Below are 63,700 nucleotides of genomic sequence, written 5' to 3' on the forward strand. Positions count from 1 at the left end.
AAGACAGAACTGAACTAAACTTATTTTGGCTGAACTGAACCGAACTGAGCTGAACTTATTTTGGCTGAACTAGACTGAACTAAAATTATTTTGGATGAATTGATTTATGCTGAACTGAATTGAAAATAAGTCCAAAAGAATAGGGCCTAAGTCTTTATATAGTAATCAAACATAACTAATTCCAACAATGAGCAATCATATCCACAGTTAATGCCACTAACATCTATACTACTAATACATTAAAGGGCATGTCATACAACGTATAGACTCCGCATGACATCTCTCTAGCTTTATATAATTGTCCAAGGTGTACATATGACATGTCAACTAACAAAAATAAATTGACTTACAACAAGATTTGAACCCATGACATCTTGCTATTAGATTTGAACCCGTGACATCTTGCTATTATACATAGCACAATTACCATACATCTTAACGAACTTTTAATCATATTTTAAATGTCCACATTATTATATGTGTACCTTTTAAATGTTGAGTATTTTTATTATATTTTAATACGAATACATAAAATACATATAAAGTTTGGTAAATAATACCACCTGGGATCATGCCCAAACCCAAAAATTAATATATTATCTAATATATGGATATCCCATTATTGCATTAAGTTTATTTCAAACTATTTTCTTACCGCCATTCTTATTGACACTAGAAATTGGGAACAAAATAATTAACTAATTGATTCCGAAGCATATTCCAACATAAATATATTAATGTTGAAAGTTGTCCACCACCAAACATGTCAATTCCTTAGAATAAAACTACTCAAACTTAAAAGCAAGAAAGTGTTCCTTTCGTCCCAAAATACTTTTTACACTTTTTTTTATTTGTTTTAGAATATTCTTTACACTTCTATTTTAGAGCATGATCTATTATTATTTTAATCATTATACCTTTTAACTATTGACTCACACTATCTCTCCTCCAAATAAAATAATACCACTCTTATTACCTATCAATTCTAACTTGACCCACATTCTCTCTCCTTAAAACAAAATAAGAGCAACTACAATGACAAGCTACAACCACTTGTAGCTTTGTGTGTCACATCATATTTTCAAATTACAATATTTCTAAGCTACACCCTCTCCCAATGGAAAGCTACAACACCTTGTAGTTTTTGTAGGTCCTACAATTGCATTTACTAAATGGAAATTGAAGAGTAAGATGGAAAGGTACAAGTAGGGCCTACGAAAAGTTAAACAAAACTACTTGCTTTGTGGAGCTACTTGGTTTTGCCAAGCTACAACATCTTTTTCACTCCAATAAGAAAGCAAGTAGCTCCGACTTTAGTTGAATTGCAAGCTGGGACCTCTCTCCATCCGCTGGAGTTGCTCTAATACTAATTTTACTAACTACTAACTCCTATCACATCTACTTTTCAATAAAATAAAAATTGATAACAAAACAACAACTTATCATTTAAAACTACGTGGATTGATAAGTGTGAAGAGTATTTTGGACGGAGAGAGTAGATCAATAATGAATCAACACTCTCACAAGATATAATTTGTCTTATTCATACAAACATATAGCAATTGCACAAACCACACTGTCGCTAGTACTCGATGGAGCAATAAGTTCTGAAATTATTCATAGAGTGATGACAAGAAATAGAAAGCAGAATCCAGACCTTAAAGCGACACTTCAAATTTCAAATTAGGAAAACGATAAACAACCACCTCACAGTTTCATACTATGAGGACTGACATAGTACGCACTCATGCAGTGCGCGATTACTTGCAAGGAGGCAAGGGAGAGTCACATAAACACTTATTATGAGCATAATCGTACTTATTATAACGATTCAATTCCCCTCCTCTAGGAATCCTGCCACACAATCGATTATAACTCACATTGAACTGCTGTAGATTTGGCAACTTCGCCAACACCGGAGGCAGACTCCCATAAATCATATTATGGCTCAACTCAAGATGAAACAAGCTCCTCGTAAACACGACTTTCGAAAGGTCAAATGAAAACTTATTCCTCGAAAGGTTGATAGTTTGCAAGTGATCATTGTTTTCCCCAAACAACATTGAAGCATCACCAGTAAACGAATTCCTCGAAAGGTCTAAAGACGCGAAGTTAGGAGCTCCGAAAGATTTCGGAAGGGGTCCCGAAAGTTTGTTCTTAGCTAGGTGAAGGTAGAAATCATCTTGCTTAAACTTTCCAAAGCTCTCAGGGATGTGTCCAGTGAGTTGGTTACGCTCCAAGAAGATCCCACCGAGTTCTTTAAGTGAGGATAATGAGGGTGGGATTGGACCCGTGAGTTTGTTAACAGCAAAGTTTATGTAGGTTAATTTAGTAAGCTGGCTAAGAAAGTCTGGGACACTACCCGTGAGGTTGTTGTGGCTAAGTGTAAGAGATTTAAGGTTTTTAAGTTTGGAAATGGCTTGAGGGATATGACCGGTTAGCTTAGGGAGCTTATGGAAAGTGAGTGATTCAAGGTAAGGGAGGTCACCCACAGCGTCTGGGATAGATCCCGCAACCTTATCGTCTTTCGAGACGATAAGGGAGGTGATGCGGTGGGTGGTTTCGTCGCATTCGACTAAGTACCATTCGCAACAGTCGGTGTTATGAGTCCATGAGGCGAAAATGTAGGCGTTGTTGAAGGCTTTCTTGATATTGAAGAGGGTTTTTTTGTCTTGTGGGTGGCATAGCTCGGCAGAAAGCGTGGAGGAAAGGAGTAGGAGGAAAAGAGATATAGAGATGAGTGAGGCTTGGTGGTGGTGGTGGCTATACATTGTGTATCTTTAGTTTTTGTTTAAGAGAAGTAGAGAGAATGTTTGGAACATGAAGTAACACTTATTGTGGGGGGTTTAATAGGAGTGTTCTTACAAGAATATTGCTCCTCGGTTACTCGGAAAGAAGAATACTATTTCAAAAACATGTGGTTATTTTAGGAAAGAAATAATGCAGCGTGGTTTTTATGTGGGGTTGATGAGGGTTATGGCCCCGTGAGTATGAGTGGTGAAGACTGTAGACTGTAGAGGGGTGGCTATGTCACCCTTTAACAAAAGATCATAATCTTTTATGTCTGTTTTGGTGTATGTCATTTGAATATTGTTTTAATTATTTCAGAAGATCTTTATGAATGTAGTACATGGCTCTCCAACTAGCTCTCCACTCTCTTTCATCTATTCTCTCTCTTCAAGCTACTCTTAAGACTATGTCTAAAAACACCCAACAACAATAAAATTATTTAAAGAGCTCTCCATTCAACTCTTCATTGTTTTGTGGTCCCCATATCAATAAATGAACTTCATTTTATATTATGATTAAAGTTATATAAATAAGTTATTCATGTAAATTAAATATAATTACAAAAAAAATTATCTTTTTCATAATTTATGTAATGTGGAATTTTTTTTTAAATATTAATTTTGATTGCTAATATTTAATTTCATAAATTAAATAAAATAGTAGATGTGTATGAAATATATCCAATATTAGGCTCATTTTATAAATAAAGAAAAATTATAGTTGTTGGGATAGTAATTATTACAATTTTTTTTAATAAAAAAAATCATTAAATGGTGGTAAGAAGAAAAGAAAATTTAAGTAATTGTAATAGCATGTGGACCCCAAATATTGGAGAGCTATCTTTCCTTCAACCTCAAAGGTATCTCCCCCAAGAGCCACTTTACAAAGTGTCTCCATGGAGAGACACCCAAGACATACCAAGAGCCCCATTGTTGGGTAAGAGGTGGCTCTCCATTTTCTCTCTCCTTGGAGAACTACTTGGAGAACTATTTGGAGGGTCCAATTGTACATACTCTTACAGCCTTACAGGTCAAATAATTTTTTAAAGAATTAGAAAAAGCCAATAGTTGAAGAGTCAAACTTTTTTTAAAAAGTAGTAATTACAAGCATGATATAAACTAAAGTTAAGAAAGATAAGATTAAAAGTTAAAGTGGTATGATTAAAAAAGTTTGGTAACACCGTTTGATACAAATATATTATAAGACGGCGTTCCTATGAAAGAAATTGTGCCCACATGACACTATTCAATGTATGTGCACGTGACATGCACTCTTTTCAACCTTCTATTATACATGATATTATTTAAAAATATTAAACAATGTGTATCTACTAGAAGTCGGATACATGACATTTGGAATGAAATGTGAGAGTTTAACCACCAATCTACGATAAATTCAATGTTTAATATTTCAAAGTAAAACCTAATAAAGTCTTATAATCAGATGTAACTATAAAGACATAGACAAACTTCTTTTATTAAAGTAACAACATTCTCTTACTCCTATTTCATTATAATTGTTAATTTTATCTTCAATTCCTTATCAGTTTTTTTAAATAACTTATGATGCCACACCATCTATTTTTCAATTCTGCATTCGACAGGTGAAATTTATAAATAATAATATATTTGATAATTGTACAGACCCGGAAAATCTCCCATGCCAAAATAGTAGTTTTAAAATGTATGACAAATAGTTGAGTTCATAGCTACTTAACAATGAATTAAGAGTTATGAATTCTCACTAATAAGCTAATTCAAACGAGATAAAAACACTTTACACAAACTAGCCTCTAAATGAGAGACTTAAGTACTTAACAGTAAAATCACATGGAAGAGAAAAGCAATCAAACCGCCTATAACGCATAATCAAAACAACTGTAATCTCTTTTTTTGCACGCTAGTTTAACTCTGTTTGACAATACTGGATGAACATAAACTCAGGCCCGACCCTGGCCTGCGCAGGCGGGGTGCCCGCCCAGGGTCCCTAAATCAAGTTTAGTAGATCTTTATTATATTCATCCTGTTACCAGCAAAGGTTAGTAGTGGAGTTCCTAGTTTTGTTAGTGGGAACGCGAGATTCACGTTCAAATCGCGTGGTTATATTTTTTCTTTGTCTTAAATGTTGTTCTCCATATTACTTCCTTTTTTTAGATTTTCTTTTTTCTATGGGCTTTTAGATTTTCTTTTTACAATGACTTGGACTTGCTTGTTTATTATTTATTTTTAACCCATACTTTTTCTTGCCATCTTCTATTGATTACCAAATCCATGAATCTCAATCTTTAACTTTCTATCTACCACCTATTAAAAAGTTTTGTACATAATATTTCAATTTTTTTTAGTAAAAAGGAGTATGATTTTTATTTCTTATAGACCTTCATATTTGTTAATAGTGCTTATATGAAAATATAGTGTACACAACCCAAAGTCAAATATTAGGAATTTTATGTTATCAATTTTCTAGTGTTTACCAACTTAAATCTATATGATTGCATTATGATATTACATGTACTACTTTTATATCATAAAAATAAAATAAAAAAATTTAGCCTCTAAAGTTATAATAATGGATATATATACTTCTATATATTATGCTTCTACCCTAAATGTACGTAAACTATCTTATAGTAACATAATGTTATATGTGATAAAAGTTCTTGCATTGTGAGAGACAAAATAATACTTATATCTTTGTTTTACACTAATGAATAACTAAGATATCAATGATCAAAGTAGATTGCTAGAAGATACAAAAGTCAAAGTGTAACAAAAATTTTCAGTTTCAGTTTAAATTGTTGATTGTTATTTGTAAGTATATTTGATTTCTAATAATTATTTTAAGGCATCCAATAATAAAGTGCATTAAGCTTTAAATTTAATTTTCTACTCCATCCGTTTCCTAAAGATCTTCCCGCTTTCCGTTTAAGGGTGTTTCCAAAAGATATTCCCTGTTTTGCTTTATTCCTTATTTGGCAAAATAAATTTCCCTATTTACCCTCTCATGTCACTATCATATGGTCCACCATTACATTATTAATTCAATTTTACTCCCTTTCTCTCTCCTACTTTAACCCCTTTTTATTTGTTTATTTATCTTAACCCTTTTCTCTCTCCTACTTTACTCACACCATGCACCACACAACTTGATTTTCCTTGGTATCTGTAGGAACAGTAAGTGGAAAGATCTTTAGGAAACGGAGGGAGTATTTCGAAATTATGATTTTATTTGTCAATATACTGGTTGATCTAGTTTTTATAGATTTATAGATATTAACCATGTGAGATGAAATTTTTTTGGCTGAAGAAATAACTGATGACACATGTTAATGAGTCAATATTCAATTATTTGTTATCCTATAAACTATCATATTTTGCTTCAATTTCGTGTATTAGGAGGTCCTATTTTTTTCCCCTTGGTCCAATTATATTCATGAATGGCCCTGCATAAACTGAACTGATATGATAAAACCAAATCGATAATGTGTTATAACTGATAAGGTAGCTGATTAGCTAAACTGTTTGACAAAATTTTAATTGTTTAAGTTCATAAACTATTTTGGCAAAATTAATTGTTATCAAAAATCAAAGAAGATTTTCCAAAATTTCAGTTAAATTGATGAGGTTTTATTTTGTCCTTTAGGTGGCATAGCTCGGCCAAAAGCGTACAGGAAAGGAGTAGGAGGAAATGAGAGATACATATGAGTGAGGCTTGGTGGTGGTGGCTTTACATTGTGTATCTTTCGTTTTTGTTCGTCTTCAAGAGAAGAACTCGAGATAATGTTTTGGACATGAAGTAGTACTTAACTTGGGGGATTTTGTATCGGTTGCTCCGAAAGAAGAATATTTATATAAATATATTAAAAAGCGGTTTCTAAACAAGGAATGGTGTCACATGGCATTCTCTCTAGGGGTGTTTTACTTTATGTAATCCATGTATAATAAAAAATTAGAAATTACATAGTAAAAGATTTGATCCCATGACTTCAAGTTTATATACTAAAGTTTTAACCACTAGTCAAATTGTATTTAATGTTAACAATCAATAATTTAAAGTACAATATTAATAAGATAATTTTTTCCATACTCGATACCTAATCTGAACCTAGAAGTAGTTATTTAAAAAAACATGTGCTTATTTAGGAAAGCAGAAGCAATCATGCATGGACCATGGTACTTCATATGTGGGGTTGATAAGGGTTGCGGCCTCGTGATTCCGTGAGTATGAGTGGATAAGAGGGGGCTATGCCACCCTTTAACAACAAATCATAATCTTCTCTGTCTGATTTTGTGTATGTCAATTGTTTGAATTTCAGAAGATCTTTATGAAGATTTGGCGGTCTTACAAGTAGCGATGGCCACTGGTGCGTGCTGGGCGGACCGGATCGTAGGTCGTAGTGGGCTGGAATGAGATTTCACGGTCCAGGACCGGACCGTGAAATTCATGGACTGGGCGGACTAGTCCGCGGGCTGAAAAATCTTTGCCCACACCGGTCTGTTACCGGTTTTCACGGTTCGTGGGTCTGGTGGGCTGGACCGGGCTGACGGGCCGGCATGAAATTTTTTTTTTCAAAATTTTTTAATCATTGAAATTATTCATTATTGTTACATAAAATATTTTAAATAAATTAAAAATATATACAAATATTAATATTAATGAATAATTTTATTATTTTCAAATTTGATTGAATTATAATATATGCAATTTGATTAAAATATATACAATTTAATTAAAATATACACAATTTTGTTCAATATTTACTTGGATTGGGCTGGTCTGGTTCATGGGTCGGGTTGGACCGATTTCATGGTCCGGGCTGGGCGGTTTTAGTAGTGGGCTGGGCTCAAGAAATCTGGCCCACGACCCACCTACCAATTTCACGGTTCGAGCTGGGCTGGACCAGGTTTTTTGCTGGCCCGACCCACACGGCCCACGAGGTGGGCTGGGCTGGATGGGCTGGATTGACCCACACTGTTGGCCATCTCTACTTACAAGACAAATAGTTTTTTTTAAGAATTAGAAAAAGCCAATAGTTGAAGAGTAAAATATCTATACAAATTAGAAGTTAGTAAAAAAATGTAGTATAAATTAAAGTTAAGAAAAAAGTTTAGAAGTTGGTATGACTAAAAAAGTTTGGTAAGATGGTTTAATACTCCCTCTGGTCGTTATTAGTTTATCTCTTTCTTTTGCACATATTTTTAGGAGAAATAATGTTGTGGGTCATAAAAAAGAAAGATAAACTATATTTTATATTAAAGTTGAATGTATGTGTGACGAAAAGTTAGTGGTCCCATTCCAAAAATAGAAAAAAAAAGAGATAAACTAATAAGAGACATCACAAAAAAGAATATGGGTAAACTAATAAAGACCGAAGGGAGTACACAACTAGTAGTTTATTTTAGAACAATTAATTAGCCTCTAAATAATAATATATCTTTTTTTATTATACATGAAGTACTTATAAATTCAAAAGACAAACATACATATTCAATTGAAAATATGCATATTAAAAGATTAATGAGTTTAGAACCTCTATTTGCCTGACCCAAAAGGAGATACTTATTTTTCAATTGGAATATGTGTTAAGGTCCTAAGTTATTTGGATAAAATTTTAAGTTTAAATGAGTCTGATAGTCATCATGGTTTTAGGTCCATGATATAATGTTGCTTTAATAATATTATCATTTACTCCCTCCGTTTCTTAAAGATCTTCCTTGTTACTGTTTCTTAAGGCATTTGATTCAGATCAGGTTGATTGTAGCAACAATCATGACCAAAGTGGCCTTGAACACCGCACACTTCACAAAAGGAAGAAGTAATAGGAGCCACGGATGACATCGCATTAATACTCATATGAGGAGTACTAGATTGCAAAGATTTTAGTGAGTCCATCTTCATGCTCAACTGGGCTACTTGTGAAGACAACAAGGCATATGCATCATCATCCAACTTTTTCTTTGTAATAGTCCTGGAAGAACTATGATCATTCGCTGCTAAGTTGGCCAGAAAATTATACCCTTCATCCACCTCCTTATCTAAGAAGACACCCCTGCAGATGAATCAATCGTCTTGTAAGGTTGTAGACCATTGTAGAATGCTTGGGTGATGAACCACTTTCCAGATTGTGGTGTGGCATTCTCTCTGCAGATCCTTAAACCTATTCCATGCTTCCTTCAGTGTTTCATCGGGTTCTTGTTGGAAGGTGGCAAGCTTGTGTCTTATTTCTGCAGTCTTGGTGGGAGGGTAGTACTCTTTCAGGAATGCTTCAGATATAGCACTCCACTCAGTTTCATTAACATCGTTCAGCCACTTCTGTGCCTTGTCCTTTAATGAAAATTCAAAGACCATGACCTTCAACTGATCAGGAGTGACCCCTTGGTGCTTAAGGTACGACAGTTGTTGAAACCGTTGTAAATGATTTGAGGGTCTTCAGATGGATGCCACCAAACTGATTCTGCTGGATCATATTGATGAGGCAGGCTTGATTTCGAAGTTGCTGCTTGTATATCAGGCATAGTAGGGCCTGTGGGAACATTGCCAGGAGAAGGTACCCCATAAGATTCATGACTTAGGAGGCATGATTGGTTCTGTTGGCTCTTCCGTGGTTTTTCCCTGATTAGCAGACTGCCTTTTCTTCTTTTGTGTCTTCTTGAGCTGCCGGATGGTTTTCTCAAGATCAGGATCAGTTGGAACTGGAATACCTGTTCTTTTAGACCTGGGCATAAAAGAAACAAAAAAAATGTGCAGTGAGATGGCCTCAATTGGAACTTGAAGTTCCAATGAGACAGCAAATAGTCAAATAATTAATCAAAAGCTATAGAAACTAGCCGTCTCCCCGGCAACGGCGCCAAAAACTTGATGGTTTTAAAATATACCGCAAGTGCACGGTGTCTGTTTGCAGAAACTGGCAAATACGGGTCGATCCACAGGGAGAGGAGTTCTACAGATTTATGTTCAATTATCTAACTAATTCCAGAGAGGAAAATAATTGAGAATTAATAACTAACTAGATAAACTAGAACGCAGAAAATGGAATTTATCAAATAATTAAAACCTAGGGCAATCGATCGGTCCACCATGCTTATACCAGTTTAATCAATATAATATAGTTACAACAACACTTGGATTGAGGTTCGAATAAATGAAGTATTTCGTTAATCCTTGGTCAGGCATTAACAACTCCTAGATTAACATATGCCAGTACGGTCGCTCAACATAATCAAATCTACCTATTGTAATAAGCCTCTAATGAATATGATCTTTCGATTCTAATTCTTATTAGCTAAACATAACTCATGATATTGCGCAATTACATGAATTAAACAAGTATAACAAATCAAAGGAATTATTCTAATTCAATCCAATTATTGAAGAACATAAACCACAATAAAAAAGGTATAAACATGGCTTCCCTCTCTAAACCCTAGAAATAGACTACTCACTCATTATAATAAAACCAATAAACATAATCAAAGTAAAAAATTCATAAATTAAATAAGTAAGAAGAATACCAATGATTGAAGAACATGAAAAAGGAAATCGACGATCTATATAATCTTCCAATGAAAAGTTCAACAAAACTAGAGAGAATAAACTAAGTGTTTGGCCCTAAAAACGTAGAAAATAGAGATGTCTCTCGAAAATATCAAAAACCTATTTATACTTCTTACAAAAACCGGCTAAAAAACCCGAAAAAACGCGCCTCGAGAAACCTCCCGGTCGACCGGGCGAAATCCGCCCGGTCGGGCGACGGTGATCAGCATATTACGACAAAGGACCAAATCCGCCCAGTCGACGGGGCGAACCCGCCCGGTCGGGCGCGTAAGCAAATTTTCCCATTTGGTCGCCCGGTTGACCGGGCTAACATTCCTTGAATTTTGGTGAAAAAATAATTTCGCCCGGTCGGGCAAAACCGCCCGGTCGACCGGGCGGAGAAACATTTTTGCGTCAACTTGTGAAGGCTGTATCTCTCAAACCAGATGTCGGATTGGGCGTGTGACCTATCATTGGAAAGCCCTTGAAGTCTTGTTCCAACCCAATTGGAATTTCGTGATTATAATTGTATATCAAAAGTTATGGTCAAAATAGTGAACAGGTGTCAGTTTTGACACTTCTTTCACCAACTCTTTGCTTCATTCTAACTCGAAATTGTCCCGAATGGATGCATTGTGATCCTTGAGCAATATATCTTCATCTTCAATGATTAATAGGCTTGATCTTAGGTAATCATAATCAATTTGCATCAAAGTAACCTGAAAATGATCAAAACACGCAAACGGGGAGTAGTAGAGCACAACTTACGTAATTCATTCCATTATGCACCTAAATGCTCTAAAAGGAGTTCTAAATGCAATCAAAATGCATCTAAAAACTATATATAAATGTGACATATCAGTAGGAGAGAGAAAGGGAGTAAAATGGATTTAATAATATAATGGTGGACCATATGATAGGGACATGAGAGGGTAGAAAGGGAAAAAAAATTCCAAATAAGGAATAAAGTAAAAGAGGGAAGATCTTTTGGAAACGCACTTAAACGGAAAGAGGGAAGATCTTTAGGAAACGGAGGGAGTACTCGCTTTTGGTGGCGTGACAAAAATGATGTTTATTTACTCTATTTGTTCTTTTTTTTACTTGTTACATTTTTTAAAAATAGTTAAATTTTTATTATTTGCTATATTATTTTAACTTTTCTTATTTATAAACTTGGCCTACAAAACAAAATAATTATATATTTTGTTTTGTACTTTTCCTAGCAATTAAAGATTTTTTTACAACTTTTTCTTTCAAAAATTAAGACTCATCCACCTCATTTAATATTAAGAAGGTAAAAAAGTATACAAAAAAGATTGAATGGGACATTTCCTAAAAACTAGTGAAAACAACAATGTAAGTATGTAACAAGTAAAAAAAAACGAAAGGAGTATTATTTTTCTATTTTTAATCTTCTATGATTTTAAAAATAAGGATTCTAGTAACTTATTAAGGTATGTATTGAAGTTTTCTCATATTTCTAAATCGAAGAACATAAAAAATAGGAGTAGCTCAATCAACTAAACTCAAATAATGAAAAACGTCATTAGATACTCAAATTCAGAAATTAAAAAAGTATTACCACCGTTTCCTAAAGATATTCTTTGTTACTGTTCCTACATATACCAAGAAGATCTATTTGTGTGAGCCGGGGTATAGGGTGGGTGAAGTAGGAGAGAGAAAGGGGTTAAGATAAATAAATAAATAAAAGGGGTTAAAGTAGGAGAGAGAAATGGAGTAAAATTGAATTAATAATGTAATGTGAACCATATGATAGAGACATGAGAGGGTAAAAAGGGAAAAAAATTCCAAATAAGGAATAAAGTAAAAGAAGGAAGATTTTTTGGAAACGCACTTAAACGGAAAGAGGGAAGATCTTCAGGACACGAAGGGAGTAAAGAATAATTGATATCAATAAATATTGAGCGGCGCAAATAAACAAGTGAGACCTAGGATCTTTTCAAATAAAATCCATAAATAAATCATGTCGGAAAAGATAGTTAATTTTATTAATACAAGATACCATAGAAGTGCACAATAAACACATGACACTAGATAAAAACGGGTGATGAGTTCTGAAACGCCAACGAATTGACAAGAAATGAATAACAAAATCCACACCGACACTTCAAATTCCAATTTGGAAAACAATAAACAACAACTTCATGGTTTCATACTACTACTAGTCTACTATGTGGTATATAGTGGACTAGTGGTACTGAATACTGTCAATAGTTCGACATGATTCACTTGCAACGAGGCAAGGGAGAGCCACACAAACACTTGTTATGAGCATAATCATACTTATCAAACTGTTTCATTATCCCTCCTGTAGGAATCCGACCGCACAACCGATTATAACTCACGTTAAAGTTATACAGATTCGGCAACGTCGGCAACATAGATGGTATTCCCCCGTAAATCATATTATGGCTCAAATCAAGCTGAAACAAACTCCTTGGCAACACAACTTTAGACAAGTCGAATGAAAATTTGTTCCTAGAAAGGTCCACTGTTTGCAAATCCTTGTTTTTCCCAAACAACATTGAAGCATCACCTGTAAACGAATTCCTAGAAAGGTCTAAAAGCGCGAAATTGGGATCTCCTAAAGATTTCGGAAGAGGTCCTGAAAGTTTGTTCTTAGCTAACTTTACGTAGAAATCGGTGTGATGCTTAAATTTTCCGAAACTCTCAGGGATGTGTCCAGTGAGTTGGTTGCGCTCCAAAAAGAGCGCACCGAGTTCTTTAAGTGAGGATAGCGAGGCAGGGATAGGACCAGTGAGTTTGTTAACGGAGAGGTTAATGTAGGTTAATTTACTAAGGTGGCCAACAAAGTCGGGGATTGGACCCGTGAGATTATTATGGCTAAGCCACAAGTACTTAAGGTTTTTAAGCTTGGATATAGCGTGCGGGATTGGGCCGGTGAGCTTAGGGAGGTTGGTTAAGATGAGCTGCTCTAGGTAAGGGAGATCACCGACGGTGTCGGGAATGTGGCCCGCAACCTCGTCGTCTTTGCTGACGGAGAGGGTGATGACGCGGTGTGTGGTTTCGTCGCATGTGACTAAGTACCATCCGCAGCAGTCTGTGTTGTGTGTCCAAGAAGCGAACATGTAGGCATTGTTAAAGGCTTTTTTGATCTTGAAGAGGGTTCGTTTGTCGTCCGGGTGGCATAACTCCGCGGAGAGGGTGGAGGAGAGGAGGAGGAGGAGCACAATGGAGAAGAGGGAGAGTTGGTTGTGATGAGTACTACTACTCATTATGTTTTAGTTTTTGTTTTAAGAGGGAAATGTTTGTTGGTTGGTGCAATGAAGCAACAATTTTGGGGGGTTTTTATAGGCGGGAGTGTTAGTATGAGAATTGCTCTACTGTTGTATGAAAAGACAAATTAATCATTGGACTATTTGTGGTGTTGCTAGAGGTGGTGGATGAGAGGTTGAGAGTGGTGAGAAAGGGCCCAAAGCACCACTTAGTAGTGAGCTTGAGAGCACTCCAATTTCCGGTAAATTCAAATTTCAAGGGCAAATTTCCGCATATGCTGCAAATGCGAAAGATATGATTTACGATAGGCCATAATGAGTCATCTGTAAACTTTACAAAAAGAGTATCAAAAGCAAAACCATATCCATAACTCTTAATCAAAACCACCCATATTTCTTTATGTACTATTCGATGCACGAGCCTTCAATATCTACCAAAAAAACCCCATAACCGTCCAATAATGCACCTAGCCTTAATGCAATATGGATTTTATTTTCACCGGTAGGTGGTAATCCTATGGTTTTACGAAATTCTTGATGTATCCATGCACTTTCAAAAATTAATCATTGGACTATTTGTGATGTTGATAGAGGTGGTGGATGGAAGGCTGAGAGTCGTGAGAAAGGGCCCAAAGCACCAGTTAGTAGTGAGCACACCCATTTAACTAAATTCAAATTTCAATGGCAGATTTACGCATATGCTGCAAATGCGAAAGAGATCAAGCAGGGTGCATATGCTTTAATTTGCAAATAGGAAGATGCACTTTTGGATTATAGTACTAGTACATAAAAAAAAATTAGTGTCGGAACATAATTTGTTTTGAGGGAAAAGTGTTGAAATATATAAGTTAACCTTTACAATGGGAAAAATATTTAACCAACTGCAACAATTAGTGCTACCAAACCGTTAATGCAATCAACTATCTTATTAGTTTCAGCACCTTATCAGTTTCAACTATAATATTTTCAATTTCAGGTTTTTAGCTAGTTTACCGGTCATTTTTATCTAGTGTTGTCAAATGTTGAATCTCATTAGGGTGCGTTCTATTCAACTTATTGGACCTGAACTTATTGGAACTTATCTAAACTGAACTTATTGAACCTGAACTGAACTTATTGAAACTTATTAAACCTGATTGGACCTGATTGGACCTGATTCAACTTATTGGACCTAATTGAACCTGATTGGAACTTATTGGACCTAATTGAACCTGATTGACCTTATTGGACCTTATTGGAACTTATTGACCTTGATTGAAACTTATTAGACCTTATTGGACCTGATTGAAACTTATTAGACCTTATTGAACCTGATTGAAATTTATTTGACCTTATTAGACAAAAACATTGACCATGAATAACATAAATATTACCACTAACGTAAATACTACCCTCAAAATTTTTTATGGAATAATAATTATTATAATTCGTCCTTTAAAAATAATGATTATTAATTATCTCTTATGATAATTAATTTAACAAAAAAATTACTATTTATATATTTGCCTATACATATCTTTCATCACTAATATATCTAATAGTGTTGTATGTTTTAATTTTATAAAACACTAGTAGAACATCAAAAAATTAATTTTATAAAATACTAGTAATTACTAATCTAAGATGAGCAAAAGAAAGATACTCCAGTGATGATAATGAAGCAATCAATTGATAACATTTATATCTTTCATAGTTATTAGTAACGAAAATATGTTATCTCTAGTTATTTAAAGACGAATTGCAAAATATTGTAATTATAATAATTATTATTATTATTATTATTGTTAACCTTAATTATTTGACCATGATTATAATATTATTCAATAGCAATATGAATAATCAAATAATAGACAATAATACAAGTATAATACTATACATTGTGGTACTTTAATAAAAAAATTCTAATAATGACATAATCCGCTAATAGTAATATGAATAATAAAATAATAGACATAATACAAATAAATAATAAAATAATAGACACTAATACAAGTATAATACTATATAATCATTGTGGTACTTTAATCAAAATTCTAATAATAACATAATCCGCTAATAGTGATATGAAATTATGAATAACAAAATAGTGGACAATAATACAAATGTTTATTAAACATTGACTATTTGGACTTTATTGGACCTTATTAGACCTGATTGGAACTTATTGGACCTTATTAGACCTGATTGGAACTTATTGGACCTTATTAGACCTGATTGGAACTTATTGCACCTGATTGGAACTTATTGCACCTGATTGGAACTTATTGGACCTTATTGGAACTTATTGAACTTATTAGACCTTATTGCAACTTATCTGAACTTATCTGAACGTATTGGACCTGAAACTTAATTTTTTAAGTTGAACAGAACGCACCCTTAATCACATGTGAGTGTCCACATTGGAGAAAGAGGAAAGACTAAACCACTTTATAAGTTTAGGAGCTACTCCTCCTATCACCAATTGATTTTAGTACCTCCTTGAGCTTATAGGTGGGCTAAACTCTCATCCTTCTTATTGGGTTACTCAGACCAAGCTCATTTCATGTAATCTGAAATTTAACACCAAATATGGCCAAAATGAAAGAAATGTTTGTTGGTTGGTACAATGATGTTTAATTTTTTAATTCTATTGCTAATAGTTATCCCACGTTTATACATGCTAGATTTCTCATCAACAATGCAAGCAGGGTGCTTATACTATTTTTTTCTTTATAATTTTTGGTTTCATTACTTATACCAAAGAGTTAAAAAAACGTTTATAGTAAGATCGAGACTGAGAGCAGGACCCATGACGGCAGGTTGCAGATACTTTCAGATAAAGTCAAGGATGACTGGATACGGAGTAGGGTGCATATGCATCATGTAGATTTTTTGGAAGACAGCAAAATTGACTTCACGTACGGAAATGGCTGGTTGATTCTTGCGCACATGGGGAGCAATGATTCGAACAAATAAAAGCAATGCATGCATCATTTCGCCAACAAGCTCAAGTGCTCAATTATCCCGGTTTACTTCGCCTTATTTTTCTTACACTGAAATTATTATTGCTCAACTAAATTTCAATTTAAAAATTCATCAAATTGTTGATTTTGATTTATAACCGTTTAGAACTACATTTTGCTAATCTTGAGTGTATCTTTCTGTTTGGGCCCATAGCCTGGCCCAATTAACATCAGAAGACACTTTTTTGAGGCATCAGATCCCCTAGGTCAAAAGAGATTCATCAGCTTTTAGGGATCAAGACAGCTTTACCTTAAAAAGGGGGAGGCTTCCCTAGGTCTGGGGATGCTTCCCAAAAGGATTTTCTGTCTGGGAAATCCCCAGCATTATAAATACCGACCATCTCATCAATGATTAGGTATTTAATTCTCAGTTTCTCACATAACAAAACCAGAGTATCTCTCTCTAGACTGGATTACTTTTTCTTTCTACCACAATCTCAACTGACTAGAGCGTCGGAGAGGCTTTCCCAGGAACACCCCCGAGCCAGTTTTTCCTTGTTTTGCAGGATTGGCAGCTACGAGACTCGGGATTCTAACCTCACTCGGGATTTGACTCTCACCCTAAACACATTATTCTTTTGACTAGTTTCGAGGCCGAAACACTTTCTTAAGATTAGTTTTCATCATTTAAATTGAGTTACGTTGATTAAGTTTTAAAAATAATTTTATTGATCAAAATTTTATGTGGCCAATAAAAAAATGAGAACTTTTTGAGTTTATTGTAGCCACTACTTTTAGTTAATCTCACTATATTTTTAGTGATTCATCTTGTTTATTGATTTCGTGACCTTTAAAACATTCAGAAAAACATTGACGAAAATCAGGTGAATTGTTAATTGTCAATTTGTTAATGTATAACTATTAGTCATAGTTTTAGCTTATTTATTAAAATTAAATAAATAAATGATGTAGAGGATTTTAAATTTAAAATGAGCGATCTTGATTAGACAAATTATCATGTGTAGAATTTTATTATTACCATTATAAACTTATTTAAGAAAAATATACTAATTCAATTATAAAGGAATCCAATGAAAGTTTTAGAGGGGAGTACTTCTCATGCTTGAATGCCTGAAACATCATACTAAACATTTAAGTTTTTCATGGCCTCTACCTACAGGTCCACAAAAGCAGGAAATGTTTGTTCATGTGGGCCATATTTTAGTCCAATGACATTTCATCCCCTAGAGAATTCATTATCCTCTCTTTTGTTCAATATGCCATTATATTCTTAGTAGATTATTTATTTATTTCAAATGCTCTAAAAGTACCCCTCCTTATTTTTAAACTATCTATTCACTTTATTTTTCAATCTGTCTTTTAAGATCTATTCACAACGCTTATTTTTTTTTAAAAATATACCATATTTTACCATATTTTAATCATGTGTAGTACACATTTTTATTATCTTCCTTAAAATAAAGTAATAAATTCTCTATCTCTCAAACTCTCCTATTCTCCCCTTCCCTTCCTTTTTTTCTCCTCTTTTTTCTAGTGATGGGCTGTCATGGATATTCTCCTCTATGGTAAGTCCCTTTTTCTTTATTGTTATCAGTTTTTTTAGTTTATATTCTTTTTTTTTGTTGAATAAATTAGTCTTTCTTTATCAGAGTTTCTTGAGCCCTGTTGTGAGACCTTTTGTCTTCTCTGGGTGTCTCATCGTCTCCTATAAGAGTTGTAAATTTTTTTTGTGTGTTTGTAGGCCATGTATGTGAAATTATTCTCATTGGTTAAATTTCAAGATTATCAACATGGAGGGACTGAAAGCTCGGATTTGGTCAACATTCTTTGATCAAAGAATGCTCTATATATTCCAAACTATGTCAAAACAATATACAAAACGAAATATAATGCCAGCCTAGCCTCCTTCCCTTCTTTGTGTAATCTATGTTATGGTCGCGCAGCCTCGCCCGACTAGGCTAGGTTGCTCGCTTCAGCAGTTCATGAAAGCAAGGTGCACGATCAGATTGGGTGGGCACGCCCTATTGGGCACTCTCAATGAATTACAATCGTGCGAACAACGCCGATCATGCTCGAGACATTAGTTGGTTTGAAGAAAATGATCGCTGATCGGGCGGGTGTTGTCAGACCCGATCGAGCGACGGGGCTTTTGATGCGGGATGCACGGTTCCTTTCAGGGTTTTGTGCGGAATATATTATATGGTTTTGTTAGGGTTTCCTATGTTATAAAAGGACATCCTTAATGTTCATTATTTGATACACACTTTTAGCGTCGAGTATTTTAGGACTCCTTGTAATTACTCTCTCTATTTTTCTCTATTATAGTGAAGAAGCTCTTGATTCCATCACCTGTGGACGTAGGTGTATTTTGACCAAACCACGTAAATCCTTGTGCTCTCTTGTTTATCTTTATTGTTTTTTCTGAACCTTATTATTTCATTGACTTGTTATGCATTAATCAAACATTACAATACCCCTTTCCTAACAATACTAATATGGGCTATGGCTAATTTTGGTATGAGCTATATTGGTTAACCCATCCTCCCAAGGATTGGTTGAGGTTATTTCACTAAGGATGGCTGGATAGGAGGGCGACAAACATGCATAGTTAACCCCCTAATTGTAAAAGTTCTTTTTGCCATATTTCGACCGTCTTCAAAGCCCAATAATATATCCTCAAATCTAAAAGTTAGGGTCCTTTGGCCAATCCTTGTCCATAACTCTAAAAGTAGACTTTTCCAAAAGAGTTTAGATCTCATTTTGGATTATGTTAAGTTTAGGTTAATTTTACGTGTGATCATCTCATTCATCAATCAAGTATATATATATACATCCTGCATCTAGCTAGAGTTCTATTAGGGATAACATACTATCCCTCAAGTCTATCTTAAACATATAAAGATAATTCCTAACACCCTCCCTCAAGTGGGAGCATGCAAATCACGAATGCCCAACTTGGACAACAAAAATTCAAACTGAGTCCTACCAAGTGCTTTGGTAAAAATATCGGCCAGCTGAAACTTAGTAGGAACATAGGACGGACTCACAAGACCTTCAGTCACAGCATCACGAACGAAATGACAATCTGCCTCAATGTGTTTTGTACGTTCATGAAACACCGGATTCTGTGCAATATATAAGGCAGATCGACTATCACAATATAATCGTAATCCTGCAGGATGTTGAATTCTGAGATCACCTAATAACTGCTTCAACCACTTTAATTCACACACAATAGCAGCCATCGAACGATATTCTGCCTCTGCAGATGATCGAGAAACTGTAGGCTGCTTCTTAGTCTTCCAGGAAATAGGAGAATATCCCAACAATACAAACCACCCACTCACAGATCTCCTAGTAAGAGGACAACTAGCCCAATCCGAATCACACCATCCCTCCAGGCGGAGATCACTGTCAGAACGAAATAATATGCCCTGTCCTGGATTTTTCTTCAAATATCGAACTACGCCTAACGCAGCCTCCCAATGAACCACCATAGGCACTTGCATAAACTGTGATAAAATGTGAACAGAGTATGCCAGATCAGGTCTCGTAACAGCAAGATATATCAATCTGCCCATCAATCTACGATATTTCTCCGGATCATCAAACACAGGACCCTCTGCCACAGCCAGCTGATGGTGCTGCTCCATAGGAAACTCTGCAGGTTTCGCCCCAAGTAACCCTGCCTCCGCAATGATATCCAATGCATACTTCCTTTGACTCATAAAAATTCCCTGTACCCCCTGGCAATCTCAAGACCAAGGAAATATTTCAAAGCTCCCAAATCCTTCATTTTAAAACATTTCCCAAGGTAAACTTTGAAGTTCAGTAAAGCTTTTTGATCATTTCCTGCAATAATCATGTCATGCACATATATGAGAACATTCAACTGAATATTATTCCTAGTAAACGTAAACAAGGAATAATCAGAATAGGACTGCTTAAACCCATATGGTTTCAAAGCAGTGGCCAATTTTGCAAACCAACATCTAGGTGTCTGCTTCAAGCCATACAATGATTTCTTCATCCTGCACACTAGATTAGACTTATTTCCCTGAAAACCAGGTGGAATTTTCATGTACACTTCTTCCTCCAAATCTCCATATAAGAAGGCATTATGGACATCCATCTGATGAATGTCCCATTTCTTGACTGCTGCAACGGCTAGGAAAGTACGAACAGTAGTCATTTTTGCTATTGGGGCAAACGTTTCGTTATAATCAATCCCTTCCACCTGATGATGGCCAAAGATAACCAATCGTGCCTTCAGTCTCTGAAGGTTTCCTTTCTCATCATATTTTTCTGTATACACTCACTTACTCCCCAATGCCTTTTTTCCTGGAGGAAGTGTTTGTAATTCCCATGTGCCCTGATTTTCCAGAGCTTGTATCTCAACTCCCATGGCCTCACGCCACCCTTCATGTTTCATGGCCTCTTTAAATGATTTTGGAGGACCCCCTGTAGTTATAGCAGCTAGAAACCTGCGATGGTTAGCAGAAAACTTTTCACAGCTAACATAATGTGTAATAGGATATGGGGTACTTGAGGACGTTGTCGAAGCAGGTGCCTGAGTTGATGAACTTTTCTTTTTCACTACCGTATGAGTAACAAAATCATGTAACTTTTTATTCGGTATTTTGGTTCGTTTTCCTCTTCCCAAATCCTCCACATCTCGAAGTGGATGTGAGTATTGTCGAAGCATAGCCAATCTATAAAGTGAGTGAATATAAGTTTTATAAACATAAATCGTTGTAACAATGAGCTAATTATTTTATTAAATAGTTAATTAACTTGGTCACACAAACTTAGTTCATTGAATTAAATTAAACAAACCTTAGCTTCCATGTAAATATTACTATTATACAAGTTTATAAAACTCACGTAGTATGAAAATGGTCATTACCATATTTACCAAAGTTACCACAAGCATTATCAACTAATATCTATAGGTAGTTTTATTCTGATTGATACTGTTGGATTATGCTCCAAAATTAGTCAAATAGTTTTCCTAATAGTTAGAATTAGTTGTTAATAATTAGTTAGTGGGTTAACAAGTAGTGGTCTAGATAATGGTCTAGTTAGTGGGATAGCAAGTAGTGGGCTACATAGTGGACATGTGATTAATAGTGCTTTGTATGCCTATTTAAAGATTGTTTTGTTTATTCATTAAGCGTGTACATGAAAAATATATAAAAATGTAGTCTTTCTAATTCTCTCCAAGTTTCTCTTTTTTTATCCTTTAAAAATTCTACATGGTATCAAGAGCTCCAGGTTAGATCCGGAAAAGGGAAAGAGATGAAGCAAAAAAAAAAAAAAAAAAAAAAGAGAGAGAGAGATAGAGAGAGAAAGAGAGTATTAAAAACAAAATTAAGTAAAAAGAAACAAGCAATGCAGCTTGATTTCATTGTTTGTGAGCAAAATTTTTGTTTGAGTGAAATTTTTTGTGTTTAACCATGAAAGTAATGGTTGGGTGTGGTGTGTTGTTGGGTTCCCTTTTAGCCCATGAAAATGGATTTTAATCCTGTGAAAAAGAGGGCATAAAAAATTGCCTGAGTTGAAGATTGAGTAATCTTTACGAGTGTGTGGAAGTCGTAGTCAACGCAGAAACGGTTTCCGAAATTAAAGTAGTGGACTTAGTCAATTTGCAAGGCAAAGTCAAAATGAGTTTATGGAGAGAAGTGCTCCATTGAGTGAAGGTTGGTGATAATGTGCATCAACAAATTAAAATACGGTGTTGGTGAGACGTGCATCAGCAAATGTTTGGTGATGAGAAGTGCATCACATATGAAGGGAAGTACTTCATAAATTTATTTATTTTTTAACCAATTTTGAAGCAAAGGGGTGTGTTGGATTATGCTCCAAAATTAGTCAAATAGTTTTCCTAATAGTTAGAATTAGTTGCTAATAATTAGTTAGTGAGTTAACAAGTAGTGGTCTAGATAATGGTCTAGTTAGTGGGATAGCAAGTAGTGGGCTACATAGTGGACATGTGATTAATAGTGCTTTGTATGCCTATTTAAAGATTGTTTTGTTTATTCATTAAGTGTGTACATGAAAAATATATAAAAATGTAGTCTTTCTAATTCTCTCCAAGTTTCTATTTTTTTCTCCTTTAAAAATTCTACATGGTATCTCCAAAAGATACAACATTAACGATTAGTCAGCTATTGAGACCATGATTGATTTTAATTAGACTCAACTAAATTAGGGATTATGAAAACTAACCCAAACATTACTCTTTGACCCAATAAGAACAAACAAGCCCAAAACAATGAGTAGAAAAGGTATGTCATTATAGTTGATCCAAAGAAAGGAAGAAGAATAGGAAGAGCAGGGGTGTCATTATAGTTGAGAAAAAATGCAGCGAGTGAGAGACAGAGAGTAGCGAGAAAGAGAGAGAACGTGAGAGGAGGGAGGAGGGTGCAAGCGAGATAGGGAGGTCGGCTCGGAGGGTGGCGCACTGGTGCGCCGGTGGTTAGCCGCAGGTTGAGGATGATGTTGCGGTAGTTCGAAGGTGGCAGGCGCGTGGTGGTGGTGTGGCAGTAGCCCAAAATAGAGGAGATAGAGAAAGGTAGGACAGTAACGCATTGACTAAATTAGGTCTTATACCAGGTAAGTGTTGGCCCAGTGGTGATGGGACTGGCTTTGGTAAGACGGACCCATGTTCGAATCCCCGCAACATTCTTGGGAGAGGAATGAAACCTAACCACTCCAAACTTGGCCTTATTCCACTTTGAATCACGAATAATAACTAATCTACTTACGTTTCAAATTACTCGCTACACTTTTTTTTTAACAGTTCCCTAGGCAATTTTGGTTAGTGCAATATAAGTCATAGGCGTGAAGATGGTGCTCATGGTGGTGAAAAGGTTGAGAAAGTGATGGGTGGTGTGGTGGTGGGTTGTTTTGTTCGGTGGTGGTGGTGGGTTGTTTTGTTCAGTGGTGGTGAGAAGAAAGAGAGATGGGTTGGGATAATAGAGGAGAGAAGGGGTTGAAGTTGATGGTGGTGGATTGAGAAATAGAGGATCATGGTGGTGGTCAGAGGAGAGAGAAATGGGTTGGGGCTATGGAGGAGAGAGAAATGGATTGAAGTTGTTGATGATGGGGGGATTTATTTAATGTTCAATTACTTTTAGTTAGGTATAAAGTATAATTAAGTGTTGTTTAATATTTTTAGTAAGGGTTGTTTGGTAAATTTACAGCTTAAAACTTATCATATGAGGAAAAAAAAAAGTGTAGCAAGTAATATGAAACTTCCCTATATAAAAAGTGTAACGAGTAATTTGAAACGGAGGAAGTAATAATGACACTTAAATGTTGGAGTATTACACAAATATAAAAAACAAAAATTATGAACTTATTTTTGTTTGTTGATACAAATTGCTAAGCATTCTACTCACGTAAAAGTTAATAAAATAGCATTATAGCACAGTATCAATTCACTCACATATATGCTGATAAAATAACTTCTAGCTTACAAGTTGCTTCATGGTGTAAGCTTATTGCTTCTTGTCCAAATTAAATTAAGCAAAAGCTAAGATCAAACATTCTTCATAACACGGAACCAGAAACAAAGGAGCAATAAACATAAATATTACTTGCACGGGGGTAAAGGAGCACCGCAAAGGCACTTGTTGTGGGCGAACGCGGAAGAATTGAACTGCTTCAAACTCGAGGGGATCGGGCCACAAAGCTGGTTGTAGCTGAAATCAATGGTTTGCAAAACTGGAAGCTGCCCGATTTCCTTGGGAATGGATCCATATATCTCGTTGTGAGCAATGTCAATAATCCCTAGGTTTTGGGAAAGCCTAACATTGGTGAAATCAAACTTGAAGTGATTTTGCCTTATAATGAAATCGTTAAGTCTAGTTCCGCCTAGGATAAACGATACATCTCCGGTGAACTGGTTACCGGACACGTCGAGTCCTAATAAATCTGCCTGAGCTAAAGATCTCGGGATCGTCCCTGATAACTTGTTGTTCATTAGTTTGAGATCCACATTGCGCTTGAATGAGCCAAAGCTCACCGGGATTGAACCAGTTAGCTTGTTGCTGAAAAAATAGAGTTGAAGGGTTAGAAAGTAGAAACATTTACTTCATGTTGCTAAATTATTCTGTCCCTCCTATCCAATTAAATAGATCAAATGATATATGTAGTCCTAATTAAGCAATATATAAGCATCAATTATATCGTGTGATTATGTCATTAAGTTCTCAAATAATATTATTTTAGGAAATATAATAATGCTTATATATAATCTTAAGAGCTATGTAGATCATAATACTCTCGCCGTCACTTAATAAATTTCTCATTTTTCTAATGCACGTCTTATATCGTTAATATATTTAATTACATACCAAGGATGTCTTGGCCTAGTGGTTAAGATTGAGGTGCTGTGAGCGATAGGTCACAGGTTCGAATCCCCACTCCCCTTCTTTGTACTTTATACTGCCTTCGTGGCTCATATGAATAAAAAAAATATATTTAATTACATATTACTAAAAATTATAAAAATTGATAAGACAAAAGTCACAAAACAAGACACCAAGTGAATAGGTTTTATCAGGACCGGCTAATAGCAGGATCAAGGTGAGCAAGTGCTCACGGCCCCCTTTTTGTGGGCCCCACCAATCTTTAAAAAAATAAAAAGCTATAGCATTCACCTGCAAACTCCAAAGTGAAAAACAAGACTTTCAATTTTCCCAATTCTATCGATCTTATAGTAGTTATAAAAAAAACATTGAGGAGATATATTGTATATAATACGCTTTTTCACTTAAGGATTGAAGTTAGTTCAAGTGGATGGAGCGCTCCCCTTTCCTGAGGTTAGGGGTTCAATCCTTACCCCCAATATTATGGTGGGGTATTTCCTTAGCATGCTATGCATACCTTATCAGTCAATGTGTTCGTGTTTCCTACATGATGGTAGTCTTGTAGAGGTTATCCCTTGGGCTGACTTAATTTCCTTATTAGAAAAAAATAGTCTTCTTCACCTTAAAGAGATCCTCTTGAAAATTAAGGATTATACTTCCTCTGTTTCATACTTGCTACACTTTTATTTGTGGGAAGTTTCACATTACTTGCTACACTTTTTTTGGCAATAAACTCTCTCTATCTCTCTCCTCTCATATGGGTCCATTTTCTTTTTACTCTCTACCTCTCTCTTCTCCAAAAATTGCCTAAAAGTCAGTTAATTGAGAAGTATAGCTCAAGTAATATGAAACGGATGAAGTATTTGACAATGGAGCATAAACCAATAATCAATAGTCACTGAAATTGCTTTAGCTCCCTAAGCTCCCGCTTTTCTTCATAAAGTCTCTTAGATGCATCAAATATTAATCTGATTTAGACATTTATCTACTTCTAGTAACTGTTTTAACTTATAAAGATTTTTTTAGATATTTACTACTATTACACTTTTTAACTAATTTTCTAGACATTAATTTTTATTTATATAATTGACGGCAAGAAAATTAAACTGCCTTTTCGTAGGAATCTGCTGTCTGTTGCGAAACAATCTATGTCGTATGGACCTTGTCTGTTGTCTCAATATGATTATTATATATTTCATCCCTTTTTTAATAATTACATAAAAATAGGAAAATGTCAAAAATGTAGAAAGAAAAAGTTTGGACCATAATAAAGTAAAATAACTTAAATGATGAAACAAAAAAATTTAGTAGTTCCTTTTTGTTTTTTAATGACAATATAATAATATTGAACTTTCTTTATCCTCTTAAGTTGGATTGCTTTTATTGTGACTATTTAAAGTAAAGAAAGTTATCAACTTATTGATAATCGGATAAAGTGTTTGTGTAGGAAGTTTTTTTTGGATGTTTTTAAGTCACTGATGTTACCTAGGCAAAAGTTATTTTTTTAATATGATCAAACTTTAAAGTTATTACTTTATTTCAGAAAAATAAGATATTTATAAAGAATAAATTTTGCAAATTTATAGTACTTATATTTTTAAAAATGTTATAACATGTGGCTAAGAGCCAGTAAAGCAAGTATCATTGTATTGCTCATTGTGGGTGAAAGAAGAAAGAAGTCGTTGTGTGTTGAAAATCGGGGAGATTGAATTGTACATCGGTGGAACAACGAATACCATATTTTCTATCACCGCCTACTTATATCAATTTTCATCATTTCATGTATGATTTGTATCTTCTCTCTTTTATGAGTTGTCTTATTTGATTAGTGGTCAAATATTTTACACAAATCACTAAATAAATGGTCTAATTTTAACATTAAATAAGGTAAACTTAAGACTGATTTTCTAATAAATAAGTTCATACCATTTTAACCCAACACTGATCCTAGATATCTTACATCAACTTAGTGATTCCTTTTCTTCTCCTTCCTTTGTTTCCATTTAAATCTCGAACTAAAGCAAACAATTTTAGAAAATAACTTGACTGTCTTACCGAATATATAGATTAAACTAGTCGCTAAATGCAACGTATTAAGTTAGTCAATAGATAGATTAAACTAGTAACTGTATAAAAAAGTATGTATTTCGTTCTCCTTTTAATAATAAGCTAAGATAGTTGTCTAATTTTAAATTAAAAATAGGCGTTTTCTTATAAAATCAACTACATATTTTATACACCTTTGTTCACACATTTTTAGTCATGAATTTCCGGTCAAACATTGTTTTAATCTCATTATTTAAGGTTTGTTTTTGTTAATTATGACTTGAAATCTTGTGAATGGCCTAAGGCTAATTTTGAATGCACATATCTCTCAATTTATAAATGATTTTGATGTGATTCAAATTGGAGGTGATAACTTGTTCAAAGAGTTTCAACGATAGGTCATATGCCCAATTTCGATGAGAAACGAGAAAGTTATGACTGTTTTACGAAGAACTGACGAAGCTGTTTCGTCCCGGGCCCGACCGGGCGGATTTTGCCCGACCCGGTCGGGCGGTGCGCGGTTTTGAGCGCTGAACGCATTTTTCGATATATTTTTCGTTTTAAAGTTATCTTTTAGGGTTTGTACGAGTTCCTTATATATAAAAGGGCTTCCTAGTTTATTATTATTAACAACTTATGAAACACTTTAGCCTCTAGATTTAGGACTCCTTGTATTATTTTCCCTGATTTTCTCCATTATAAGAAGCTCTAATCTCCCACCTGTGGATGTAGGTCAAATTTGACTGAACCACGTAAATCCTTGTGTTCTTTATTTGTTCATCTTTATTATTTTCTCACCTTTATTATTTCATTGATTTTCTGTTCCGCATTAATCAAACTACAACACTCTATTTCTTAACAGTTTTAGGTCATATATTTTTATAACAATACATTTAATATATCCTCCATCTGGAAAAGATATTTCAACTCTCCTTTCTATACTCAATTACGAATAAAAACTATACTTCTTCTGCAAAATTATTACAACACATGTCTTTGGCACCTAAATTTAGGAGGAAGTTATAAGTGGATTATTGTTGATGTTTGTGTTAAAGTAAGTAGAGAGAATAGTTGTTTAGTGTCAAAAATGGTCTCATATATGGGTTTATTTTTCCACGAATAAAAGTGTTGCATTAATTAAAAAACTATCCACATATGTTGCATTAAAAAAAAACTAAAAAAACAAGTGCTGCATTGATTTTAAGATGGAGGAAGTAAAAGTTTAATTTTTGTTATGTAGAGTATTTATTAAGATAAATTTAATAAGAAATAAATTTTTTTTCCTAATATATTAGAATGAATTTAGGAGATTTTTTTACATTCTGAACGGAAACATATATTTTTGGGCGAGGGGATAACTCATTTTTGTAGGGTCAGTTTCTTAATTTAAGGTGGTCCCACATTGCAGTTCAAGTCGAGTTTTGACAGGTCTATACAACTACCCACATGGTCACATCTATATCCAAAATGCATTATAAAAATAATAACTAAGTCGGGTGAATCGGACATACCTTGAGAGATCCAATCTAAAGAGGTTTGGTACGAGGGACAAAGATGAAGGGATAGTACCAGTAAAGCTGTTAGAGTAGAGCTCAATTGTCCCAACGCTTTTCATCTGATCTGAGAAATTAGGCATGGAGCCACTAAGTTTTTTGTTTTGTGTAATCGTAAAAACTTCAAGATCGGGTAGCCTAGTGATGGTTTCCGGAATAGGTCCTATTAAGTTGGGCAGCCTTGAGAACCGAAGGACCTTCAGATACGTCAAGTTTCCGATTGTCGGAGGGATTTGACCGGTGATTTCATTCACGTTGTCGAAGGACAGGCTAGAAACCCGGCCTAGCCGCAAATCATTGTTGCAACTGACGAAGCGCCAAGAGTTGCAACAATCGGTGTTGGCGTTCCATGTGGAGAAAAGTGAGGGGTTTCGGAATTCTTTTTTTACTTGTAGGAGGATTTGCTTGTCTTCGTCGTTGCATGGAAGGGAAAATTGAGAGAGAGTTGGAGAAAAGAGGTATTGCAGACAAATAAGAAAGAAGAGAGAGGTTTTATTTATAGTGTTTTCCATTGTAAGGTATGTTGTGGGAGTAAAGGATGAAAACTTCTAGTGTAGATGATAATGGAACTATGGAAGTAAGAAGGATGATGAGCATATCTATCTATATATATATCTAAAGTAAAATCCTTAAGGCCATGTGTCGTTCTATTAGCAATTTCAATCCCACGTGGCATGACGTGGCATGCTCCTTTGATCAGTATTCCTCGAAGCTCAATGAGGCTGTCCACGTGTCACTCGAATCAAATCATATGTAATTGGCGTCAATTAAGGATTTAAATTGATATGTGATCTACATAATTAAGGAAACGTTTATTGGAATAACGTGATGTGTGTCGACCAAGTTGCACGTGAAAATTAGAAAAAAAAAATATATCAATCACGATATTAATTGAGAGATTTTCGCATAAATTATGGAATCAATTAAGGAAATCTTAATATCAATAACAGTATTATGGAAACAATAAATTATCGAATCAATTAGGAAACAATAAATTATCGAATCAATTAGGAATCAATCATGGTTGTAATTGATAATTAACCAACCACCCATGCTAATATTAAGGAAACAATTTTACATTTCTATAATTACAAATTTAAAAAAAACAATTAATTGGTAATTATACTCGGCCATATGTAGTATAAATATCAATGGTTCTTTGGCTTTGTCTCACCACACCACACCATAATACAAAATACCGTATTTTTTAAAATTAGGGGAGAGTCCAAATGACGTTTTTAGGATGGTCATGGCACACCATAAAACAGTTTGTTCGATTCTTATTCATGCGCTTTTATGATATTAGTTTCAAAAAAATACTAAATCAAAACCATTCTAATACTAAACGTGATATGTCCGTAATTGAAGATGTAATTCAAGAAGTCCCATGTGAAGCACAATGCGCCTCAATTGAAGATACATGGCATCCAAAATTGGCACATTCTAATTTCTTTGATGTTGATGCAATGGTGTTAACACTATTTCGTTCGGGTCGTCTTTTGAGTCATAAAGTATCAACTAAATTCACGCATGATATATGTTATGATTCGCCTATATGGGATACTATTGAAGACGTTTCTTCATCAAAACCTCGGTATAGGGTCTACTTGGATTGTGATAACATGATGGTCTACCTACACACTTTACCTCCAAGGATTCATAAAGTGTGCCATGAGTGTTTCGAAGAATTGAATTTGGTCGACGACGGACATCTTCTTCAATTAAGTAGAAATAAAACTTTATTGTATTATATTGCAAGGAATGATTAGCAAGTCGTCTTACATACTCTTTTATATTAATGTAGTATGTTAGTTTTCTTAATTTAAATACAAAATAAGTGCAATTATAGTTGTACTACTTATTTGTCAATCTTATTATAAATAAAAACGTGTTTGCTATTGTTAGTGATTAATACATGCAATAAATTCAAGCTTTTAAATACCAACCAATGCATGCAAGCCATTAAATATTATCTACCACCTAATGCATTCAATACATTAATTGCCAATATTTTTGCCTATAAAAAAGAATGTAAAGAATCCGGTTATCATAACCCCTTTTGCTTCCAGATCGTTTTTAAAATTTCCAAGCTAATTATCCTTCTAATTTTTGAAAAAACAACTTATTTCATGAAATGAATCCTAAAATTGCAAAACATGTCAATGATATTAATGAGTCTATGATGGAATTTTTTGAAGCATGGTCTACCATTGATGAGCAGATTGCGAATTCTCTTAAAGCACTAGAGAAATTAGAAGAAGAAGAAGAAGAAATGGAAACCATGGGTTATGTTGGTATGATTATCTCCTTTCGTAATAAGATTGAACTTGCAACAATAGAAGCAAAGGAAAGAGTTCAGTATTTGGATTCCCTAATAAATGATTAATGTACTTAAACGTGTGTACCAATGGGGATGAAAAGAGTAAATCATGTCTTGAAGAATGAAGTATTCAAATTTTCTCATGTATTGTTTTGCATTTCCGTATTAAATATGTATTACATATCTCTATTTATTTTTCATGGTCATGTATTTTTTTTAAAGAAAAAGTCTTGCAGTAATGACTAAATTGCTTAAGTGAATTTCATAGAATTAATTTGTGAATGTTTGTATTAAATATGTATTATGTATGTATATTTAGTTATCATGGTCATGAACTAATTTCAATCAAGAAAAAGTAAAATATAATGCATAATATTTTTTTTTTGGATCTATAAAAAAAGTGACTACAATTTATATCTAACATAATTATTTTGTATATTTGATCTAACAAGAACTATCACCCTGGGATACTCTTATGTGTGTTAAAGATTTTGATTTGATTTACCTTTAAATATATTGATTCGTTACCAAACATATGCATTAGAACACTAATAAAAAACATTTCTATTTAGCAGTTTAGAAACGAAATATTCCAGTGATTTTTTAATTGATTGATTCCGAAATTAAGTGATTTCAAGAGACATACTTTTATTTGCGGTATTGTTTGTCTTATATATGTTGACCATATGAAATTTAGTTCTATTGTGATAGTTTTTTCCAAGATCAAGTTGTTTTATTCTCTTTTGTGAAATGGATCCTCATGTCAAAAAGGTGCGAAAAAATGAATTCACATTGCTAAATTCTTTGAAGAGGCAAGTTCACGTTGATAATAAGGAAATAGGTATATATATACTGCATTTTTTTTCCACACGTTTCTATGTATTTTTTTTAACCTTAAATTTTTACATTATTATAAAACATTCTAAGAAAAACAAATCCTTTTTCGATTTTTAATCATAGCATAGTTTTACAAAGACACAAAAATTCATTCCATGCATGCAATGTAAATACGAAATTTATATCTTATATATATATTATATAATGTTATAAATTATTTTTAATATTTTTGGTTACATTCATGTGATAAATGTAGTTATCCATATAAAGTTATATTCGATATCACGACATTGATACAACAGATAAGAGGGATATAGTAGTCCAAAGGAAAAATGGAAGATTAAGGCAGATATCTGAGCTTCACCCATCGTATTTACCGTTACAATATCCACTGATTTTCCCATATGGGGAAGATGGATATCGAGTAGATGTTATGCATAGAGACAAGACCGCATCAAGTAGTTCTACGAATAAAAGAGAACGACTTACTATGCGGGAGTGGTTTGCATACAGAATGCAAGATCGTGAACATGAAACCGATACTTTGTTATTATGTCGTCGGTTGTATCAACAATTTTTGGTTGACGGTTACACTATGATTGAGGCGGAGAGGCTCTCCTTTCTAAAGAATAACCAACAAAGTTTAAGATCAGATAATGTGAAGAATTTAAGAGGGGCTGTGGAAAGAGGTGATACAGAGGGATCTTCCAATGGTAGTCGCGTTGTTATACCACCGTCATTCACAGGTGGACATAGCTACATGAGAGAGAACTATCAGGATGCAATGGCCATTTGTAGATGGTATGGTTATCCAGATTTGTTCATAACCTTTACGTGTAATGCTAAATGGCCAGAAATAAGCAGATTCGTTCAAAAAAGGGGACTTAGACCCGAGGACAGACCGGATATCATCTGTCGAGTCTTTAAAATGAAGCTTGACCAATTGGTTAAAGACCTAAAGGAGAATGAGATATTTGGCCGAGTTAAAGCTGGTACGTATAAATAAAATCCGGTATAATGATGTTGATTTCTACAGCTTTTTTCATCTTTAATATATATATATAGATTGAATTAATTGAATTTCATACTACTTTACAAAACAATTTACACAGTCAAGATTAGTTGGTCTACTTATAAAGTTGTTCATCAAATAATGATGCATACATATCTTCTTTTTTCTCCAGTTGTTTATACAGTTGAGTTTCAAAAGCGTGGGCTTCCCCATGCTCATATACTTCTTTTCCTGCACCCTGCTGACAAATATCCACAGGCAAGCGATATTGACAAGATTATATGCGCTGAGTTACCAGACCCAATTGAGGATCCGGATTTGTATGAGACTGTTACAGAAATGATGCTACATGGTCCATGTGGTCCCTCAAACACTAATGCACCTTGCATGGATCAAAATAAGTGCACAAAGCATTTTCCTAAAAGATTTATTGACGAAACAAAGGTTGACGAGGAAGGATATCCAGTTTATAGAAGAAGAGATAACGGAATCTCGGTTGAGAAGAACGGAGTGCATCTTGATAATAGGTTTGTTGTTCCTTATAATCCACAACTGCTTCGTAAGTATCGTGCTCATATAAACGTTGAATGGTGCATTGGTGCAATCAATCCAGATCGATAAAGTATTTGTTCAAGTACATAAATAAGGGTTACGATAGAGTAACTGATGCTGCTTATCAAAACAGAAATAGCTGCGATGATCCACAAAAGATTGATGAGATTAAAATGTATTACGACTGCCGTTACATATCTGCTTGTGAGGCAGTGTGGAGGATATATGGATTTCCTATTCACTATCGAACCCCTCCTGTTGAGAGATTGAGTTTCCATCTACCTGGGGAGCAAACGGTCGTCTACACTGACCAGATGGACGTGGGAGATGTACTTGATAGACCTAATGTTGATAGCACAAAGTTTTTATCGTGGATGGAATGCAACCAAAAGTATGAAGAAGCAAGACAGTTGAGTTATGTAGAATTCCCACGAAATTTGTTTGGAAACAACCTACGCGAGAATGGCACCTAGGTCGAAAGGGTTCGCACTTGGCAGGGTATACCATGTCGCTCCAGGTTCTGGTGAGAAATACTATCTAAAACGCTCCTTAATTTTGTAAAAGGCCGACGTGCTACGAGGATATAAGAACGGTTGATGGTTAGTGTATCCAACCTTCAAAGAAGCTTGCTACGCAAGGGGGCTGCTTGATGACGACAAGGAATACATAGACGCCATAACAGAGGCAAGCTTTAGAGAAACGGGGCATTATCTGCGAAATCTATTTTGCATGTTACTTATGTCTGTAGCTTATCTAAACCAGAAGACATATGGGAAAAGACATGGCACCTACTATCTGATGACATTCTATATAAACAACGTCGTGTTCATAAAAACAAAGGTACAAGTTACAGTGCTTTGCATATTTACTTTTTTTATCGCTTACTTGGATGTTTAATAATTGTGCAACGAAAAAAGGATCGCTATGACATAAAAGAAGGCAGCTAATATTAAATCTTCCCTATCGCATTGCAGATTTAACTCTAACGGATGAACAAATTCAAGCTTTTGCACTGGCAGATATTGAAGCTAAACTGCAAAGTAATGGAAGTAGCCTTCGAAAATTCAGTGAGATGCCTTTTCCAGATGAATTGGTCGTGTTTGAAGGTCAAAATAAGCTAATAGCGGATGAGCTTTCATATGACATACCCTCATTAATCCAGGAATATAACAATCTGTTTCCATGTCTAACCGAAGAACAACTAATGGTTTTCAACGAAATAATGCACTCTGTTAATGCCAATCAGGAGTGTGTTTTTTGTATACGGATATGGAGGCACGGGTAAAACATACATTTGGAGGACATTGTTTGCTGCAATTAGGAAGATGGGTGAAATTGTTTTGCCAGTAGCATCAAGTGGAATTGCGTCCCTACTTCTTCCAAAAGGTCGAACCGCCCATTCAAGGTTCGGGCTTCCACTCAATGTTTGTGAAAACTCACGTGTGTAGCTATTAGGCCTGGTTCTGACTTAGCTGCATTGCTCATGAGAACAAAGCTAATTATCTGGGATGAAGCACCAATGATGCACAAATATTGCTTTGAAGCACTTGATAGGAGTTTAAAGGATATTATGCAAGCTGTTGATCGAGATAATTTGCATCGACCATTTGGAGGTAAAGTTGTTGTCTTCGGTGGTGATTTAAGACAGATTCTGCCTGTTATACCCAAGGGTACAAGGCAAGATATAGTATTTGCGACGTTAAACTCTTCGTTTCTATGGGATTCATGTAAGGTTTTGAAGCTTACACGCAATATGAGACTTCAATCATGTTCTTCTTCGTCTACCGCTAATGAAATCAGGGACTTCTCAGAATGATATGAGCGTTGGTGATGGCAGAGCTGGAGGGCCCAATGATGGAGAAGTCGATATTGAAATCACTGAAGATATTCTTATAGACGGTGGAGATGACCCCATATCATCGATTGTCGACAGCACATACCCTTCACTCACTGATCACCTTTGGGAAGCCAAATACTTCCAAGAAAGAGCAATTCTAGCTCCAACTAATGAAAAAGTTGAGAAGGTAAATGATCATGTGTTGTCCACAATTCCAGGTGATGAGAAAATTTACTTGAGTTGTGATGGAATTAGTAAAGATGAAGGGAACTTAGGGGCTCATGATATATATTCCACTGAATTCTTAAACACAATAAAGTGCTCGGGCCTGCCAAATCATAGTATTAAGTTAAAAGTTGGTGCGCCTATCATGTTACTTCGTAATATTGATCAGACATCTGGATTGTGTAATGGCACGAGGCTGGTAGTGAAGCATTTAGGCAATCGAGTGATTGAAGCTACTGTCATTTCAGGGAGCAATGTTGGTGACAAGGTATTCATCCACGAATGACACTAACACCGTCTGACTCAACAAAATTTCCTATCAGATTTCAAAGACGGCAATTTCCTTTGACTGTGTGTTTTGCCATGACAATAAATAAAAGTCAAGGACAATCATTGTCGCACGTCGGGCTGTATTTACCGAGGCCTGTTTTCAGTCATGGTCAGCTATATGTCGCTATTTCCCGAGTCACGAGCAAAAAAGGACTTAAAATTCTGATTTGTGATAAAGAGAATAATGTGTGCAAAACAACCACAAATGTTGTTTACAAGGAAGTGTTCCAAAATGTATAACTTCATACACATTTTTGTAATGTTTGTTAATATAACTTTTACTTATTCTTTCATTACAAAATTCGTTGTCTGCTATTGGTTTCATTGAAAATTCTGTCTTATTAAGCAAATCACTTCCCGTGCATTTTTGCACGGGTCCCAAAACTAGTTGATATATATAGCATTTCCATCAATACATTGATGTGGATGTTTGAGGGTTTTAATTTCCTCTTAGTCATTGATCTCTTTAATTACGACCCTTAAAGTATAGAGAAAATTTTAGTTTTAGTCAATAATAACGGGTCTACACTAAACCTTAGATTTCAGGTTTTGTACAACTCACCACCTTAAGAAAATAATATTCACGGGAAAAAAAATTTATATCTGAGAAACATCAATTAGGTCTTAATCATAGTATCAAAAATGACTTGGGCAAGTTGAATGTAGGTTACAATAGTCTTCAACAAGAATTGATGATATAATAATGTTGTGAAAATAATGATGTTAACGCTAATGAGGGTGTCTGGGCTCATATATGTAATATATGTAAAAGTATACAATTATTACAAGGATACTCTTAATATCGTCTATTACACTCCCTCAAACTGTGCAGGGTGAACCACGTACAGTTTGGACCTCAAAAACTCAAAATCTGATCAGACAAACCTTTTGTAAAAATAGCGATTTTTAACTCAGTAGGAACATAACGTACAACTAAGTCACCATGAGTAAAACACTCCTGCACAAAATGATAATCAATCTTGATGTGTTTACTGCAATCATGCTGGACTGGATTCACAGCAAGATAAGAAGTAGAAACATTATCACAAAAAAATTTAATTACAACCCAAAAAAGTATTAGAGAAAATTTTACTTTTAGTCAACAACAAGTTTAATCACTAGACCTTAGTTTTTAGACTCTTTACAGCTCACCACCTTAAGAACACAATATTCAAGAGAAATAAGTTTTAGGCAAAATTAGTCTCAACGCTACAATTTATGGCGCGGGTGCACCCATCACCACCAACTTTGACTAATAGCAAAAACACTACAAACTATTGAACTGGGTGCAATTAGTGTCATAAATGACGCTAAAACTAATTACTCTCAACACATGTTCACATGATTTAGGATTATAATCAAACAAAATATAGGATAAATGAAAGAAAATGGGGACAATGGAAAAAATTACCACGGATTTCCGTCGCCGGCAAAAAAAGTTAGCTTTAGTATCATTTATGATACTCGCTGCACTCAACCTAATAGTTTGTAATGTTTTGAATACTAGTCAAAGTTGGTGGTGTTCGGTGCACTTGCACCATAGTTTATGGTGTTGAGTCCAATTTGACTTAATTTTATATCCGCTAAGCGCTAAACATCGATAGGGTCTTAGTCATAGTATCAAAAATGACTTGGGGAAGCTGAATAGGTTGCAATAGTCTTCAACAATAATTGATGATATAATAATGTATGTACCTTAGCTACATTTATGCCAAATAATTCAAATAGTAAAAAAAAAGGATGATCTCACTCAATCTAGATTGGGGAGAAATCAGAAATGTAATTATCTTATTTAATAATCTGATAATGGAGTAGTACAACATTAGCAATACTACTAACTGGATATGAGATGGTAGTTAAAATGAAGAGAATTACTCCTAGCTAAACAGTACAAAGCAATTTTGTTTGCCTTTAGTTGACAACATTATTTGCTTTTTAGTCTTATTTAAATTATTTGTGCCACAATTTGTATGCCCACTTATTTTGCCACTAAAACAACTCTAAACATTAATAATGGCAAGCAGCCAAAGGAGGACCACAGAGGCACTTGTTGTGCTCAAAGCTCTTCCGACCAAAACGCTTCAGCCCATTTGGAATGGAGCCACAAAGGTCATTATAACTCACATCAAGACTCTTTAAGCTCTTAGACAACGCAGGTAAAGAGCCAGTTAGTTTGTTACGGGAGACATTGAACTCCGAGAGCGACGACAATGCCGAGACCGACGATGGAATCACTCCGGATAAATGATTCGCGGAGAGATCGACTACTTTGAGTTTCTTCAACTGGAAAAGCTCTTTTGGAATAGGCCCGGTTAAGCTGTTCATCCCGAGATCGAGGTGATATAGTTTTTTTAGCTTGGTAAGGGACTTTGGGATAGTCCCCGTGACATTAATATTATCTGCTAAGGTGAAGAAGCTAAGGTAAGGCAGGTTACCGAAATCTGACGGTATAGTACCCGAAAGACCCCAGGAGCGGCTGAAAGTGACGGTGTTGATTCGGCCGTATTCGCTGCCGCTTTGCATTCCGCACCCTACGAAACTCCAGTCTGAACAACAGTCTGTGCTGTCGTCCCAGTCTGAAAGGCGGCCGTTAGGACCGCCGAAATGATCTCGGACTTTTAGGAGGACGGCTTTGTCATTGGCGTTACATGGTGGGAAATCTGTTGCCTGTGTGAAGATGATGTGAATTAGGAAGATGGAGAAATAGAGTAGGGTATAGAGTTTTGGAGAAGTAGACATTATGGATGTTAATGAACTAGTACGGTGGAAAATGAGACTTGTGTTGTGTGTATAGATGTAAATTGTACTAAGAATGGTGGACCAATGAAGGGCACTCTTTATAGATTCTCAAATTGCCAAATCTTATCTATAAGACCTACCGTTATTATTGACTCTTTAAATTTATTTAATGTAGTAAGTGTGATGTATTATTTTTAGTAGGTCGTTATTTTCTCTTTCCATCAATATTAATCAATAAGTTTGAGGTGGTAAAGTAGTTACATCGGTTCCCATCTTATATCTTTGAGGTTTAGGGATTAAATTTCATGAGATTTATCTGAGCAATTTTTCTTATCCCCAAATGTGCTCCATTCATCTTATCTTTAAAAAAAATATAAAAACATACTTTCACATGATTTTTATTAATAATTAAATGGATTTTTCTAATTTATGCCACGAGGCATTGGTTAATAGCATCAAAAATACTTTATAAGATATCATTACACTAAAAAAACGTTTCCATTTCAAAATTCAACCAAAGTAAAAAAAATCTTACATGATTATAATTAGAGGTGATCATTTTGGCCCGGCCCGCGAGCCCGACCCGCTTTTTGGCCGGGTTTTGGGCAGAATTTTTCGGCCCGCGGGCCGGGCCGATCATTTTTTTTTTGCTTTGGGCGGGCTTTGGACAAGCCAAAAACAACTTTGTAGTCTATTTTTTGGCCCGGCCCGTTTTGGCCCGCAAAAGCCCGCTAATTTAGGCCCGAATTAGCGGGCTTTGGACACAAAAATTCGGCCCGGCCAATGGGCAAATTTTTTTGGCCGCGGCCCGGCCCGAACCCGGCCCGGCCCATGATCACCTCTATGATTATTCATTATCTCTATCTTAGGTATTTATCCTTATTTATTATCCCCAAATAAAATCTTATTATATTATACTTCTTCCGTTCGTTTCCTATTGCAACAATTACTACTTTAGGTAATTTCACATCTATTGCAACAATTCTATTTTTGGTTAAAAAAACAACTTTAGTTGACAATACTGCCTTTACTAACCAATCATTAATTACTTACTTTGCCTCATAAAAGTTGCTTTTACTTAATCATGGATTGATTTATCTCCTACCCTAGTTAATTAAAGGAGTACTTTTATGGTAACTATCCACCCTTTTCATTTCATTAAAATCCGTACCTAAATCCATTATATATTGTAATAGAAAAAGAATAGAGAAAGTATATCTATACTAATATATTAAAAGGCGTGCGAAAAGCAGAAACGGTGCCACGTGACGCTCTCTCTAGGGAGTTTTTAGTTCATGTAATTAATCCATGTACAATAAAAAAAAAAAATTAGAAATTGTATAGTATAGGTTTTGATCCCGTGACCTCAAGCTCATGAACTAAAATTTTAACCACTAGACCAAGTTGTATTTAGTGCTATTATATCAAAGTACAATATGAATAAATGAAAATTTTCTTACGCGGGGCATAGCCCGGACCTAATAACTAGTTTTATTATTAAAATCTTGAGTAACATACGTTAGAAAAATCCTGAATAAATATAATTATTAATAGTCACTTAGTTGTATATAGGGATGTATGACTAGTTTTGTTTGTGCTCGTAAGGCGTGAGGAGAATTGCGTGGTTTAGCAAAGGAATGGCGAGCTCTCCAGTTAGAATAAAAAATGTTATTAGAAACTTAGCCCACTCCTATTTTCTGTAATGAAAATATCAATTCGGATAGGCCTCAGAAAAGTAGATTTGTTTTTGGATTGGTGTTAATTTCTTGCTATATAATCCCATTCGCCACTTTTGATAGGCCTCTGATTTGTAACTCTCAGCCTCTTCTGGGGCGCAAAATTAAATAAATACCAAATTATCAAAAAAAAAAATCGGATTTTAATGATCAAGCTTTAACTTGGTTGTTTAACAAATTTTTTTATGCATGCCTTTTTCAACAACAAAAAAAACTAGCTAGTTTGTTTGGCAGTTGGTGGGTAATTGATACGTGTTGCAACGGAAGCGATTATCAAAGCAATAAACTCAAGAAAACGAATAAAGAACACACAAGATTTAACGAGGTTCACTATCAATTTGATAGCTACGTCCTCAAGGCAGGGGAAAAGATTGTTTCACTATGAACGAGATGATTACAAGTACAATAGGCAAGATTCAATGATATTGAATCTCAAAGACTCTCTCTAATCTCCTCTATTGTGTTTCTCTCTAATCTCTCTCTCTAATTTGTGGTAGAAACAAAGCATACAATTAGGGCACCTATTTATACCCTCATTAAATGAGAAACAGAAAACCGGGAAAAATTCGAATTCCCGATAGGTGCGGGCGCACCACATTTTGGTGCGGGCGCACCGATCTGGTGCGGGCGCACCAACAAATGTGCGGGCACAACCTTCTGCCTCTTCAACTGAAATCCGTCGTACGAGTGTGCGGGCGCACCCTCCTGGTGCGGGCGCACCTTGTTGGTGCGGGCGCACCACTCGTGCCGAGCACCTCTCGCGCAAGTCACTTTCACAAATCTCCACCTTGACTTGCATCTACCACACAACTCCACTCAAAACAATCAACCAAACATGTATCTCTTCAACAGTACTCGAGATACACTTTCCCCTCCTGCATTGCATCTTTAACCCGATGCCGGGCTTGCCCACTTTATCCCGGGGCCGGGATTGCCTCCACCTTGAGGCACAACCTCTCACAAGTCAAATGTGACTATCAACGTTCAACAAGTCCAAGCAATGTTTGAACTTGCGAACTGGAACTGGCTTGGTGAACATATCAGCTGGGTTGTCTGCAGTCCCAACTTTCTTCACCACTATCCTCTTCTCACTCCTCAGAAAATGGTACCTTACATCAATGTGTTTAGTCCTATCATGGTGCACCTGATCCTTAGCAAGACAAATAGCACTCAAGCTATCACAATACACAATAGCACGATCATGGTGAAGACCCAGATCACTAACCAAACCACGTAACCATATACCCTCCTTTGCTGCAGCAGTCAAAGCCATGTACTCAGCCTCCGTAGTAGACAAAGTCACTGAAGACTGCAAAGTAGCCTTCCAACTAACCCAGAACCTCCTAGAGTGTATACATACCCAGTCATCGATCTTCTAGTGTCTATATCACCACTGCATAGTCCGAATCAGAATATCCGGTCACCAAACACTCAGTATCATTCCCATAAATGAGACCCACATCTGCCGTTCCTCTCAAGTAGCGGAAAATCCGCTTCACTGCCTGCCAGTGTTCCTTCCCTGGTTGAGTCATAAACCTGCTCACAACACTAACAGCATGTGCTAAGTCTGGCCTAGTGCAAACCATAGCATACATCAGACTACCAACGCACTAGCATACGGAACCTTAGACATATACTCTTTTTCCTCATCAGATTGAGGAGAAAGCACAACAGAAAGACGAGCATTTGCAGCAGCAGGAGTATCAATAGATTTCGCAGTACTCATACCAAACCTGTCAAGTACCTTCAAGATATAACTTTTCTGAGAAAGGAAAAGTTTCTTCCGTCCATGATCCCTATAGATCTCCATGCCAAGAATCTTCTTTGCTGCTCCCAAATCTTTCATGTCAAACTCGGAACTCAGAAGCTTCTTCAACTTCAACACGTCTGACTTCTTCTTTGCTGCAATAAGCATGTCATCAACATATAACAATAAGTAAATATATGAACCGTCCTCCACCTTGCTATGATAAACACAAATCATATGGACTCCTGTCAAAACCATGCTCAACCATGAAGCTGTCAAACCTCTTGTACCACTGTCTAGGTGACTGCTTAAGTCCATACAAGGACTTCTTCAAACTGCAAGCAAACTTCTCTTTTCCTGGAACAACGAACCCCTCTGGTTGACTCATCAGAATATCCTCCTCCAACTCCCCATGTAGGAAAGCTGTTTTCACATCTAACTGCTCAAGTTCCAGATCAAAATGTGCTACCATTGCTAATAACACTCTAATAGAAGTATGACGAACCACTGGCGAGAAAATCTCATTGTAGTCGACCCCTTCCCTCTGACTGAACCCTTTTGCAACTAGCCTGGCTTTATATCTGACACTTTCACCCTCTGAAGTTCCCTCTTTCCTCTTGAAAACCCACTTGCAACCAACCACCTTACGACCCTGTGGTATCCTCACTAGTTCCCATGTCTGGTTCTTGTGAAGAGACTCCATCTCCTCACTCATAGCAACTAACCACTTAGCTGATTCGTTACTAGAAACTGCTTCCTTGTAGGACATTGGCTCAGGTGACTCAATATCTTCAGCTACATGTAATGCATAACCAATCATCTCCTCTACACAGCAGTTTCGGCCAGGAACATTCCTGCCCTCTATCTGTTCAATCAGTCTCTGCGTCTTCTTCCTAGGTCGTTTCTGACCTTCAACAACAGTTTCCTCATGATCAGACTCAACATCAGCTGTTTCATCAACAACAGCTACATCCCTCTGACTAGTCTCCACAATGGGAGAACTCACTGGAGCCTCATTATCCTTCCCCTGAGTTCGAACCTGTGCTGTGGAGTGGATCTGAGCAACTACTTGCTCAGATCCTTCATCTGTGCTCTCATCAGTATCACCTGCAGGTTTGTTAGCAGATACAAACATAGTGTTTTCATCAAAAGTAACATCTCTACTAAGTATAACACGCCCTTCTGATGGGGACCAAATCCTGTAACCCTTCACACCATCTCCATACCCCAAAAAACAACCCTTCTTAGCCCTTGGTTCAAGTTTACCCTCATTCACATGATAATAGACCATACAACCAAAAACACGCAAACCAGAATACTCAGCACTTCTCCCAGACCATACCTCATAAGGTACCTTGCAGTCAATACCTGTATGAGGACCACGGTTTATCAAGTAACATGCCGTTTTCACGGCTTCACTCCAGTACTTCCTAGTCAACCCTGCATTAGAAAGCATGCATCGAACTCTCTCTAGCAAAGTCTGGTTCATGCGCTCTGCAACACCATTCTGCTGTGGTGTTTTCCTGACAGTGCGATGTCTCACTATCCCTGCTCCCTGCAAAGCTCATTGAACTCATCATTAACAAATTCTAAACCATTATCCGTACGTAGCCTCTTAACCTTCTTCCTGTCTGATTTTCCACTAAGACTTTCCATTGCACAAAAGTCTTAAAAGCCTCCCCTTATGCTTTAAACAATAAAGCCAACAGTACCTGGAGAAATCATCAATAAAAGTCACAAAATAACTGAATCCTCCTATACCTTCTACCCGAGCAGGCCCCCAGCAATCTGAGTGAATATAATCCAGCGTCGCCTTAGTTATGTGCAGCCCCTTCCCAAACTTAGTCCTGTGTTGCTTACCCAACACACAGTGCTCACAAAACTCAAGGTTCTTCACCTTGTGGCCACAAAGAAGGTTCATCTTGGATAATATCTGCATCCCTCGCTCACCCATATGCCCAAGTCGTCTATGCCACAACTTAGATCTCCTCAGAACTTGTAGATGCAACATTAGCAGAACCAGTCAGAGTAGTACCTTGTAACACATACAGAGTACCCAACTTAGTGCTCTTAAGCACCACTTCGAACCTTTCCACACACATAGTTCCCCATCCGAGCCAGAAAAAGTAAACCCTCCTTCATCTAAGACACCCAGAGAAATCAGATTTTTCTTTAACTGTGGAACATGTCTAACATTCATCAATGTACGAATCTCACCCCCCAAAGTCCTTATCTTGATGGAACCCCTCCTACAACCTTACAAGCAGCATCATTACCCATAGTAACATTACCACCATTACAAGACTCATAAGAAGTAAACCAATCACGATTTGGACACATATGGTAAGAACACCCCGAATCTAAAATCCAACGATCAGACGGACTAGGCATATCAACAGCAGCTAATGCTAGGTCCTCTTCGGAGTCATATTTCGTATCCTGTTGTGCAATGTTAGCATTGGAAGCTTTAGGATTCTTGGGACATTTATTCTTCCAATGGCCAGGTTCTTTGCAATAGTGACAGACATTCCTAGGATTGGTCTCTTTACCCTTAGAATTTTTCTTCTTCTTAGGACCCTTCCCCTTAGCCGAGTTCACCACCAACCCAGCCCCTGAATCTCCACCACTCTCAGTCGTTGCCGCCTTCTGGCGCAACTCCCTAGTAAAAAGTGCTGACTTCACCTCCTCTAGGGTCACAGTCTCTCTCCCAACAACAAATGACTCAACAAAGTTCTCATATGAATGTGGAAGTGAAACAAGCAAAATCAAAGCAGCATCTTCATCCTCAATCTTAACATCTATATTACGCAAATCAAGTAAAATAGTATTAAGTTGATCTAAATGATCTCTTAGAGACGTACCTCCTTGCATACGCAAGGCAAACAGCCGTTGCTTCAAAAGCAACTTGTTGGTGAGTGACTTCGTCATGTAGAGACTCTCCAACTTCGCCCACAGACCTGCCGCAGTGATCTCATCTGCAACCTCTGTGATCACATCGTCTGCCAAGCACAGCAAAATCGTGGAGTGAGCCTTCTCCTCCATCGCCTCCAATTCGGCCTCACTAGGGCCTCCAGCCGCTCCACTCTTGTCACTCTTGACAAGAGGTTTCCAGATGCCTTGTTGCTTCAACAAAGCCGCATCTTTATCTGCCATAGCCCAAAACTGTTCCTCCCCGTAAACTTATCAATCTTTGAGTTCATCGTATTCATCTTCCCAAAACCCTAACGCTGATTTTAATCTCAAGCTCTGATACCAAGTTTGTTGCAACGGAAGCGATTATCAAAGCAATAAACTCAAGAAAGCGAATAAAGAACACACAAGATTTAACGAGGTTCACTATCAATTTGATAGCTACGTCCTCAAGGCAGGGGAAAAGATTGTTTCACTATGAACGAGATGATTACAAGTACAATAGGCAAGATTCAATGATATTGAATCTCAAAGACTCTCTCTAATCTCCTCTATTGTGTTTCTCTCTAATCTCTCTCTCTAATTTGTGGTAGAAACAAAGCATACAATTAGGGCACCTATTTATACCCTCATTAAACGAGAAACAGAAAACCGGGAAAAATCCGAATTCCCGATAGGTGCGCACCACATTTTGGTGCGGGAGCACCACTCCTGGTGCGGGCGCACCAGCCAAATGTGCGGGAGCACCAAACTTCTGCCTCTTCAACTAAATCGTCGTAGCGAGTGTGCGGGCGCACCACTCCTTGGTGCGGGCGCACCTTTGTTTGGTGCGGGCGCACCACTCGTGCCGAGAACACCTCTCGCGCAAGTCACACTTCACTATACGTGAATGTGATTATATTAATTTTTGACTACTTGATTGTGTTATATATATATATATATATATATATATATATATATATATATATATATATATATATATATATAATATATATTATATATATATAACTCATTGTATTAGATGTTCTAGAAATGTTTGGTAGAAAGAAACTAATCAACACTACTTAAACTAGGAAAACAATATGCAAGGACATAAGTAGCTTGGAACTAGGACGGCCATCAAGAGATATAGACTTCATGATCAATACACGAAGATGATGAGTTAAATATCAAGTAGTCAACATCTATTAATGTAGAGCTTTAATGTCCTAAACTAACTTTAAAAAAGACAATCACTTTGGCAAGTTGTCCACTTCCAAATCAGTTGTTATAATTATACTATGTAGTCTCATTCAATGGCGCATTGGCGCGTCTTTTCTTTACATTTTTGTGGTCAAATTTCCGAACCTTTACATATTGATAAACGGCAAAATTCTGGAGCTGTGGGCTGGAGGATAATGCGGCCCACCGCACGCCTCATGCCATATGCGGGGGCGGGGTTGGAAATGGACAAGAAAAAAGTAATCATGTCGTGTAGTAGTTCTGTCAAAAATTCAAATGAGGGGTTCCCGACCCATGTGTTAAGTCGGGTTGGACGGGCCAGGTCGCCAGCCCATCATACGCAGGTTGAGCTCGAGCTAAAATTTAGCAATGGTGTGATCATTGGCCACTCGTACTAGCGGTCTCATGTCAGGTTGATCCCAACTCGATTAACAAAATTTATCATATATTAGGGTTGTATCGTGAATATGGTGCAGCTAATCTGTGTTAAGTCGGGTTGGACGGGCCAAGTGGCTATTGATAGAGTTTGTGAGAAAGCTTGAAAAAGTATTGAAAGAGTTTACAACCTATTTATATAACAACTATGACAATGAATATAGGAAATAAAGATATTATGTTAATAATATTCTAGAGAATATGCTATACAAATTAAGAGATAATATCCTAAAGATACACATGATATCGTAAATATACTAGATTACAATAACTAAAATATTTTAATTAAGATATGTACTATACGTATATCTTCTATATGCCCCACAAGATGGACGATCGGAGGAAAAGACCAATCTTGGAAGATAAATATAATACGTGATATTTAATGAAGTTGAAGAAGTTGTCGGAGAGCTCGGGCACGGGTTTGAGCGACGACAGTGACGATGAGTAGAGCAAAGATGAAGGTGATGATGGTCCACAAAGAGAAATTTTTTTTTTTATTACTATTTTAAAGGAAAGAAGTAAAATATGAAATAATTAAAAGAGGAGAAGGGCGTTGGCTTTGTGGGTGTCTTTGATGGTTTTTTTTTAAAATGTTAGATGAAGTGATATATGGTTGAGTAGGATGGAGCGCTGACAGGATTTAGTTGTTTGGTTGTTGGAATAATCATGCACTAATATTGAAGAAGAGGAGGATAGCCATGATAGAATGGTGATAATTGTTGAGACTGTTAATGTTTCTCCATTAAAGTTTGGAGAAAGTAGTTTCATGTTCGGCAACGCTTTTGGTAGTCAATTAAACTAGGGGGGTGTCGAAAAGGGATTGTTTCTCCGTAAAGGTTTGGAGAAAAAAAAAATTGATAATTGGCATCTCATGGTATATGAGATACGGGGTTCCAAAAGAGGTGAGCAGAAGTGTGATTTTGGTTTGAAGCTTTCTGAGAAGGAAGTTTGATATGGTCAGTGGCCACCATCATTTGTCGGCGTCGGCAAAAGGTTTTGATTATGGTGTAGCCATGATGGGGGAGGATGATGTCTGGTTTGGGAGTGATATTAGCACTACCGCCATTGAGGGAGGGAGATTAGGGAAGGGAAGCGTGTCGGCAAAAGGTTTTGATGGTGTAGCCATGATGGGGGAGGATGATGGCTGGTTTTGGAGTGATATTATCACTACTGCCATTAAGGGAGGGAGATTAGGGAAGGGAAGCGTGGTTACGGATCAAAGCTCTTGATACCATGATAGAGTTTGTGAGAAAGCTTGAAAAGTATTGAAAGAGTTTACAACCTATTTATAGAACAACTATGACAATGAATAGAGGAAATAAAGATATTATGCTAATAATATTCTAGAGAATATGCTATACAAATTAAGAGATAATATCCTAAAGATACACATGATATCGTAAATATACTAGATTACAAGAACTGAAATATTTGACTAAGATGTGTACTATACGTATATCTTCTATAAGCCCATCATACACAAGTCGGGCTCGAGCTAAAATTTAACAATGGTGTGATCATTGGCCTCTCGTACTAGTGGTCTCATGTCAGGTTGATCTCTACTCGATCAACAAAATTTATCATATATCAGGGTTGTATCGTAAATATGGTGCAGCATTTGAAATGATTTAAATGAACAAATTATTGAAAATGAGAGTTCAAGATAAACACATGGGAAAAAATTAGTTTTCATACTACCATGTAGTTGTTAACAATCACGAAACGACATTTCAGATTGGTAACCAGAAATTTCGGTTCATCATTTTTGCGAATCGTAACCGTAACTCTTCAAACAGGTAACCGCCTAAGTGGTTAACCGATTTTGCGATACGATATTACGATTAATCATTAACTGTTACAAAAGTTTTAATATTTGATTTTACTACACACACACACACACACACATACATACATATATATATATATATATATATATATATATATATATATATATATATATATATATATATATATTATATATATATATATATATATATATATATATTATTTTATAAAACAAGTTGTACTAGTTGTTGGTCAGTACTCCCTACGTTTCCTAAAGATCTTCCTTATTACTGTTCTTACAGATACCAAGGAGGATCCATTTGTATGGGGTGTGAGGTGGGTAAAGTAGGAGAGAGAAAGGGGGTTAAGATAATTAAACAAATAAAAATGGGTTAAAGTAGGAGAGAGCGAGAAATGGAGTAAAATTGAATTAATAATGTAATGGTGGACCATATGATAGGGACATGAGAGTGTAAAACGGGAGAAAAATCCAAATAAGGAATAAAGTAGAAGAGAGAAGATTGTTTGGAAACGTACTTAAATAAAAAGAAGAAAGATCTTTGGGAAACAGAGGGAGTACAACATTATTAGAACAATACAAAGGTCTCCAACAAGATAACAATGCTTTTTACTAAACTACTTTCTGGTTTCTACTTTTACACTAGGTGACTTAGTTTTTTTGTTTGTTCTTTTTAGAATTGCGGTAACAACTATATGATTAGTATTTTTGTAGTACTACTTGAATGCAGTAACAACATTACAACTAGGTGATTAGTATTTTGTTCTTTTTGGAATTCAGTAACAACACAACATTATTACTAGGTGATTACTAGTAGTAGTTAGTATTAGTATATAGTATGTCAGTAAGAGTAATATAGTAACAACTAAAATAGAATTTTACGTAATAACTAATAACTAATCAATCTAATTATTATAAAATAGAAGAATAATTAAATTAAATGACTATATATTCGATTTTTCGGTATCACAATAACTATCCCGTTTAACCATTATTTTTAACGGTTCAGTTACCGGACCATTTAACCTCTATCTTTTTGGTATGATTATCTCCCATTTTGACTGAGTTTTCGGTACATTTTTTCAGTTTCGGTTTTCTAAACACCCATGTACCATGCACAACTCCAAGCATAATGCAATAGGGTTAAAATTTTGTGTTAAGAATATAGTCCACATGTGAGTTAGGAATTTTTGTCCCACATTAAATTAGAGAAATAATAAATTAATGATTAACATATAGATTATTGGTGGGTACTCCATCTATCACCAATTGGTTTTAAGATGCCACCCTGCTAACCTTGTATTTATCATTTTGTCGGTTCTACTTGCTTGCTTTTTATTTCTTTCTCGCAAATTAACTGCAAATTTAATTTTTTTTTTACATATATTAGAATAAACCGATTTAATTTGTTTCCCTCGATTTTCACTTGTTAATCTTATTTGATCTTTTTTTACTACTAATATGCTTCATCTATTATTTATTGCAATAATTTGACTTTAATTCATGCTTTTTAACATATAGTTTTGACTATTAATACCTTGATAATGAAAATTTGATATTTATAAAATATACTTTGCCAATAATCGAATGCCATATTACTCCCTCCGTCCTTATTTACTTGCTATATTTCTTTTATGGGAGTCAATGTTTATCAACTTTGACTGATTATTTTGAATTTTTAGTAGGTAAAATATAGTTATATGTGGTCTTGTTAAATTGATGATGTGTAGTGTTATTTCTCTAGGAACACTACAAGAGGGGAGTGAATTGTATGAGTAGAAATGAACGCACTTTTTGCGTAATTATAAAACTAAACTAGAAAAACAAGCAAGGGAACACAAGAGATTTTACGAGAAATAAAAAACTTCTTGGGTGCAACAGAAAGAAACAAACTCGAGCACAAGAGATTTTAAACTCAACTCTTTCACTAATTAGGCCAAACACCTTTGTTACAAACCTAATTATACTCCAAGTTCGTTAACAATTGTTCCCTTAACAGCTATTCCTCTCAACTTCACTCGAAGTTAACTCTCTTTTACTTGCTTCACTTAAAGCTTCTCTTATACATGACTTCACTCAAAATTCTCTTATTCCAAAACCAAATTTACAATGAACATTAAACTTAGTGGAATATAGTGAGAAGGTAATTGGAACACTTGACTTGATAAGAGAATGAAGGTACTTACACTTTAATTACTTAATAGCTCACATAATCACTTAGCCAGTCACAATTTGAAACTTAATTGTATATGTATATTTATAGTACTAATTGTATAAAACATGAGATTACAACATGTATCAGTGGTTTACAATATTTTTCCATGTTGTTTCCTAGCTTGAGGAACATGCTCCATTTTCTCCCACAAACACCACGTTCAATTAGAATCTGTCTAACAACCAATACTGACTTCCTACAATTTTTACTTGTGTTTTACATCTTTATTTTTGATTTATCCAAAAAGATTATTTTAATTAATCAAATCAATTTTTAAATCCTTTTGAAAAAAATATCCAAAAAAAATTCTTTGAAATAAAAGGATTTAATTTTTCAAATAAGATCGATAAAATCTTTTACATAAAAAGATTTTCTTTAAACTCGACTTTAATCAAATAAATCTTCAACTTGATCTTTCCTAAATTTTATCCTCTAAAACCTCAATTTATATCTTGTAACCATTTCACATTATAAGTTCCTATGACTGTTACTTTGTTCCTTTATTTTAGATTAATTGTACCAACATGGCTGTTCCATAGAAATGAACAGTCATACATTTTCTTTACATATCCAGGTGTTCCTTACTAGAACTTACTCGTTCCTTACATAGGAACTATAAGATAAAAAGCCTCCCTTGATCCTTTTGCTCCAACGTAACTCCAGTACTAGTTCCTTGAGCATCTTCACTTAATCCTCAAAATCCTGTTTGATTTCTTCCTTAGACCTCTTTGCTCAATTTGGTTATACCTTGCAGATTTCCATTCGCTCAACAATTTGTTATTTTATAACTTAGTTTGTATCTTTATTCCTTTGTATTCATCAAAACTAGGGTTCAACATGTTGATTTATAATTTTCACTTAGATGGAATATGATGAGATATTCACGGTAAAAAAAACACCTTAATGACTATGCAAAAACAAATTTAGCAAGTAAATACGAACAAATTGAGTACATGATAACAATTATTCAGTATATATTGGCAACAAAATGGTCAAAGTTAAAATATAATTAGTGTAGAGAAGTTAAATGTTGCAAATACTCCCTTCGTCCCAAAATATAGTTTCCATTTCTATTTTGGGTGTCCCAAAATATAGTTCTCATTTTCATATTTAGTTCCACATTTTTCTGAAATTTGTTTAGAAAATCCATGTCTCATAATTTATTTGCTTCTTGAATTTTGTTGTTTCCTTTGTTTATTCAACCAAAATGTTACAATTAATGCTCTTTCACCAATTATTCTCCATTCTCTCTCCTAAAATCATATTTTGCCATAAAACATTTATTTAAAACAAAAAAAATCTTTAATATCCCTCTTAGATTCTACTTGCATAAATTACCGTGAAAAAAGGGAAATGGGAACTATATTGACGAAGGGAGTACAAAAAAGACGAAGGATGTATAAAAACAAATATTACACGACATGTTACAGGACCGTACCTGCATGACTATATTTTTTTTCTTAGATATTGAGAATAATTTAGAAGATTCTTTATGATTGTGAATACTGTCAATATTCTAAGTAAAAAGAACAAAAACTACAAAGGGAGTAGCAACAAAAAAACACATTATCATGGAGAATCTGATTAAATCTATTATGATGCTTTTGTTTCAATTTTTTTTACATGGAACTATATATATTAATAGTCAAAGTTTAGTTTTAAAAACCGTGAATACACAAATGAGGCAAATAATTTAAGAGTGAAGAAGTAAATTTTTAAGAGAACACGTCTTATGATCAAGCAATTAATTGATACACAAAATGATGGGACACGAGATTTAAGTTGAGAAAAATCTATTTTCCACCTTTCCTTACAAAGTGAAATAGAAAAATCCCTTTCTGATAATAAACAACTTTTGCTTTCAACCAAAGACAAAATCTAAAATCACTCACGTCCTGTTTGGTAGTCGTTAATAAATTGCGGTAATGGGAATGAATTTTAAGTGTAATTTTATTAGGTAAGTACCCTTAAAATCTCCATGAAGAGGCTTTTTTCCTCCATGGGCAAGCAATCTCACCCCTAAACTTGTGTTTTTGTCTTCAAGAGGTAGCAATTTTCATTACCACTCATTACCACCTACAAGGTGGTATTGGATGGGAATGAAGATTCAAGAAGGAAAGTGGACACTTTAGGATAAATTAGCATTACCATGGGAATGGACAATGATGTTCTTCACAAATTTACACACAAATTCATTCCCATTACCACCGTTTATAACCAAACTACCAAACATGCCTTCAATTTAATTAGAGTGTAGGGGATCATGGAATTATTTTACTTCGATAAGGATTAAAAAAAGAAAGAACCATTTTTCTTTTTTTCTGGGGTTACATGAGAAATTCATTAAATCACAAACTTAAGCCATGTCTACGAGGACGCGGCCCAAACAGTTTATTTGCTCGCATCATTCAAACGGCCGTGTTCAACTCTAATGTCATTTGCAAGCAGCCATAGGAGGACCACATAAGCACTTGTTGTGCGCAAATCTTCCCCGACGAAAACGCTTCAGCCCACTCGGGATAGCACCACAAAGCTGGTTATAACTCACATCAAGGCTCTTCAAGCTCTTAGACAACGGAGGCAACGAGCCAGTGAGCTTATTATGGGAGACATTGAACTCCGAAAGTGACGACAACGCCGAGACCGACGATGGAATCACTCCGGATAAATGATTTGAGGAGAGATCGACTACTTTGACGCTCTTTAACTTGAAGAGCTCTTCTGGAATAGGTCCGGTTAAGCTGTTCATGCCGAGATCGAGGTGATATAGTTTTTTGAGCTTGGCAAGGGACTTGGGGATAGTTCCCTTGACGTCAATGTTATCTGCTAAGATGAAGAAGCTGAGGAAAGGCAGGTTACCGAAATCTGAAGGTATAGTGCCCGAAAGACCCGAGAAGCGACCGAATGTGACTGAGTCAACGCGACCATATTCTTTGCCGTCTGTACCACACCCTACGAAGTCCCAATCTGAACAGCAATTTGTGTTGTTATCCCACTCCGAAAGGCGGCCGTTAGGGCCGCCAAAATGATCTCGGATTTTTAGGAGCACGGCTTGGTCGTGGGTGTTGCAGATTGGGAAGTCAGTAGACGTAGAGAAGGTGAAGAGTGAGAGGAACAAGGTAGAGAAATGTAGGAGGCGAGAAAATTTCGGAGTAATCTCCATTATTGATAGTAAATAAGGATTTGTGTAGGAGAATGATGAATGAACAAGGGGGGAGGGGGTATTTATAGAATCTTAAACAGAAGAAAGTGGGTGCTGGTAGATGTGTTTTCTGTTAGATGGTTTGTTGTTGCCTCTGTGTGAGGTTTAGGTTGTATTGGTTTTTGGCGGCTCTTGCTTGCTTTTGGTAATACATCTTACATTTTACCAAAAAAAAAAAAAAAAAAAAAGAATCAAATATCTATTCCCTTTACTTCTTGGTTAGTTCAAACTCTCATCAACGCATTACATTATCACGCGGGGCTATGAGATGTTAATTAATACGTGTCGTTTACCGTATAAAATAAAAAATCTATTCTTAGACTTCAAAAATATTAACAAGTAGAAAAGGATAAGAAAGGGTCGATCCCACAGAGAGACTGCTAAATTCCTTACTTCAAAGTTTAAATGAGAAAAAATATTATTAACATTTAAAATAGAGATTATACAACTATTTACCTATTTACTTAGATTTGGGGGTTTAAGATTGTAGTAACTAATATACTAAGTAAAGTAAAACTAATCTACTATCTACAAGTGATGACAAGCAAGTCGGATAATTTCCACCATTAAACTTAGTAACTTTCGTCATAATATTGAGTATAATCATCGAGTTGAAGATTAATCTAATAGATTAACTATAGTGATTTTGATAGCAATCCCACCCTATTCTTCCTTACTTTAAATTAGTGTTGAACTAGGCCGACACTAATTCTAAACTAGACTTGCCATTGCAAATATGATCGCAACCCTCAACGACTACATCTAGAAGCATTATAAACTAGAAGAACATCATTAATCCTAATTAAATTAATACATAGGTACTTAATATAATTAGATCAAATTACACTTTAACATTAATCTGACCCATTCGCAGACCCAAACTAACATTAGTCGCTACTTTTATTATGCAATTTAAACTAGGCCAAACTACATAAATAGCAACTAATTGTAATTCAAACATAATAAGATAGCAAATTATACTCAAATATCAATCATACGGCAGGCTGTAGAAGTGTAGGATTGTAGCCTACAGTGAAGAAATTCAAACTTGAATTATTAGCTATGTTATATTAAGTATTAACTAATATAAAGTGAATGAATTTTATTGTAAAGATAATTTGCACCGAAGAAAACTTAGCTTTGTACGTAAGGTTGTAATCAATATTGTAAAATAAATAAGTCGTAATATCATTCACTTGAAATAAGAGAGAAACATATATAATTCTTAGGCATACTTTTCCTCTCATATTGTTGTTATTTTGTTTGCATCATATCTCCTTCATTCGTCTCTTATCGTAATTGGACGTGTGAGTAGTCAAAATTCATCTACTCGGAAAGATCTTGCTCATGATGTAATTTGTTTTTGAAGAAAGTGAAAGACGCATCTGCAGTTTCCATTTCAAACAGACGACTCATCCGATTTTCTTGGAGTTTTCTGGAGCAATGTTATTCTCTTCTTTCTTTGCCATTCTAGTATTATTTTCCACCTAAAATCCAGGTAACTAGTAGTTGTCTTAGAACGATAGAGATTAGGGTGTTTTTCGGTATTGGATTATTACGCTAGGAAATTGTTTAAAAATACTTTTTGAATGAAATTATTGATGAAGTTTGACGTGAATATACTTGATGTATGCTATGTGAATTGTTGGAACACAAGGTGACACTCAAGAAGGGGGGGTGGGTTGAATTGGTGACGAAATCTAATCGATTTTCGCAAAACCTTGGTTATGGCCTGGCATTGTGCCAGGCACTGTGTAAATCTCTCGTAAATCTTTGATTCGTATTTTGCAAAAACTAAAACGTAACAAAATGTGAAATTGAACATTAAACACAAGATATATATATAACGTGGTTCAATCTCACCTGTGAGATCTACATCCACACAAACCAAACTCTTTTATTATTTAAATCCTAAAATATCAAACCCTTGATACAATAAGATTCCCCCACTACTAACCCTAATAGTGCTCCCCAACGCTTAACTCTATTTTCACTCTCGTATAATGATGAAATTACAAAAAGAAAAGATCCCCAAAAGCGTGCTTCTTATTCAAGCAAATTAGAGGACAATTAATACAAACATTATTTAGTTTCCTGACATGACTAGAACTGTGCTATGCTCTGTGCTTTAAGTAACTGTTTTTAGCTCTCAAAATCTCCGATTTTTTCTCTCTGAAAACGTGAGTTATGAAACTAATTTTCAATCTCTTTTATAGCATATATTCTGATTGAAAATCCTTCTATAAGTTATGATTATCTTTTACTCCAAATATTAACGAATGAATCATTTTCTTTATTTAAGAAAACAAACTTTATCCTATTCATCTTTATCTTTATTTCAAAAAGATAAGTTTTCTTTAAATCAATGTTTATCTATAATCTTGATAACCAATTTGATTTCCTTTTTATCTCATATTCCTCATTTCTTTCGAAATCCTTTTTATCAAAATAGTTTATCACAAACTAGTTTTCCTTTTTTCGTAAAAATCCTTTTGCTTTCAAAATTATTTTATAAAATATTTTTTCTTAAAATCGATTTTTACAAAATATTGTTAAACTCGATTTTTCTAATATCCTTTTCGAAAACATTTTCTTAAATATCTTAATTTTGAAACTAAGATTCTCTTTTTATATAGATATATGAAATTAATATACTTACCTATTTTCTTAACTCTAAGAAAATAAATAACCATTCTAATTTCACATTTCTAATTTTAGCACAAAGTTTAGCACAAGGTTCCAATACTTTACATTACATAATTAAGAGTATAACAAAATCTAAGCTTCCATATCTTCAAGTTCTTCAATCTTTCACGAACGTCCAGTTTTCATGGCTTTCTTAGATCACTTTTACACTCATACAAGTTATGGCACAAATCATTTATCATCAAAATAACATGTGTTTATCATCATCATCAAAATAACATTGACTTAGAGTCACAACAAATTCCCCCTTTTTGATGATGACAAACAAATAATGCTTCCCCCTCAAAATCTGCACAATTAATTCACATTAGGGAAACCAAGATAATTTCATTCAATAGTCTAAGTATTATACCCATCTTCCCCCTTTTGACATTATCAAAAAGGAGAGCATCAACATGTTTAGCGAGTCAAAGTGAGATATTATAGTCAGCAAAATAATGCAAGTAGCTCAAGCAATAAATACTAAGGATGTTGGTGCTATGTCATAATCCAACTCACAATCTGAAGTCATTAAGCACAAAAATAATCCAACTCACAATCTGAATTTATGAAGTAAGAAATATCATGAAGGATCATGGTTGATAGCTAAGAATGTAATATGAATATAGGTAATGCAAGCTTGAAGATTTGAAATGGCAATTGGCTCAACAAGTGCTTAAACCCTTTTTTCATATTTTCAACTTCCGAAAAAAAACATCATAAGACTTTCTTCACTGTGCACTGTGTGTGTCACTGTGCCATTGAACAATCTATTCCCTTTTAAATATAATTAATCTTCGGATATACTGGAATTCAAAATGATGATCTTCAAAACTTTGATAATTTTTCTTTTCTTCTGTGATTTGAACTCTAAGATTTATCTAACACAAGTGTCTTACTCTCCTTTTCTTCTTCTTTTCTTTTCCTTTTTTTTAATTTTTAGAAAAGAGAGTCAAACCATATATACAATATTACTAGAGTCAATCAATAAGAGATCAAAGGTGAAATAGGTTAATTCGAACCTCATTTTCGTCTAGATACATCTCTTGGCATTGTGCCTTGCACAGTGTGAAGTAGTACATTCATTCTTTCACGCATTAGTGTTTCTTCCAACCTTTTTCATGTTCCCCTTAATTGATACGTCTTCTTCTTTCACTATCTTATCAAATATGTCTTTGCTCCATATACCATGAATCAAGATTAAAAGAACTTGTTTAACTTTGGATCAATGTGAGAAGAAAGCAAGGATAATAATAGGGAAATGAAGATAAGGTGGGACATATGAAAGAAAGAACTAATGAGGCACAAATGTCAAACTCATAAATAGAAAATCAGATTAGCTTGCTATAGGAGAAAGAAGTTGCATTTCATAGCTCAAAAAGTCAGCAACTTAGAATCATATAGCTCATTAGTTCGGCAATTTAGGATCATGACATTAGGACAGCATCATTAGACCATTACGAGTCCTTTTTATATCAAGTGGACCTCTACTCACAAAAATTCACCAAGACATGCATCAACACTCTAATTAATATATTTAAAGAATGACAACAGGCATAATACTCAACTAATTTCCAAAAATTAATCCCAAAGCCACGTGTTATCTTGTAAAACATTCATGCATGAAATTCAACATAATTACCTTGATCACACAATTGTGTTATGCTTAACTAATTATTTTTCAAACCACTTACCAACACATTCTCTATGGAGTGTTTTAGGAATTTGCCGACGTTTCAAATACCAATTATTTATCCCTTTTTTGTTATCCCTAAATGTAACACACCCTCTATGGTAGGCTACTAGTGAGAGGAATTGAGATTTATCACTAGTCATATGTCTTGAGCAGCCGTTGTCAAGATACCATAGACTGTTTCCTCTCACATTTGCCTGCAAAAAGATCACTTGTTAGTTTTAGGAACCCAGATCTGCTTGGGTCCCTTTGTCTTTCGTTGAGCTTCTAACAAGTCTTTTCTAACCCATATTTGATTTACGTTCTTTACATTTTTTGCAAAACTGTTGTTCTTGATATTGCAGTTATCCATAAGGTGTCCATTTTTTCCACAAAAGTTGCAAATCAAATATTCAGGTAGATCAACATATTTTCTTTTTCGAAAGTCTCTTTCGAAATTTCTGGCACTATGCCATACACTTTGTTGCTGACCTGTATATCCTAAATCAGTTTTGTTTCGATTGTTGGTTATACTAGACAAATAATCGAGAGCTTTTAGACCATATGACCATTTTTCACATATTTTTCGAGCAATAGTCAATTGTGATTCCAAGAATTCTACAGAAGTATCTAGATCACTATTTCTTTTTCTCGAAATTTCTAATTGTCTTTTTACTTTATCAAGTTCGTCACTTAACATAGCATCATGAGGTAGCATGAGTGGAACAATTCTAGATCTTTGTCTTGATTCTTATAACTAGATTAATTCATGATTTTGCGATTCAATTTGTTTTTCAAGACTCGAATTTTCAGCTTCTAGCACAGTGTATGGCACTTTGTGGTTAACAATTTCTTTAACGAGAGACTTTTCTTATCTTAGTGCGTTTAACTCAACATCTTTCTCTTCAACAATTTTTTCAAGTTCATCATTCTTTTTCATCAGTATCCTATGGTCTTTTAACAGATCTTCATATTCAAGTTCCAACCCAATCTTTTGCTTAGTTAAAATTTTCACTTCTTTTTTCATGATTGAAAAATCATCATTAGTTTCTTGACAATCATCAATGACATTTTCAAGCAAAGTAACAAGTTGGTTTTTTGATAGAAGATGTATTGAAGGTTTTAGAGAAAGGAGACTTACCTCACTATCTTCAGTTTCATCTTTGGAGTTCGAAATTTTCGCCATTAGACACAAGCGAGAGTCGTATTGGCACTGTGTCCTTCTCTGTGATGTCCGTACAGCATTCAGACATAATTTTGATTCATGGCACCGCGCCTCTGACTGTTCTTCATCAGAATCCGAATCTCCTCAAACGACAGCTATCATAGCTTTTTTAAATCCTTTCTTGGATTGCTCCCTTCTTTCTTTAGGCTTCTCATCATGCCATAAGGAACATTCCTTTATCCTGTGATCGTACTCGCCACACTTGAAGCAACCAGAATTAGTAGCACTTTTCTCAAAATTAGAGGTAGTGCTCTTACCTTTGAAGTTTTCATCTTTTCTAGGATTGTTGTTTTTGTTCTTTTTGAGAATTTTTCAATCTCCATGTAAGAAAATCAATATCACATCAATATCACTATTTTCAATTTCCAATTCAGTTCTCAAGGCTATACCTTTACTTTTTGGTTCATTAGTTTTAGAATATAAGACAAGTTCATGAGTCATTAATGATCCAGTGAGTTGTTCTAGTGAAAGTTTAGTCAAATCTTTAGCTTCTTGAATAATGCTTATTTTTGGGAACCATCGATTTGTTAAACTTCTTAACACCTTTCTCACTAAATCTTCAAAAGTATATGTTTTGCCTAGAGAACGTAATTCATTAGGATTAGTGTAAATCTAGTGATCATCTCTTTAATAGATTCGTCCTTATTCATAGTAAATAATTCATATTGTTGGACAAGCAAATCTATTCTAGATTTTTTTACCTCACTCGTACCTTCGTGGGCCAACTCCAGCGTGTCCCATATTTCTTTTGTTGTAGTACATGCCGAGATCCTTGAGTATTTATCAGGTCCAATTCCATATTGGAGAATACTCATAGCTTTGAAGTTTTTTTCAGCTTTTGCACAGTCAACTGAGTTGTAGTCATCTTCATCTTTGTCTACCATCTCTCCTTCAGCATCTTTGGTTTGGATAAGGATTAGTCCTTTCCTTATGCTTTTCCAGCATTCATAGTCCAATCCTTGGATTTATATCCTCATCCTAGCCTTCTACCATCCGTAGTCCTTACCATTGAAAAAAGGACACTTGGAGTGTCTTTCTCGAGAGTCTTCTTGCATGTTCATGATTTATATTCTCTAGAGATTAATCTCCGAGAATAGCCTGCTCTAGTACCACTTGTTGGAACACAAAATGACACTCAAGAAGGGGGGGTTTGAATTGAGTGACGAAATCTAATCGATTTTCGCAAAACCTTGGTTATGGCACTGTGCCAGGCATTGTGCGAATCGCTCGTAAATCTCTTAATCGTATTTTGTGAAAACTAAAACGTAACAAAATGTGAAAATTAAAGATCAAACACAAGATATAACGTGGTTCAATCTCACCTTTGAGATCTACGTCCACACAAACCAAACTCTTTTATTATTTGAATCCTAAAATATCAAACCCTTGATACAATAAGAATCCCCCACTACTAACCCTAGTAGTGCTCCCCAACGCTTAACTCTAAGTGTTGCCACTCTCTATAATGATGAAATTACAGAAAGAAAAGATCCTCAAAAGTGTGCTTCTTATTCAAGCAAATTAGAGGACAATTAATACAAACGTTATTTAGTTTCCTGACCTGACTAGAACTGTGCTATATGTTCTTTGCCTTAGGAAACTGTTTTCAGCTCTCAAAATCTCCGATTTTTTCTCTCTGAAAACGTGAGTTATGAAACTAATTTTCAATCCCTTTTATAGCATATTCTGATTGAAAATTCTTCTCTAAGTTATGATTATCTTTTACTTCTAAGATTAAGGGATAATACCTTTTCTTTTAAGAAAACAAACTTTATCCTATTCATTTTTATATTTATTTCAAAAAGATAAGTTTTTTTAAAATCAATGTTTATCCATAATCTTGATAACCAATTTGATTTCCTTTTTATCTCATATTTCTCATTTATTTCGAAATCCTTTTTATCAAAATAGTTTATCACAAACTTGTTTTCCTTTTTTCTTTTTCTTAAAAGTCCTTTTGCTTTCGAAATTCTTTTATAAAATATTTTTTCTTAAAATCGATTTTTACAAAATATTTTTAAACTCGATTTTTCTAATATTTTAATTCCCCGACTTCTAAGCATCACTATTAGGCTAATTAATTACAAAGATTAGCAGCGGAAGACCTTCCTAGCTTAGTCGGTGCGTCACCTCTATAATAGTGGTAGTAATTCTAGAAATATATATAGATAGCTTAAGCATAGCTAATGTTACGTAATTTAGTGATCATAAACTTGGATTACATAACCGTCATAGTTGCATGAATTAAAGCAATTTAATCCTCCCTGCTACGTCATCCCATCTTCATATGCATACCTAAAATGGAAAAACAAAACTTCATGAGCCGAGGCTCAGTAACATACTACTCAAACAACGTAAATTCATTTCAATTCATTTTATTTGCAAACATGGAGAAGAGAATATAGTAAAACCATTTCATAATTAAACATACACTTCGAATCAGAAATTTAAAAGTCATTTTCATTCATATAATCTCCATTATCACATTTCATTATTAGAAATCTTCCTTTGGTTACTTGGCGAGTACAGAGTATGCATAGCCACCGAGGATATTCATCCCCCATCAGAAGGTGACATATAACGTCATAGATCATAACACAAGGCAAAGCCACCGAGGATATATTCATCCCTCATCAGATTGTGGCATATAATGCTAGACATCATAATAGAAGGCAAAGCCACCGAGGATATTCATCCCCCATCAGAAGGTGGCATATAATGCCAGACATCATAACAGAAGGCAAAGCCACCGAGGATATTCATCCCCCATCAAAAGGTGGCATATAATGTCAGACAAAGCTACCGAGGACATTGTCCCCCATCAGAAGGTGGCATATAATGCCATAATGCGGGTGCCACCGACGACATTATCCCCCATCAGATGGTGGCGTTGCCGCCAGATAACAGAATGACACGTGCACGGCCGGAGAACATAGTACTGCCATTCACCATCTTTCACTTTCATTTATCATGTTTTGTTTCTTTTGAGTAATTTTCGGAAATCATAGTAAAGTCATTTCATAATCAAATCATTAACGTAGCCCAACATTTCATATCCCGCACACCATATAAAATATAGTATAAACATTATATAAAAGCACCATAAAACATAGTTGGAAGGGGAATGCGGGTGTTAGCAGTAGATGTTACCTGGAATCCTGCTTAACAACCTTGATCGTAGGGAAGGCTTGTAATATCTCTACCTTTTCAATCTAATAATATATTCATAGATTAATAGAAGACTTATTAATATTTTATTCGGAATTCTGAGTTTATTGATCCAATTCCATCATGTTTACATTTTAGGAGGTATTTAGGAGTTTTATATATTAACGTCTTTGGTGGTGGATAAAAGTCGTAGGCACCCTTTCCACTTAACAACTTAGCATGTAACACCCCCAAAATCCACACGCGTCTACCACTGCTACGTCGCGTCGACTTCGGGGGCGTTACCGCCGCGATGGAACGCAAGGCATAATAAGAGTTAACGATAACTTAAAACATTGTCTTGAAAACTAAAATGCAGCGGAATTAAAATATAAATACAACTCGGGAATCATCAATGAGCCCTTTCATTCAAACCACAAACCATTTATATAACTCTTAGAAAAACCCATAATACTTGTTTCAAAATGCTTTGAATGTAAATACCAAAGCCTAGTCCCCGTATGCTCGAGATTATGCAGCAGCACCAGCACACCTAGTCTGCTCCCCATTATAGCATCAATGGTTCATCGCAGTTCATCAAACACATAATAACACACAATCAGCTATGCTGAGTACGTAATGAACCATTGAATACACATAAGCATAAATGATGCACACATGATCAATCTTAAGCATGATGCTACATTATTACATCCTTTAACCTTTAATCTTTAATCTTTATTTGACATCGAACGGGCACCGTCATCTTACTAGAATCATACGGGCTACTGAATCCTTAATAGACACTAGGTCTATTAGATGAAATGCAAATACGGTTTTCTTCCGTCTCACACCCATCACCTTAGTATGCATACCTCCAAGATCGAACGGAACCTTCCGCCTACTTGAGTGTCAAAAATATAAGGACACTACTGTCGTCACAGTAGGCCTGCGTAGGAGCGTAGGACAAGTCCCACACTCCCCCCATTGTTCATCACTTGTAGGGAGTCCAGCTACAAGATATTGCCATAATTCATTTTAATATTAACCATTCATTTCATAACCACATATAGTCATTTACCTGTTCTCTTAGTTACAATGCTCAAATCGTATCTCTTGTAACACTCTTGTTACACTATGGATACATAGAATCATTTACCCGTCCTCTTAGTTACAATGCTCGAATCGTATCTCTTGTAACAACCTTGTTACACTATGGATAGATTAAAAATGCTCTTGTTTATACTACGATAGAATTACGCATTCCAATGCAACATATCGATTTTAATTGCAAATGTCTAACCAGACAATCTCAATCAATCAAACGTT

At 35.2% G+C, this 63,700-nt stretch overlaps 6 protein-coding genes across 6 annotated transcripts; 1 reads left to right on the forward strand and 5 right to left on the reverse strand.

Moving 5' to 3' along the window:
• Positions 1 to 1,507: 1,507 nt before the first annotated feature.
• On the reverse strand, positions 1,508 to 2,962 carry LOC104889235 (polygalacturonase inhibitor). Its single transcript, XM_010674407.4, has one exon. It carries the CDS (start codon positions 2,769 to 2,771, stop codon positions 1,761 to 1,763), a length of 1,011 nt encoding a protein of 336 aa, XP_010672709.2. The 5' UTR covers positions 2,772 to 2,962; the 3' UTR covers positions 1,508 to 1,760.
• Positions 2,963 to 12,310: 9,348 nt separating this feature from the next.
• LOC104889236 (polygalacturonase inhibitor) lies at positions 12,311 to 13,799 on the reverse strand. The gene has a single exon (XM_010674409.3). The coding sequence runs from the start codon at positions 13,578 to 13,580 to the stop codon at positions 12,570 to 12,572; it is 1,011 nt and encodes a 336-aa protein (XP_010672711.2). The 5' UTR covers positions 13,581 to 13,799; the 3' UTR covers positions 12,311 to 12,569.
• A 10,083-nt stretch (positions 13,800 to 23,882) lies between these two features.
• Positions 23,883 to 29,097, reverse strand: LOC125496089 (polygalacturonase inhibitor-like). Its single transcript, XM_048641590.1, has 2 exons — positions 28,476 to 29,097; positions 23,883 to 24,597 (listed from the first exon to the last, which is right to left on the reverse strand). The coding sequence occupies exons 1-2, from the start codon at positions 29,027 to 29,029 to the stop codon at positions 24,141 to 24,143; spliced, it is 1,011 nt and encodes a 336-aa protein (XP_048497547.1). The 5' UTR covers positions 29,030 to 29,097; the 3' UTR covers positions 23,883 to 24,140.
• Positions 29,098 to 35,055: 5,958 nt separating this feature from the next.
• LOC130590837 (uncharacterized) lies at positions 35,056 to 35,586 on the forward strand. The gene has a single exon (XM_057393410.1). It carries the CDS (start codon positions 35,056 to 35,058, stop codon positions 35,584 to 35,586), a length of 531 nt encoding a protein of 176 aa, XP_057249393.1.
• Positions 35,587 to 37,397: 1,811 nt separating this feature from the next.
• LOC104889239 (polygalacturonase inhibitor 1) lies at positions 37,398 to 38,461 on the reverse strand. The gene has a single exon (XM_010674412.4). The coding sequence runs from the start codon at positions 38,367 to 38,369 to the stop codon at positions 37,638 to 37,640; it is 732 nt and encodes a 243-aa protein (XP_010672714.2). The 5' UTR covers positions 38,370 to 38,461; the 3' UTR covers positions 37,398 to 37,637.
• Positions 38,462 to 52,701: 14,240 nt separating this feature from the next.
• Positions 52,702 to 53,763, reverse strand: LOC104889240 (polygalacturonase inhibitor 1). The gene has a single exon (XM_010674413.4). It carries the CDS (start codon positions 53,601 to 53,603, stop codon positions 52,875 to 52,877), a length of 729 nt encoding a protein of 242 aa, XP_010672715.2. The 5' UTR covers positions 53,604 to 53,763; the 3' UTR covers positions 52,702 to 52,874.
• Between the last annotated feature and the right edge of the window lie 9,937 nt (positions 53,764 to 63,700).

The sequence above is a fragment of the Beta vulgaris genome, chromosome 3 (assembly GCF_026745355.1).
Source record: "Beta vulgaris subsp. vulgaris cultivar EL10 chromosome 3, EL10.2, whole genome shotgun sequence".
Lineage (NCBI taxonomy): Eukaryota > Viridiplantae > Streptophyta > Magnoliopsida > Caryophyllales > Amaranthaceae > Beta > Beta vulgaris.

Bases quoted from the DNA above. Each gene is read 5' to 3' on its own strand.
- LOC130590837 (XM_057393410.1), top strand. From the start codon at position 35,056: ATGAGCGTTGGTGATGGCAGAGCTGGAGGGCCCAATGATGGAGAAGTC.
- LOC104889240 (XM_010674413.4), bottom strand. From the start codon at position 53,603: ATGGAGATTACTCCGAAATTTTCTCGCCTCCTACATTTCTCTACCTTG.
- LOC104889235 (XM_010674407.4), bottom strand. From the start codon at position 2,771: ATGTATAGCCACCACCACCACCAAGCCTCACTCATCTCTATATCTCTT.
- LOC104889239 (XM_010674412.4), bottom strand. From the start codon at position 38,369: ATGTCTACTTCTCCAAAACTCTATACCCTACTCTATTTCTCCATCTTC.
- LOC125496089 (XM_048641590.1), bottom strand. From the start codon at position 29,029: ATGGAAAACACTATAAATAAAACCTCTCTCTTCTTTCTTATTTGTCTG. The intron at 24,598-28,475 runs GTATGTCCGATT...CTATTTTTTCAG, and splicing joins TTTAGATTGGATCTCTCAAG to CAACAAGCTAACTGGTTCAA.
- LOC104889236 (XM_010674409.3), bottom strand. From the start codon at position 13,580: ATGAGTAGTAGTACTCATCACAACCAACTCTCCCTCTTCTCCATTGTG.